The 72,089-nt window shown below is 39.0% G+C and overlaps 1 protein-coding gene across 5 annotated transcripts; it reads right to left on the bottom strand.

The window, feature by feature from the left end:
* Window positions 1-34,462: 34,462 nt before the first annotated feature.
* Mybl1 (MYB proto-oncogene like 1) lies at window positions 34,463-70,102 on the bottom strand. 5 transcript variants are annotated; one of them, XM_052175977.1, is made up of 16 exons: window positions 69,835-70,102; window positions 61,081-61,186; window positions 60,707-60,778; window positions 57,440-57,532; window positions 54,866-55,086; window positions 52,870-53,044; window positions 50,684-50,755; window positions 49,365-49,469; window positions 45,271-45,504; window positions 43,797-44,165; window positions 41,589-41,731; window positions 40,872-40,986; window positions 39,462-39,578; window positions 39,143-39,247; window positions 38,498-38,677; window positions 34,463-37,006 (listed from the first exon to the last, which is right to left on the bottom strand). In XM_052175977.1, the coding sequence occupies exons 1-16, from the start codon at window positions 69,852-69,854 to the stop codon at window positions 36,878-36,880; spliced, it is 2,256 nt and encodes a 751-aa protein (XP_052031937.1). In that variant the 5' UTR covers window positions 69,855-70,102; the 3' UTR covers window positions 34,463-36,877. The 5 variants fall into 5 exon arrangements, with proteins under 5 accessions (XP_052031937.1, XP_052031936.1, XP_052031940.1 ...); XM_052175976.1 differs by lacking the exon at window positions 69,835-70,102 and adding an exon at window positions 68,569-68,704; XM_052175980.1 differs by lacking the exon at window positions 38,498-38,677 and having other exon boundaries at window positions 69,835-70,101.
* Window positions 70,103-72,089: the final 1,987 nt, after the last annotated feature.

The raw sequence follows: 72,089 nt of genomic DNA, 5'->3' as shown, positions 1-72,089 counted from the left end.
GAGTCAGAATAAGCCACTTCTCCCTGGAGTTGCTTCTGTCAGGGTATTTTATCACAGCACCAGGAAAGAAACTAGAATAGCAGGGGAGCCATGAGGTTGACAATGATGGGCGTTGAATTAATCTGACTCCTTCCTGAGCTGTCAGAAGACGTGGGAAACATTGTCATAAATAGAGCATTCAGCCAAAGTGCATCCCTGTTGACTTCATCCTTTGTGAGTTCAACACCCACTCTGGGTGCTGAAGACACAGGGAAAAGGCGGGTGGGACAGAGATGAAGCTTCGGTGACAGTGGATGTGATGCATGCTGGGACACAGGAGGAGCTGAGGCAGGGCTGCAGAGGAGGACTGACTGGCTGATTCAACCCAGGGGAGCTGGGATGCTGAAGAACCAATGGGAAGAGGTGTTTGGTAACAAAATAGAGTCTTAGACAAAATGAAGAGAGAAAAAAAACCACCAGGGCCTGAGAACATGCTCAGGAGACAGAGAAATGGCACATGTAATAGAATAAGTATATCGGCTGGCTAAAATCAGCATGTTTTCTCTGAAAAAAAAAAAAAAAAAAAAAAAAAAAAAAACCCAAGGAGAGTATGTAGCTGGAAACACTGAAGGAAAGGCTATGCTGAGCCCTGTGTTTCACTGTGATTGGCCATGGGAAGCCCACATGTAGATTAGAACAAAACCGAATCAGGGCATTTCATTTATCCTTCAATCACCATTTGAGTAAATCTAAGGGATACAGCGAGGCACTTGCAGCAATATGTCACACGTGTGTAGAGTGGACTGCCAGGACCCTGTGTGGAGTGCACTGCCCAATGCCAAGTGGCATATTGTATCTGGTGTGACTAAAAGCTCACAGCATACCAAATGGCATTTGGCTAATAGAAATGACTACCTCCTAAGTCAGAAAGAAGGTCAGCTCCTGAGGAGAGGGCATCGCCCACAGAGTTTCCTTTGCTGGACAGGGCTTCTCTGAAGGACACATGAGGAACACCTTTCAGTTTTGTTTTGCCCATTAATCCACTTGTAAGACAGACATTTGTCAAGATCTCTTGTGTTCTACCAATCTAAAGGTTATAAAAATACAGAGAAAACAAGAAAAGATGGCTTCAATCTCAAGAGTGTTACCAGGGTGGGGCACAGCTCCAACAGTATGAAATCAGCAACATGGACCTCACAACAGCACAGACGAGATACTATAGAAATTTAAAATTATTTGAAATGCTGTAGTAACGGACACAATTCAAAATCTACCTTAAGTCTTTGCTTCTTGACTTAAAGTCCATGGATCCAGCACCTGTTAAAAATGTAGTATCTACCCAGAGCTACTTTATTGAAACCTGTATTTTCCTAAGACCCCTCTGGTGGTGTGTGTTCTAGCCTGAGGTGTGCTTTTATTAAGCTTGTGAGATATTAAAGCTCGTTTTAAATGTAGTCCTTAGACAAACAAGTAAGCAGAAAGTGACCAAAACTAAATCACTCATTATGGTAAGATTAGTCTAACTACCATATAATCTTTCAAAATTAGTACTTCTTTCTCTCAGGTGCATCTTGTATTTCTAATTCTTATATTATTCCTCCTGAGAGGCATGCAGGTGTGCAGTGCACAAGGATAAAAAGAGAAAAGAAAAATTGGCCCTCGCTGGGAAGCAGACCAGGCTGGCAACCTACCAGCAGATCAGTGCTAGAATACGACTCCTGTGAGCTTTGAGGTGGTCAGCGGGCAGGGAACTTAGATCTCTGTTTCACCTGTCTGCCAGCTGCCCTGTTGCCCTGCCACATCAACAGTGCCATACAGATTCATGTGCCAGCTCAGTGCACATGTCCACCAAACAATATCTCCATACCAGCTAACACCATTGCGTGCGCTAATACTCAAAGGTACCTAACAGTGTCATCAAATAGCTGCCAAAAATACGTGTAAGAACAAATAGAAAGCAGATAATGGCAGAAAAGAAATAGCAAGCAAAGAGGAAAAGTGTTCAGACACCGGAGATCCTGGCTTAGGAAATCCTGGCAGCTTTCGTGCAGGAAAGAAGGAGTCGCCAAGCCGTCAATGGATTGTACAAACAGGAAGTGGTTGAGTCTAGAGCGTGGTCCTCAGTCTTCCTAATGTGCCTCCCTTTCATGCCATTGCTTATGTTGTGGTGAGCCCCCAACCTTAAAATTATTTTTTAATTTTAATTCTTTGCTACTTGATAACTGTAATTTTTCTACTGTTGTGAATTATAGTGTAAATATCTAAAATGCAAGATATCTATTCCTAGAGAGATCACCAGTTATGCACCGTGTGACATAGAATAGTTTTATATATTCTCTTTTGACCTTAAAGATTGTGTCATATTGAATAAAGTATCCCAGTCTGTATTATTTTTATATGTAAAAAGATAAGTTTGCCAGGTGGTGGCGGCACACACCTTTAATCCCAGCACTTGGGAGGCAGAAGCAGGTGGATTTCTGAGTTCGAGGCCAGCCTGGTCTACAGAGTAAGTTCCAGGACAGCCAGGGCTACACTGAGAAACCCTGTCTCAGAAAAAAAAAGAAGATAAGTTCAATACTGTATCAGGGTTTGACTTTGACTATTGCAAATCCTGCACGCTTTGTAACTTCATCCAGGGAATCCTTGCCAGTGTTCATTTGTTGGTGTGAGTCCACCAATGAAGTGTTAAATGAAAATTTTCAAACTTGCTCCCTAGTAGATGGAAGAACTTGAGGGAAGTGGTTGCAAGTCGGAACACAAAAAGGGACCCGAGGCTTGACTGTGTGAGCAGTGCAGAGGAATGATGTGAAGACAGAGATGTCAGTTTGCTGGCTGTTCCGAGGTGCTTTTCTTTTCCTTCCCAGTTGCATCTTACACAGGTGGGGCTTCTGTAGGACATGGACCCAGGGTGAGACTGCTGTGTGTGAAGAAAGGGAAAGCAAATGCCCTACTGGCCTGGTGCACACAGGAGAAGAAAGCAGATCACAGGCTTAGGAAACCCTGTGCCTTGTCCCCGAAAATCAAGGAGACCAGTCCTGGAAAGTAAGTCTTCGCTCAGGGATCTAGATATTGTCTCCCTGCAACCAGGCGTGAAGGTGTTCATGCCTTGCTGAGATTCACCATGTGTGTGGACAGCCTTTCTGTCACCAAGTCAGCTTTCAAATGTAAGATCCGGCTAACCTGAAGAAATGTCAAAAACTACTGTTTGAAAAATTGGAAATTGGATTCTTTTGATATTCTAATAAACTTAGCTACTTAAAACACAAAAAAGATATCTAAATGTGACTACTGTGGAAGGGATTATGATGCACCGGTTGAGAACCACTGGTCTTGAGCTTTATTTTCACTTTTCAGCATGTATGCTTGTAGGTGTGTGTGGGTGTGCGCACTATGTATATACAGGTGTACTGGCTGGTTTTGTGTGTCAACTTGACACAGGCTGGAGCTATCACATAGAAAGGAGCTTCAGTTGGGGAAGTGCCTTTATGAGATCCAGCTGTGAGGCATTTTCTCAATTAGTGATCAAGGGGGGAAGGCCCACTGTGGGTGGCACCATCCCTAGGCTGGTAGTCTTGGATTCTATAAGAGAGCAGGCTGAGCAAACCAGTAAGAAACATCCCTCCATGGCCTCTGCATCAGCTCCTGCTTCCTGATCTGCTAGAGTTCCAGTCCGGACCTCCTTTGGTGATGAACAGCAATATGGAAGTGTAAGCTGAATAAACCCTTTCCTCCTCAACTTGCTTCTTGGTCATGATGTTTGTGCAGGAATAGAAACCCTGACTAAGACAACAGGTACACATGAACTACAGACAAGGCATCAGATCCCCTAGAGATGTCTCATGTGCTGGGAATTGAACTTGGTTCCTCTGCATAACAATAAGCATGTTTACCCTCTGAGCTGTCTCCCCAGCCCCTCAGCACGTCTCTTTATGGTAGGTAGGAAGTGTAATTCAGGAGCAGACACTTTTCTAACATGTGTGAAGCCCTAAGTTCTACATATAGCACCAAAACAATCAACAAAAACTGAAAATTTCTGACCTGATAGTGGCTATGAATTCCAGAAGATTAAGACAAATGGCCATGGTGGCTAAGACGGAGGTTATGCTTGGTCTCAGCAACATGGACTTCCACTCACCAAGGCTGACCTGGCTGCAGCTGCTGCTGAATGCCAGATCTACCAACAGCAGAAACCAACACTGAGCCCCAGATATGGCACCATTCCTCGAGGTGACCAGCCAGCAGCCTGGTGGCAGGTTGACTATATTGGACCACTTCCCCCGTGGAAAGGACAACGTTTTGTTCCTTCTGGAGTAGATACTTATTCTGGTTATAGACTTGCCTTTCCTGCACGTAATGCTTTTGCCAAAACCACCATCCATGGACTCACAGAATGCCTTATTTATCGTCATGGTATTCCACACAGTACTGCTTCTGATCAAGGAACTCATTTCACATCCAGAGAAGTGCAACAGTGGGCCCATGATTATGGAATTCACTGGTCTTACCATGTTACCCATCATCCTGAAGCAGCTGGTCTGATAGAAAGATGGAATGGCCTTTTGAAGACACAGTTACGGCACCAATTAGGTGGCAACAGCATGGAGGGCTGGGGCAGAGTTCTTCAGAAGGCAGTATATGCTTTGAATCAGCGTTCAATATATGGTACAGTTTCTCCCATAGCCAGGATCCATGGGTCCAGGAACCAAGGGGTGGAAAAGGGAATAGTTCCACTCACTATCACTCCTAGTGACCCTCTAAGAAAATTTTTACTTCCTGTCCCCACAACTTTAGGTTCTGCTGGCCTAGAAGTTTTGGTTCCAGAGGGGGGAGTGCTCCTACCAGGAGCCACAACAAACATTTCATTGAACTGGAAGCTCAGACTTCCCCCTGGCCATTTTGGGCTTCTAATACCCTTAAACCAACAGACTAAGAAAGGAATAACAGTGTTAGGAGGGGTGATAGATCCAGATTACCATGGGGAAATTAGATTACCTCTCCACAATGGAGGTAAGCAGGATTATGTCTAGAGTGCAGGAGATCCCCTAGGGGTCTCTTAGTACTACCATGTCCTGTGACTAAAGTCAATGGGAAACTACAACAGCCTAATCCAAGCAGGATGACAAAGGACACAGACCCATCAGGAATGAAGGTATGGGTCAATCCTCCAGGAAAAGAGCCAAGACCTGCTGAGGTGCTTGCTGAAGGTGAAAGAAATACAAAATGGGCAGTAACAGCTGTGGATGAAAGTCCAAGGATCTAGCAATTGCTCAGTCCCATGAGGCAGGCAGGCAAGTAAGAGTAAGTCTTCCTTCTTCCAATGTCCTTATATAGATCTCCAGCAGAGGATGTAGCCCAGATTAAAGGCTGTAGGTCTCCAGCAGTGGGTGTGGCCCAGATTAAAGGCGTGTGCCTCCATGCCTTTAATCCCAGATGTTCTTGAACTCGGAGATCTCCTTGTCTTAATCTTCTGGAATTCATAGCCACTTGACTTAATCTTCTGGAATTCATAGCCACTATGCTTCAAGCTCTCCATGCCAAGATCCAGGTCAGAAACTTATATCTCTGAGCCTCCAGATTAGGATCATAGGTGAGCCTTCCAATTCTAGATTGTAGTTCATTCCAGATATAGTCAAGTTGACAACCAGGAATAACCACTACAGCAGGGAAGGTACAAGAGGATGGGAGTTTAAGTCTTCAGCAATCACACAAATGCCAAGTGAGCATAGAGAGTCACTTATCATCCCTGTGTTCAGGAGGCAGAGACTCCTGGAATCCACGGAGCAAGCGTCTAGACTAGCCGACTTGTCAAGTTCTGAGATCAGTCGAAAGGCCCTGACTTGATATATAAAATGGAGGGAAACATCTGACATCCATCTCGGGCCCCCACATGCATGTGCACATGAGCACCCGCACACTTACGAGCACGCAATGCAGACACAGTATGCACGTGCAAAAGTAGATCCAGTCAGAGAGAACAAGGTGATGGGAAGGCTTGGGGGTTGGCCATGACTCCTCAGATATCCAGCTGTGGGCAGCACAGATTCGTTAGAGATTTTTGAATAGTTGAGTGACATGATTGTATCCTGGCTGCGGAGTCTGAAACAGCAGGTGTGCCTGACAGGTGAGTGAGTGACCAGGGTAAGGAGATTCTTCCTTCCAATCCAAACAGAAGGCAAAATTATTATTTTATTCTCTCACTATTTCCAATCCTTGTCCCCCAACTCCATGCCAACTATGCAGTCGATAGATACTGTATCAGTCAGGGTCCTTTAGAGTCACAGAATTTATGAGTAGTCTCTATATAGTAAGGGAATTTGTTGATGACTTATACTCTTAGTCCAACTCCCAATAATGGTCAGCAGTTGCTATGAATTCAAGTCCAAGGATCTAGCAGTTGCTCAGTCCCACTTGGGAAGCAGGCGAAGAGGAAAGAGTGAATCTTCCTTCTTCCAATGTCCTTATGAAGGTCTCCAGCAGAAGGTGTGGCCCAGATTAAAAGTGTGTGCCACCACGCCTGGATCTGGGACTTGCTTTGTCACAGATGACCTTGAACTCAGATAGTTCCCTGTCTTAATCTTCTGGGATTCTTAGCCACTATGCCTCAAGATCTCCAAGCCAAGATACAGGTCAGAAGCATGTATCTCCCAGCCTCCAGATTAGGATCACAGGGGAGCCTTCCAATTCTGGATTGTAGTTCATTCCACATACAGTCAAGTTGACAACCAGGCATAGCCAGTACAGACGCTCAACACTCATGTTCTCAAAGGTTGGAGTTGCATCTAGCCTCCACAAAGGCTTTGTCTAAGGTTAAAACGCGACCCCAACCACTGGCTTACCAAAACTGGATTTTCACACTTGTCACTGTGTTTTAGTTACTTTCCTATTGCTGGAATAAAACACCATGAGCAAGGAAGGATGGAATTGCTTTGAGCTTACAGTTCCAGAGGGTTAGGAGTCTGTTACCATCGTATCAAATCAGCATGACCATAGACAGACATGGTGGCAGGAACCAATGAGCGCTCACAGCCTGAACCCCAAGAAGCAAGCAGAGAGAGCAAACTGGGAGTGGCAGGAGGCCTTGAAACCTCAGCCACATACACCCCAGTGACATGCATCCTCCAGCAAGACCACACCTCCTAAGCCTTTCCAAATAGCATCACCAACTGGGGACCACGTGTTCAAGTGCCAGAGACTGTGGAGAGCATCCTCATTCAAACCAGCACACCAGGCATGCTCGGACAGCGGTTACCACTCAGTGCAGCTGCGTCAGGGTATCTGTTGCTCCAAGAAATGCTGGCTTCCTTTCTCTGTGAAGCTGACATGATCTTTCCTCTCATGTCAGGCGTGGAACTTGACGTCTGGATAGAGCCGTACAGTGTGCCTGGCGCTAGCTCACTTAGTATAGAACACAATGAACTACTGGTTGCAGTAGGCCAAGCTTAGGGTATGACTTTTGTGAAAATATATCAAATATGAAACTGGGCGAGAATGTCTGACACCCGCCCGCCCGCCCTTGAAAGTGGGAGTTCCTCTGTCACCCAGGCCCGTAAGGCTGTGGTCATTCCTAGTCACAGCAAGCTCTGGCCTCATTGTGACCATACACCGAGAGCCAGGGCAGGCAGCACTTCTGCCCATCTGGGGTGCAATCAGGACATCCTGACCCCTTCCTAAACCTCAGCTAGTACTCAGTGTGCTGATCTTCACTCCTAGAATCAGAAATGGGACGAAATCTTCAACTATTTAGAAGAGAGTTTTAAGTTAAGAAAATTCCACATATTTCCACTTGGCCTAGACCAAAGTACAAAGAGGTTGGTGTGAAATCACTTGCTGAGCAGAGCGAAGTGAGACGCATTCTCGCTTCCCAGTGGAGGTGAGGAGCTGTTCCTGTTTCATAATCCCAGTGGAGAATCACATAAGTGCAAGGTTGTTCCTTCCTCCCGAGGCGTGGAGATCTAGCCTCTGCTCAGAGACATAAGGAGGCCTCACAGCTCCCCAGTCAAACCACTGTGAGGTTGTAGCCTCCTTCGGCTTTGACAGATTTATAAAGGAGAAGCAAGAAGCCAGTGAAGTAAGGCAATAGTGCCCGTGCGTTCGAATTAGAAGTCATCGGCAGAGCCAGCCAGAGTCACACACTGCAGCCCCAGCTCACAGGGGGCTGAGATGGACAATGGAGGACCTGCGGCCACCTCAGTCTCCAAAGGACTAGTCTAACTCAAAACAAGAGCAACAGAACATCCTGAGGGGGGTTGATTCCCCAGTGTAGGGGAATGCCAGGGCGGGAAGGGGGGAGTGGGTGGGTGGGTGGGGAAGCACCCTCATAGGGGCAGGGGTAGAGGGGATGAGATAGGGGGTTTCTGAGATAGGGGAGACTTGGAAAGAGGAAAACATTTGAAATGTAAATAAAGAAAATAGCCAATAAAATAAAAAGCTTCTGTCCCAGGGCAGGAATGTTTTACAGCTAACTCTCCTGTTCAAATCCAAATGATTCATTTCCTGCTGCCTAAACTGTAGTCAGCTACAGGCCTGGGTAAGTTGTGTTCAACAGAATCACAGTACATGACTACAGGCAGAGCAGAGAGTTCTGCTGGCCTCTATCCACCTCTCCTGTGAAACAATAAGCCCACTTAGGAGATGCTCATCTCCCCTTTCCTGCCAAAAACTCTGGTCCAGATGTACTTGGGGAGAAACTTGCAGATCTCAGTGGTGCTCCCTTCTCTCGCCAGAGTCCTCCTCTGCACACTCTGTAGGTGCTCCTGAGGCAGCCCTGGACTCAGCACAAATCCATAATCCATCATTTCTGACATCCTTGTATTCAGAATTGTCTTAACAATGGCCCATGGGACCAGCCGGTGCTCGCTGGAGTGCAAACATCGCCCTGGTCTCTGCCCTCAAAGGCCAGATGGAAACTCCCCCGCATTCGTTGGCCCAGATCGCACAGGCTTTCCTCTCAGAAGGTAAGAGACTGGTTCTGAGCTACAACTCCCCACAAGCACAATACAAAGTCAAAAAGACATTTGTTCAAAGGGCCTGTCACAGAGAAAACGGCTCTTTTACTTCTTTATTCATTTCTAATTTTCTTTTCCCGCCAAAATGCCTATAGCAGCAGCAGCAGCAGCAGCAGCAGCAGAGGGTCTGCAGGGACACCTGCCATCTGACCCGCGGGTGCCATCCCTAATTCTGCTCCATCTGGTGTCTAGCAAAAACAAAGGCTGGCAGCCGCTGTGGGTCAGGCTGTGCATTTGTGCAACACGGGCCACAGCCGCCTCGTGTCAAGGAGGCACGCCACCCTTCTGCCAGGCGTGAGGGCTGGGAGCACTGGGCCAGACAAAGGCCTGGGCCCCGCCCCGCTCCTTGGCTGCACTGAGGACAGCTGGTCAGCCTCAGGCCTGAGCGGGGGAGGTTTGTTCTCCTGGCCTTCAGCGAGAGGCAGCCGATTTAGGGACCTTAGGACCTCGGTGTGCATTCCTCAGTCTGACTCAGTGCCTTAGTCTAGGAGTTTCCTGGCATTGAACACACAACGATCTACAGACAGTGCTGCCAGGCGTGCACAGCACTACCTTTTTTGTGTACTAGCAAAACTGTGGACACACAATTTCAGCTAAGAATGAGGGAGCCAGGTGTAGTCGCTGTTACCTGGAATCCAAGCATTTGGAAGCTGAGGATTTCCAGGAGTTTGAGGCCATCTCGGGCTGCACATTAAGTTGTAGCCCAATCTGAGCTACAGAGGAGAACATGCTTTGAAAACCAAAAATATTAAAATAAAGAAAATGAGAAATAGATATAGACAGACAGACAGACAGACAGGCAGGCAAGGCTGGGGTTGGGTTAGGGACCCATCTATGGTCTAGCTATGAGCCAGACCCTGTATTCCACCCCTAATACAGAAGGGGGTGGGAAGAATGAATGGGAGAGAAGCGAGTAGATAGCTCGGGTTACAGAAATTATGGGGCAATCATCACTGTAAAATAGTCCAAGTGACCAAAATAATGCAGGAGGAGTGTTGGGATCAAAGGATGTGAACAAGGGCTCAATGCTACAAAATAAAAGAAGAACTTGTTATACCATGTACTGCATTTGCATTCATATGCACAGGTATGTGAATGTACACAAAATATACACAGCAAAATGTTCAAGGTGATGAATATTTCTAGGTAGTGAGCTTGGGTCTGGTTTACTCTCTCTAGATATGGTGGTTATCTGTATTGTATGGCGTTTATATCTTTCTGCAAGTAAATAAATAAACTCTAGGGAATATTGTGTTTCTGTGTAGTTGTCACATAAAAACCATGGATGGAATGACATTATCTGTGGGTGCAGATCGTTAACTTGTTAATAATGATGTCACTGATTCTCTTTTCTGTGTTGTAAATGAGAAGGGAGCCCCGGCAGAGGCCTGGGGACTCCGATATTTACAAGTTAGACACAGAAGTAGAAAGAGACAAGATGAAGCCAAGAGCGGCCAGGGGAAGAAAAGCGGAAAACAGGGATCCCCAAGACCAGGCAGGAGAAGGGCGGGCTGGACAGAGCTGGCTGTGGCCCCCTCTGAGGAGGCAGCCAAAGACTGAAGGAACCCTACCCCTGAAATGTGTCTGTGGGTAGGACATTACCAGGGTATGTGTGTAAGTGAGGAGACGAAGTTAGCCGTGAAGAGCAACAGAGACTGGGAACTGGGGCGTAATGGTGGGAACTGGGACGTAATGGCGGGAACTGGGACATAATGGTGGGAACTGGGACGTAATGGAAATGGCCGGGTGGAGAGAGCCGGGGAAGTGATGCTGGAGAGTGAGGACACAAAGACAGGCAGGCCGGTGGCCGGTGGCTGCCTTGCATGGAGAGCTTGGACAGTGAGGAACACTCTTGCCAAGGAGAGAAGGCAGAGCAAAAGCGGGCACGACTCGGGGGAACCGGCTGGGCATGTGGGCGTAGGACTGAGGGGTTTGTTTGTTGCGTGTATACGATATGGACTGAAGTGTAAAGAACATGACAACAAACCGCTGAGCCAGGAGAGGGGTTCCAGGCAACCACACAAGGGACTGCTTGGTTCTGTGGCATCATTCACAAGTCAGTGGGTACTTGTGGACATATTTGTCTAGGTCCACTGGGGCACCTCCACCAAACTTGCGCATGCTGGTGGAGGAAAGGCTGCATTCCAGCCAGCGTGTTTCTCAAGGACTCGGGGCCCTTCGGCTCCCTACTGGGGCTAGCTGCCCACCCCTGCCTGAAACTTGCTCTGACTTCAAGACTTAATTTGGGGTGGGGGTGGGGGGTCACACCTGACAGAAAGCTGGGGAAGACTACCACCGAGGACAGGAAGTGTCACTGTATGAGGGCACCTGCTTCTAAAACTAGACCCAAAGTTCCTTGAGCCCCCCTCCCCAAATGCACTGTCTTTATTGTTATCTCTTGGCTTTTTAGTGTGGAACTTAGAAACACGAGTTCAATAAATCTGTGTTGTGTAAGGAAAGGTTGGAGAGGGGGCAGCAGATCTCTGTATTTGTAACTGCGGGAGTCAAGTAGGTCTTCTGGGATTTTGTAGTGCCAAGATCAGAACCTGAGGCTTCGTGTGTGCCAGGCAAGTGCCCTGCCGTGGAACTGCATCTGAATCCTGCTTAGAAAACACCCAAGAGTTGCAAATAAGCATTGGCTTTATTATTAGACAATAGTTGGAATTAGAGAGACTATGTGTATGATCTGTTTATATCTGTTGTTATAGCATCATTATTTTATTTTTTTATAGCATCATTATTAATAAAACCGTGTTTGGAGCTCCAAAACTGTCCCAGTTATATAAATTACATGTTCTCTTCAGTTATAATTATTCTCACATTAATCAGGACCTTCTGAGTCCCAAAATCACAGGTCCCCCAAAGGTACTTCAGTATCCACATGGCACTGTCAAAGGGCTGAGCACTGAACGGGGTCAGGGAAGTTACATTGGTCTGAACATTCAGATTAGTCTAGCCTTGAACTCACAGCAATCCTCCTGCCTCTAGCCCACAAGAATTGGAATTGCAGATGTGAACCACCACAGCTGAATTGTATATCTCAATTTCTTTTCTTTTCTGCTACAATTTCATTAGCTATATACACCAAACAACACTAAGAAGAGGAAAAAGAGGAGGGAGGAAAAGAAGAAGAGGAAGAGAAGGAGGAGGAATATTTGTGCTGCTGAGGATTTAAACCAGGACTTAAATCCTTTTCTATGTTAGGCAAGAACTCAGCTACTGAGCTATTGAGCTGGTGTCCCAAGCAATTATTTTAATAATTCTATTGGAATATAATTTACATGCTATTAAGTTTATTAATGTTAAGTGTTCAACAAGTTTTAGTAAAATTTTAGTTGTACCACAACACCACAAGGTTCATGTTAATTGTATTCGTGTAATCAAAGTCAGGCACATCATAGGCTTTTCTGTTTTGTTTTGTTTTTTAATGAAATGAATTGCTTAGAACCTATCACTCCACCCCAAGCTTGTGTGTCCTGGCTCTTTTTCCTTTTCTCTCAGCACGTCATTGTTGAATGGCGTACATCATTTTCAGTAAACCGTTTCACCTCTTAGGGAAGTAAATGGTATCACACAGTAATCATGTGCTTGAGAGCGGGGCCATTTTGATAGCTCTTTCGAGGACATGCTCTGCCTTCTATTTTTATGAAAGGAGGGAAAATAATTATAAATGGGGAGACGGCTCTCTCCTTACACTACAGGAGAAAGTTGATAGCTGACATCTGATGATTTAATTGACGCCCAGAGCCATGCTGCCACAGGCTCCTCCTATCCACCAGCAGTACAACCCTCTACCAGCCTTGTGGTTTTCACGTAGACACCCTGCCTTGTCATTTGCTCTGGATTATAAGAAGACAATCTGTGCAGCTGCTGGGAAAGCAATGAGCCCTGTTTTTCCTTGGTTCTATGTGCTTTGGAGAATCCTAGATCTTAAAACACCAATCTACTATTCTTTTACCAATGACCTTAACAAAAGGCCATGCTGACTGCAGTGCCAGTAATTTTAATTGAAATATAGCATTACCATGTTCTTCTACCTAATACTGTAAAACTGACTAATCAGTAATAAGAAAATGAGGTTTCTCAGATCAGTGTGCCACGGAAGCACAGACTCATCTCAGCAAGTTTCATGACGTACCGTTCAAGAGCAAAATAACAATAGAAAGTACTCAGAAAGAAATAAAGGGCGTCTTTCTAAGGCCCTCTTGCAAAAAGCTACATGGATGAAGTTCCTTACCTAAGAAGCTCGGGGGGTGCCCAGAATATTGGATTTCATTGTGTGGTTTCAAAAACAGATGGCTCTCAGGGTAAAAGCATTTGCTGCACAGGCAAGAAAAACCAAGTTCAAGCCCCGAGAACTTACAGGAAAGCTAGAAGCACAATAGGAGTGTCTGTCATCATAGTGTTCCTACGGGGAAATTGGAGGCAGAGACAAGGGAATCCCTGGAAGTTCACAGACCAGCTAGCCTGGTACCCAGCAGGAAAACATCAGAGTCCCTGACTCAAAGGGAAGGAAGAACTGACACTAAAGCTTTGTCCTTCGCCTCCCTCCACACTTGCCCCAGGACAATCACACACACATGAGCTCTTTTTCCCTCTCCCTGGCTGCCTCCCTTCTTCCCCCCTCCCCTGTTTATACTTGTACACACAAAATAAATAAATAAAAATCTTGGAACTCAAAGATGTAAGAGATCTGAGACTGCTAGGGAAGAATTATCATCAAAAGTCTTATTTGGCTGAGAACCCTGAGTCTACACACCAGCAGCTACACAGGAAAGATGTGCCCACTAGTGTGATAGTGGCACGTCAGTAATGAGTGTTAGTAACCAACTGTTCTCTGATTAGACTGGAGGCCCAGTTCATAGCTGGCACTGGAAACCTGATCAAAACCCAATGCTGGAGACGTCACAAGGTATAAGGACCTAATATACCTTCAAATTGCTTCCTAAATAATTACATTTATACACATAGATTACTGGTGCCACCAGCTTTGGTCAGCGAAGCTCAGTTTTGTAGTGAGGAGTAATAACTGCAGAGACTTATAACTGGTCAAAGCACTGAGAGGAAGGGACAGGTTTTAAAAACATTACATATTTATTTATGTGTATGTTTGTGTGATACGTGTACCTATATACACACACATATATACATTCAGGTGTGAGGGCATATACATGCCACAGAGCATGTTTATCACAAAATGACCTTTGTGTTAGTCCCTGGTTTCCACTCCGTTGAGAAAGGGTCTCACTTGCCTCTGCTACCACACTGTGTGTTCCAGTCTAGCTGCCATTGAATTCCCAGCTCTCTGTAGGAGTGCTGCAGTTACAAACACCACCATGTCTAGCTTTTATATGATTGTAGGGGTCTATTAGGCTTGCATGACAAGTGCTTTTAACTACTGAGTTATCTATACAGCCATAATGAGAGACTCAACCACATTTAGGGTGTCTATATCACCACCTCCAAGATTGAGGGATTATCATAGAAACCGAGTCAGAAAGAATGTAAAAGCTAGAGGAAGTAGATTATGGACAAACACAATCACTAGGAGATGACATGGTTATTACACTCTTGATCCTATACAATTGTAACTAACAACCCAGAAAACACACAAGATTGGAACTCTCAGTATTCCCTTACATGAAATGGAAGAGTCCTTGAGCAACCCACTACCTGAGACCTATAAAAAGATAATGGCAGATAGAGGGAAGAGGTTCATGAGGCCCATACTTCTCCCTGAGTATCTGTGGATAGTTTCTCCTAGAGAGAACTTGTCTCTCGGGTACTTGCAGGAGGCACAAGCCACAGTCAGAGACAGCAAGACCAGCTAACACCAGAGATAGCCAAATGGTGAGAGGCAAGGGCAAGAACACAAACAACAGAAACCCAGGCTACTCGGCATCATCAGAACCCAGTTCTCCCACCACAGTAAGCACTGAATACCCAAACAAACCAGAAAAGCAAGACTCTGATATAAAATCACACCTCATGATGAAGATAGAGCACTTCAAGAAGGGCATAAATAACTCCCTTAAAGAAATACAGGAGAACACAGGTAAACAGCTAGAAGCCCTTAAAGAGGAAACACAAAAATCCCTTAAAGAACTACAGGAAAACACAAGCAAATAGGTGAAGGAATTGAACAAAACCATCTAGGATATAAAAATGGAAATAGAAACAATAAAGAAATCACAAAGGGAGACAATCCCAGAGATAGAAAACCTAGGAAAGAGATCAGGAGTCATAGATGCAAGCATCAACAGCAGAATACAAGATATAGAAGAGAGAATCTCAGGTACAGAAGATACCACAGTCAAAGAACATGCAAAATACAAAAAACTCCTAACCCAGGCCAATCTCCACAAGCAAATCTCCCCCAAGGGATTTTCTGAATCTCTGTTTAGCTGGGTGTGGTATCTCACACCTTTACCCAAAGTTCAAGGAATTAGAATGCTGAAGAAGGAGAATTTTCAGTTCAAGGCCTGCCTAAAATATGCAGTGAGAAAATTTTTAAAGAAAGGAAATTTGGGGGATTCCTGGAAAGTGAGCAGTGGCGGCAGCAGTGGCTGGTCCAGCTGAAGGGCCATCAGCAGTGGAACCAAGGTGACAGGGTCCAGGCAGGCCCTGCGCCCACGACCACTGATCTTCGCTGGCCAGCCGGGCTGCAAGCAGCGGCAGATTTACTGTGCCTTTCACCGCACAGAAGCCACTTCAGAACTCTGCCTCCCGCCAGTCACGAGAGACTCGCCTCCATCTTGGTTCTCAGACTCCAGAGAGATCAGACAGACTGAGGTACACAATCATAACCCGAGGCCAACATTGCGGGGGGTCTAAGCCCGATGGGCATTGGCCTGCACCCAGGCCCTGGGCTGTTCAGAGGGTCATCTGGGTGCCAACCCAGCCAGGAGGTTTTTTGCCCGGGCCTGGTGCGCGCGCCGCCATTTTGCCTACAGGACGCCAGAGAGCTCTAGCAGGCAAAGCCGGCTAACAGGCATAGCCTGAGGCTAACAAAGCGGGGGTCTAGGCCCCAACAGGCCCTGGACTGACCCTGAGAACTGGGCTGCTTGGTGGGCCATCTGTGTGTCAACCCGCCCAGGAGGTTATTAGCCCAGCAGACTCTCCGGGCACTTTCAGGGAGTGCGTGCGCATGCCCGCCATCCTGGCCACCAGACAGACCCAATTAACAGTCATAGCCCGAGGGGAACTTTGCTTGGACCTTGGCCTCCCAGGCTTTTGCCTAGACTCAGGGCCTGAGCAGCTAGGCTAGCCTTGTGTGCACCAACCCAGTTGGGAGATCGGCTGCCCAGCAGAGTGATCAGCACGCAGAAAAGGTCCCTGCAGCATACACTCTCAGCACTCCCTGAAGGAGCAAACGGGCACCATCCGGTTCACAGACACAATCTGGGGCAAAGCACACTAGGGCTGCAAGGGCACCCAAGAGGAGGACAGCACTCAGCAATCTGCTACAGGGGAAACCCAGCCATCCAGTGTTGCAGAAAAAGCCCCAGAGCCCCTCAGGAGGCTCAAACACCAGCCAGAGACAAGACCAAATAACTCCAGAGAACAAGATGGCAAAGGGCAAATGCAGGAACGCTACTAACAGAAATCTAGGCAATATGGCAGCATCTGAACCAAACTCTCCAAAATCAGCAAGTCCTAGTTATATCAACACACCAGAGAAACAAGATTTGGATTTAAAATCACTGGTCATGATGCTGCTAGAACACAAAAAAGACATAAATGAATCTCTTAAAGAAATACAGGGGAACATGAATAGGCTAAAAACCTGTATAATGGAAACACAAAAATCACTTAAAGAAATGCAGGAGACTAAGGCTCAAGAGCTAGAAGCCAATAAAGAAGAAACGCAAAAAAAAAAAAAAAAAAAAAAAAAAAAAAAAAAACTTAAAGAAATGCAGGAGAACTTGAGTCAAGAGGCAGAAGTCATGAAAGAGGAAACACAAAAATCTCTTAAAGAATTACAGGAAAACACAAGCAAACAAATGATGGAACTGAGCAAAACCATCCTGGATCTAAAAACAGAAGTAGAAACAACTAAGAAATCACAAAGGGAGACAACTTTGGAGATAGAAAACCTTGAGAAGAAATCAGGGGCCATAAATGCAAATATAAACAACAGAATACAAGAGATGGAAGAAAGAATCTCAGATGCCAAAGATACCATAGAAACCATTGACTCAACAGTCAAAGAAAATGCAAAATGCAAAAACTTGTATCCCAGAACATCCAGGAAATCCAGGATACAATGAGAAGACCAAACCTAAGGATTATAGGTATAGATGAGCGTGAAGATTTACAATTGAAAGGGCCAGCAAATATCTTCAACAAAATTATGAAAGAAAACTTTCCCAACTTAAAGAGAGAGATGCCTATGAATATACAAGAAGCCTACAGAACTCCAAACAGACTGGACCTGAGCAGAAATACCTCTTGCCACATAATAATTAAAACCCCAAATGCACTAAACAAAGAAAGAATATTAAAGGCAATAAGAGAAAAAGGACAAGTAACATATAAAGGAAGACCTATCAGAATCACACCAGACTTCTCACCAGAGACCATGAAAGCTAGAAGATCCTGGGCAGATCTCATGCAGACTCTAAGAGAACACAAATGTCAGCCAAGACTACTATACCCAGCAAAACTCTCAATCACAATATATGGAGAAACCAAGTCATTCCATGACAAAACCAAATTTACAGAATATCTTTCCACAAACCCAGCTCTGCAAAGAATAATAGGAGGAAAACTCCAATACAAGGAGGGAAACTGCACCCTGGAAAAAGCAAGATAGTAACCTTCCTTCATCAAACCCAAAAGAAGATAACCACTCAAATATAAAAATAACATCAAAAATGACAGGAAGTAATAATCACTATTCCTTAATATCTCTTAACATCAATGGACTCAATTCCCCAATAAAAAGACATAGACTAACAGACTGGATAAGGAAACAGGACCCTACATTTTGCTACATACAGGAAACACACCTAAATGTCAAAGACAAAAACTACCTTAGAGTAAAAGGCTGGAAGACAATTTTACAAGCCAATGGTCTCAGGAAACGAGCGGGAGTAGCCATTCTAATATCAGATAAAATTGACTTTCAACCTAAAGTCATCAAAAGAGACACTGAGGGACACTTCTTGCTGGTCAAAGAAAAAATCCACCAAGAAGAACTTTCAATTCTGAACATCTATGCGCCAAATGCAAAGGCACCCTCATTCGAAAAAGAAACTTTACTAAAGCTCAAAGCACACATTTCACCTAACACAATAATTGTGGGGGACTTCAACACTCCACTCCCCTCAATGGACCGATCAGGAAAACAGAAACTAAACAGGGACACAGTAAAACTAATTGAAGCTTTGGACCAATTGGATTTGACTGATATTTATAGAACATTTCACCCTAAAGCAAAAGAATATACCTTTTTCTCAGCACCTCATGGTACCTTCTCCAAAAATCGACCGTATAATTGGTCACAAGACAGACCTCAACAAATACAAGAAGATCGAACTAATCCCATGCCTCCTATCAGATCACTATAGAGCAAAAGTGGTCTTCAATAGCAACAAAAACAACAGAAAGCCCACATACACATGGAGGCTGAACAATACTCTACTCAATGACACCTTGGCCAAAGAAGAAATAAAGAAAGAACTCAGAGACTTTTTAGAATTTAATGAAAATGAAGGCACAACATACCCAAATCTTTGGGACACAATGAAAGCAGTGCTAAGAGGAAAACTCATAGCCCTGAGTGCCTCCAAAAAGAAAATGGAGAGAGCATACACTAGCAGCTTAACAACACAACTGAAAGCCCTGGGACAAAAAGAAGCCAATTCCTCCAGGAGAAGTAGAAGACAGGAAATCATCGAACTCAGGGCTGAAATCAATCAAGTGGAAACAAAGAGAACCATACAAAGAATCAACGAATCCAGGAGCTGGTTCTTTGAGAAAATCAACAAGACAGATAAACCCTTAGCCGGACTGACCAAAGGGCACAGAGACAGTATCCAAATTAACAAACTTAGAAATGAAAAGGGAGATATAACAACAGAAACTGAGGAAATCCAAAAAATCATCAGATCCTACTACAAAAGCCTATACTCAACACAACTGGAGAATCTGAAGGAAATGGACAATTTCCTTGACAGATACCAAATACCAAAATTAAATCAGGACCAAATAGATCATCTAAACAGTCCCATAACCCTAAAGAAATAGAAGGGGTCATAGAGAATCTTCCAACCAAAAAAAAGCACAGGACCAGATGGTTTCAGTGCAGAATTCTACCAGACCTTCAAAGAAGAGTTAACACCAATACTCTTCAAACTATTCCACAAAATAGAAACAGAAGGAACACTACCCAATTCCTTCTACGAAGCCACAATTACGCTGATACCAAAACCACACAAAGATCCAACAAAGAACGAGAACTTCAGACCAATTTTCCTTATGAACATCGATGCAAAAATACTCAATAAAATTCTTGCCAACCGAATCCAAGAACTCATCAAAACTATCATCCACCATGATCAAGTAGGCTTTATCCCAGGGATGCAGGGTTGGTTCAATATACAGAAATCCATCAATGCAATCCACTACATAAACAAACTCAAAGAAAAAAACTACGTGGTCATTTCATTGGATGCTGAAAAAGCATTTGACAAAATTCAGCATCCTTTCATGCTTAAAGTCTTGGAAAGAACAGGAATTCAAGGCCCATACCTAAACATAGTAAAAGCAATATACAGCAAACCGGTAGCCAGCATCAAACTAAATGGAGAGAAACTTGAAGCAATCCCACTAAAATCAGGGACTACACAGGGCTGCACCCTTTCTCCTTATCTTTTCAATATTGTACTTGAGGTACTAGCTCAGGCAATTCGAAAACATAAGGAGGTCAAAGGGATACAAATTGGAAAGGAAGAAATCAAACTATCATTATTTGCAGATGATATGATAGTCTACCTAAGTGACCCAAAAAACTCCACTAGAGAATTCCTGCAGCGGATAAACAACTTCAGCAAAGTGGCAGGTTATAAAATCAACTCAAGCAAATCAGTAGCCTTCCTATACTCAAAGGATAAGCAGGCTGAGAAAGAAATTAGGGAAATGACCCCCTTCACAATAGCCACAAACAGTATAAAGTACCTTGGGGTGACTCTTACCAAACATGTGAAAGATCTGTATGACAAGAACTTCAAGAAGAATGGAGGAGTGGCCCCTTGTACTGGAAAAACTCAGTGAAGCAGTATAGGGCAAAACCAGAACAGGGAAGTGGGAAGGGTTGGGTGGGAAAACAGGGGGAGGGATGGGGGCTGATGGGACTTTCAGGGAGTGGGGGTCTAGTAATTTTACAACACTGTTTAACTGTTACTACAAAAAAAAAAAAAAGAAAGAAAGAAAGAAAAAAGAAAAAAAGAAAAAAAGCTCCTAACCCAAAATATCCAGGAAATCCTGAACACAAGAAGAACAAACCTATGGATAATAGGTATATCACTGACACAACAGTCAAAGAAAATGCAAAATGCAAAAATCTCCCAACCCAAAACATCCAAGAAATCTAGGACACAATGAGAAGAACAAACCTAAGGATTATAAGTATAGAAGAGAGCAAAGATTTCCAGCTTAAAGGGCCAGTAAATATCTTCAACAAAATTATAGAAGAAAACTTCCCTAACCTAAAAAAAGAGATGCCCATGAACATACAAGTAGCCTACAGAACTCCAAATAGTTTGGACCAGAAAAGAAAGTCCTCCCATCACATAATAGTCAAAACACCTAATGCACAAAACAAAGAAAGAATATTAAAAGCAGAAAGAGAAAAAGGTCAAGTAACATATAAAGGCAGACCGATCAAAATTGCACCAGACTTCTCACCAGAGACTATGAAAGATAGAAGATCCTGGGCACATGTTATACAGATCCTCAGAGAACACAAATGCCAGCCCAGACTACTATACCCAGCAAAACTCTCAATTACCATAGATGGAGAAACCAAGATATTCCATGATAAAACCAAATTTACACAATATCTTTCCACAAATCCAGCCCTACAAAGGATAATAGATGGAAAATGCCAATACAAGGAGGGAAACTACACCCTAGAAAAAGCAAGAAAGTAACCTTCTTTCAATAAACCCAAAAGAAGATAGCCACACAAACATAAAAATAACATCAAAAATAACAGGAAGCAACAATTGCTGTTCCTTAATTTCTCCTAACATCAATAGACTCAATTCCATAAAAAGACATAGACTAACAGACTGGATACATAAACAGAACCCAGCATTTTGCTGCATACAGGAAATGCACCTCAGTGTCAAAGACAAACACTACTTCAGAGTAAAGGGCTGGAAAACAATTTTTCAAGAAAATGGTCCCAAAAAACAAGCTGGAGTAGCCATTCTGATATTGGATAAAAACAACTTTCAACCAAAAGTTATTAAAAAAATAAGGAAGGACACTTCATACTCATCAAAGGAAAAAAATCTACCAAGAAGAGCTCTAAATTCTGAAAATCTATGCTCCAAATGCAAGGGCACCCACATTCATAAAAAAATTTTTTTACTAAAGCTCAAAGCACACATCACACCCTACACAATAATAGTGGGAGGCTTCAACATCTCACTCTCAGCAATGGACAGATTATAGAAACACAAACTAAACAGAGACACGGTGAAACTAACAGAACCTATGGACCAAATGGATTTAACCGATATCTATAGAACATTTCATCCTAAATCCAAAGAATATACCTTTTTCTCAGTACCTCACAGCACTTTCTCCAAAACTGACCATATAATCGGTCACAAAACAGACCTCAACAGATATGAGAAGATTGAAAGAATCCCATGCCTCCTAACAGATCACTACAGATTAAGGCTGGTCTTCAATAGCAACAAAAACAACATAAAGCCCACATACACATGGAAGCTGAACAATGCTCTACTCAATGATACCTTGGTCAAGGAAGAAATAAAGAAAGAAATTAAAGACATTTTGGAATTTAATGAAAATGTAGGTACAAAATACTCAGGTTTATGGAGCACAATGAAAGCAGTGCTAAAAGGAAAACTCATAGCTCTGAATGCCTCCAAAAAGAATCTGGAGAGAGATTACACTAGTATCTTGAAAGCTCTAGAACAAAAAGAAGCAAATACACCCAAGAGGAGTAGACAACAGGAAATAATCAAACTTAGGGCTGAAATCAACCAAGTAGAAAGAAAAAGAACTATACAAAGAATCAACAAAACCAGAAGCTGGTTCTTTGAGAAAATCAACAAGATAGATAAACCCTTAGCCAGACTAACCAGAGGGCACAGAGACAATATCCAAATTAACAAAATCAGAAATGAAAATGGAGATATAACAGCAGAAACAGGAAATTCAAAATCAGATCCTATTACAAAAGCTTATACTCAACACAACTGGAAAATCTGGATGAAATGGACAATTTTCTAGACAGTTATCAAATACCAAAGTTAAATCAGGATGGGATAAACCATCTAATCAATCCCACAATCTCTAAAGAAATAGAAGCAGTCGTTAAAAGCCTCCCAACCAAAAAAAGCCCAGGACCAGATGGTTTTAGCGCAGAATTTTATCAGACCTTCAGAGAAGACCTAATACCAATACTCTTCAAACTATTCCACAAAATAGAAACAGAAGGAACACTACTCAATTCATTCTATGAAGCCACAATTACTCTAATACCAAAACCTCACAAAGACCCAACAACTTCCCTTATGAATATCAATGCAAAAATATTCAATAAAATTCTTGCCAACCGAATCCAAGAACACATCAAAACAATCATTCACCATGATCAAGTAGGCTTCATCCCAGGCATGCAGGCATGCCTTACAGAAGCTTTGCAATTTTATGAGGCCCCATTTGTTGATTTTTGATCTTAGAGCATAAGCCTTTGGTGTTCTGTTCAGTAGCTTTCCCCCTGTGCCCATGTGTTCAAGGCTTTTCCCAACTTTTTCTTCAGAAAACCATATAACAAGGACACATGCTCCACTATGTTCATAGCAGCCAGAAGCTGGAAATTTATAATAGCCAGAAGCTGGAAAGAACCCAGATGTCCTTCAACAGAGGAATGGATACAGAATATGTGGTACATTTCCACAACTGAGTACTACTCAGCTATTAAAAATGATGAATTCATGAATTTCTTAGGTAAATGGATGGACCCAGAAAATAGCCTGAGTGAGATAACCCTATCACAAAAGAACACACAGTATGCACTCACTGATAAGTAGATATTAGCCCAAAAGCTCAGAATACCCAAGATACAATTCAAAGACCACATGAAGCTCAAGAAGGAAGACCAAAGTGTGGGTGTTTCTGCCCTTCTTAGAAAGGGCAACAAAATACTCACAGGAGCAAATATGGAGACAAAGTGCAGAGCAGAGACTGAAGGAAAGGTCATCCAGAGACTGCCCCACCTGGGAATTCATCCCAGATACAGTCACCAAACTCCAACATTATTGTGGATGCTAAGAAAGGCTTGCTGACAGGAGCCTGATACAGCTGTCTCCTGAGAGGCTCTGCCAGAGCCTTACAAATACGGAGATGGGTGCTCTCAGCTAATCATTGGACTGAGAATGGGGTCCCAATGGAGGATTTAGAGAAAGGACTGAAGGGATTTGCAACCCCATAGGAAGAACAACACTATCAACTGACCAGATCCCCGCCCCCAGAACTCCCAGGGACTAAACCACCAACCAAGGAGTACCCATGATTCCAGCTGCATGTGTAGCAGAGACGACCTTCTCTGGCATCAATGGGAGGAGAGGTCCTTGGTCCTATGAAGGTTTGATAGATGCCCCAGTGTAGGGGAGGCGGGAGGCGGTGGGTGGGTGTAAGGACACCCTCATAGAAGCAGGGGGAGGGGGAAGGGGATAGGGAGTTTCCAGGAGGGGGGAACCAGGTAAGGGGATAACACTTGAAATGTAAATAAATTAAAATAAATAAACAAAAAGAAAAAAGAATTTAGTTCTTTAAAATTTTAATACAAGAAGTATGTTTTAAAACCCTCTCCATCCTCCCTCCAACTCCACCCAGTCCCCCTTTCATATCTGCCCAACTTCTTCAGTCACTCCACCTAACCACCCGCATGCTCAGATCCCGTTGCCAAGATTTCTGAAGTGTTCATGTATAAATGTCTGTCTTTCTGAAGAAACTTTAAACACTGAATGTTAGCTTTCCCATTAGCCTCTGTGATAGCTATCCATGTTCTGCACACCGGAGACACTTGGTACTCTTCATGCTTAACTGTTTGTTGTATCACATTTGAAGCCGTGGGTCCTGAAGCATACCATTCCCCACAGTGTATCTCCCTGTGGCCAGGACCAACTTGTCTACTTTCTGTTTGAAGTGATGACGTAATTGAGTTGAAGTAAAACACTAGTCACATTGACACATATGGTGGTTCTTTTAAAAGTATTCTTTCTATTGTGTTTAAAGTGATATAGGTTCCTGGGTGCTTTTAGGACAAAAGTTCAATTTCTTAGCAGGATTCGTAAGACCCTTTAGGATGTGGCTTCCATAGACATGTTCATACTATTGCTTCTTCAAGGCGAAGTGGACCACTTGCCCTTCCACGTGTGCCCTTGATTTCTCATTCTCTAGTTTTGCCCATTCTTGTTCTCTCTGACTAAAACACGATTCCTAATCAGAAGCCAGTATTGGAGTAGATCCAGGTCTGATAGATCTTGCATAAATCGTGTGTACATTATTCTACAAATATCCACTGAACACCTGCTACATTCAAGGCACAGTATATGTGCTTGAACAACAGTTGTAGACAAGATACGTGTTTTCCTGTTCTCTTAATCATTCTTGCAAGTGTTAATTAGACCATCTGTACAAAGAATTTGAGTTGGACGTCTATTTACAATGACTTGTTTTCTTAATGAATTCATTTGGCCAATAAGAATGTTTCACCTTTGTGTACAATTCCATTGTCTGTAGGCTAGCATTATTTCAGTTCATCCTAACTCCAAAATTTTTCTTGTTTCCTTTTTATAAAAGGAGAGCCTAGCACCCCAGGAGTTAAGCTGGCCAACTTAGGCTGGTGCCTGCGCAAGGGTAAGCTTCCTGGCTTTTTTCTACCCCTCCTCCAGATTCACCATCTCTGTCATGAAAAGGGAGCTTAATGTGAAAGGATAGATGACAATAGCTCTATTTCCTAACAGAAAAACAAGGCAGGATGGATGGATGCATGCATGCATGCATGGACAGATGGGCAGACGGGCAGACAGACAGACAACTGTCAGAGACATATTGAAGATAATTGAAACCACCGATATTTGGAAATAAAAGTCTATCTTACTGTTTTGACCAAAATAATATGAATCTAAAATAGCAATATCTGAGGTTGACAAGGTTTATTAAAATTTGCTTTATAATCAATTAAAATTTCAAAAATTATCAGTATAATTTGTTATGATGGTAAAAGTTTTAAATGTAAGTAATGTGGGTTTCCAATCTTGCCTAAACTGTTTAAGTGATTTAGCATTTCAGTAGAGGAAAGGCAGAACACTCGCTAAGCCACAGGTTCTAACACACCGCTGTCAGCTTGAAAATGTCCTTCATCTCTGACTTGACATAAAGCTATAAAGGGTTTTGGATTCTATAGGATCCAACACTGTACAAAAGTAGAAATGGGATTGGTTATTGCTTTTCAATGGCAAATAAAATATCGAAACACACATCTGGAGACACCAAGATTTTGATCTCCTTTTCTGAGATGTCCTTAGGCAACTTACCAGAGGTGCTTAGCTGGAACCTCTCAATAATTGCAGTCTGATTCCCCATCTATGCCCTGAGACTCTCAGAACTCAGAGGGACCAGTGCAAGCGGCCTTGACATTTAAGCATCAGTTAATAATAAATTCGCCTTTAAGAGTATGCTATTGAGCAGGTGAAATAACTTCCAGTCTTTCAGACTCAGAGGTTACCATGAGGGGTGTGTAAGTTGCTATATTGGAAAGCATGGGATTCCACTGAGCACAGTTAGTATCCTCTCATACCAGAGGCCAGGTGGTGAGTACTGTGTAAAAAATGCCCAGCAGTGTGCCCTGCACCTTGGAGAGACCAAGTCTTTTCCAATGTATTATTGTCAGTTTTCAGCAAACAATCTCTACCTTTATTAAATCACTTTTAATGGATTTTGTTTTTAGAATAGCAGGTTTTGTGCATTTTTACCAATGCTTCACTAGCAATGAATGGCCCAAATGGGAATCCAGTAAAGCAATGTTTTATCTGGGTCTTCCCCTTGATTATTTCTTCTGAAAACAATACATAATAAGATCTGATTCCCACCCCCTCCCCTGAGCATTGAAGCATAGAAATGAGGTTAGAGGACTCCAGAGATCCAACGGCTCTGCCCTGGAAGCAGACGGGCCATTCATAAGCTTGTAGTCCCTAATTCAGAACCATCTCCAGTGGATTGCCTGCCCACGCTGGTCTGCTTATTGAACAAAAGCCTGGAGACACCGTTTCACGCCCCACTGGACATACACACTGCCCAGGGCTGGTCTCCCTGGTGGCCTGAACTCATCAGAGACTCGGGGCTCCGTGAACTGTTTTTATAGTCACTTCAGGCTGCACAGACTTTCCACATCTTCCTGCTGGGACACCATCTTCTGAGCCTTTAATATAACCACAAAGGCTTCTGTGAGCTATTTCCTCTAACTGCTTTCTCACCAGACACACACTTCCATCTGGTGACTGATCTAAAAAAGTAGAAAACTGCAGGTTGGTTGGTTGGTTGGTTGGTTTACAGTAAATAAGAGAAGAAAACCTTTGGCAGTGGCCAATGAAAGTTGTCCCCCAGTCACTACTCCACAGATCACTAAATGCTCCTGCAATTATAATTTCCCCAGCCACAGCCCAGAGGTAGCTGCCTTTCTGTAATAACCACAGAAGGAATGGAAATGACATTAGGGGAGTAGGAGATATTAACTCAAACAGATCTGGGATGACCGGCAGGAAAACAGCCACGTACAGCCTTAGGGTAGCAGAGGAAGCAAATCACAGAGTGGGGCGTGCCTTTTGTTTATTACCCATGATGCCTCTGTGCTTTATCCTCTTCTCATGTTAAACAAAGCAGGGTGGGATGTGGCTCAGTTGGTAGACCGCTGGCTCAGCACAGAGCCCTGGACTGATCTACAGCACATCATGAACTGGCTTTGTTGGCACGTGCCAATAATCTCAGTACTTAGAAGGTAGAGAAAGACAGATTAGAAGTTCAAAGTCATACTCACATACATAGCAGGTTCAAGACCAGCCTAGGCTCTATGAGACACTGCTCAGAAAAGGGGGTGGTGGTGGTAAATAAAATGTTTTAAATTCTTGGAGATGAGATAGTTGAATATATATATATATATATATATATATATATATATATATATATATATATATATATACAGATAATATTGATAGTAGATGTTCAGCCACTACTTACCCACTGTGTAAGACAGAGACCTTATCTTTTACATTTAAAAAATTTTGAAATTTTTGATTTAAATTTAATAAGTTAAATTAAATTTAAAATTAATTTGTTACAGTAGACAAAAATACCTGCTTGATTTATTACTTTTTGATGCTATATTTTATATATTTTGATACTAATATATTTTAATATATTTTGATATATTTTGATACTAAACCTTATTTTTTACCTCTTGAAATACTTAACCCAAATTGACACACTAGATGCTATCAAATTTAAAAGTTTCTGAAATGTACAGTCAGTGATAGGACACTTCCTTTACATGCACAGAACCTTGGGATCAATCTACATGAAGGTAAATAAATAAATATTTCTGTTCGACAAAGGTAATAATCAACAAAGTGGCAAGATAGCCTAAAAACGGGAGAAAATTCTGGCAGCTAGTACCCAGATTATATTAAAAATCCTAAATAAATTAATACCCAAAGAAATAGTAATTCAATCAATAGATGACCTAATAGACTAAGCAGATACTTCAGAAAAAGAAATACAAGTGAATAGTGTAGGGAAAACATTTGACATGTTTAGTCAGCAAGGAAATGCAATTTCAAATTCTATTACAATGTCATCCTATCCCCATTAGAAAAAAAAATTGTATTATAAACGCTGAGAGAAATGTTGGGAGAAAGAATCTTTACACATTGTTGAAAAGGGTGTGAGCCAGTATTACTACTACAGAAACTGGACAAAGAATCTTTAAGAGAAAAGGAAAACTAAATATTGAACTATCTTATGACCCAGCTATACTACTCCTATAACTACACTCAAAAGGAATCGGATGAGAGACTGTAGACTTTGGGAGACCACGCCCAGGGATGAATCTGTGCCTGCTGCAGCATAGGCAGCTATCCTGCCTCACCCGTGAACCATGCCTCTTGGTAATGTCCCGCACCCTTTTGCTTCTCCAGCTTTGTATTGGGCATTCTGTCTGCTTCTTCTTTGGCTACTCCAGGCTATCCTTGCCCTGTAGGACCATACCAAAGTCAGGGGAGGCCTGTGTCACTGTTCACTCAGACAGGGTTTCCTCTGCCTGTTGTACCGAATAAGGGCACTGCTAGGGACCTAGTAGAGAGCCTGGACTCATGCGTACCAATTGAAAGCAAGCCCTTCATGTTCTTGGCAGCTCAGACTATTTCCTTAGTCATATCTCTTCCTTGTTCTCTTGGAGAACTAAATTTCTTCATTCTTTTACAATTTCGTTCACATGTTCTTTGAACATAGCTCTGCACATTACCCATATTTTCTTCCCCTCCCCTCAGGTCCCTTTTTATTCCCAAGTCTTCCTTCCTTTTATTCTCTTTCTTGTCTTTGACACGTGGCCCAGTGCATTTCATTAGGATTGCTTTCAAGAGCCTGGGTGGAGTTGTTTATTCAAGCAAGGCAGCTTACCAGGACCACACTAAGCACTGACATCACCGAAGTCTCCCACAGCAATGTTTCCTCCTTTTCCGTTTAGCAGATGATTCTGCAGCCTTTTTAATGAACAAGTGAACATTTTAAGGAATCGAGCGTTCTGACATGTATCCTTCCCCACGAGCGAATCTCACTTCTAGATAGCTTACATGAAATGAAGATCTACGCCTCTCGTCTCAACGTGTACAACTGGAAAAGGCATGGAATTTCAGAGATCCTCATGGAGTTAGCAGAGGCCTCCACCGAGACTTGAGACAGCCCAGCTTTCCCCTGCCGGTTCTTCTTTCTTAGATGACTTGACTCCTCATGCATTGCCTGCATGCTAACTTTGGCTTCCCATGCTTCCCGTAGAATGCACGGCTTACCAGGACAGGCTTAGTTCAGGAACCACTTCAGTACCATCCCTTCTCTGCCAGTTCTTCCACTCGCACCCCTAGGCCTGGGCACTTTGTTTTGTTTTTTGTATTTGTTTATTTGTTTGTTTATTACTTGGGCTCTTTGCTTTGTTTTTGGTGCTTGTTTGTTTGTTTGTTTGTTTGTTTGTTTAATGTGAGTACACTTTCACTGTGTTCAGACACACCAGAAGAGGGAATCAGATCCCATTACAGATGGCTCTAAGTTGGGAATTGAACTCAGGTCCTTTTAACAGCTGAGCCATGGCTCCAGTTTTTTGTGGGATTTGAGACCAGGTTTCTCTGGCTACCTGGCTGTCCTGTAATCTGCCTGCCTCTGCCTTCCACATGCTGGGATTAAAGGCACACTCTGCTATGGGTCTACCTAGGTTCTTTAAATATGGAACTGACTCCTCCCCCCACCCCAAGCAAATTAGTGTTCCCCAATCTATTTGCCTGTTTGCCTGGGGCTAATCAGTCTGAGACTCCTCACTTCAGACATAATTTTTTCCCAAGGAAAGCACATCCTTTTTCTTTGTCACAACCTCATATGCAACAACGACCATTTCCCAGCTAGCACTTGAGTAGTCTGTTTGCTGGTCAGCTCTGCTCCTCGGCTGTCTGCTAAGTGTCAGATAAATCCTGGTGCATAAGACTGACTGCTGGCTTCAGGGAGCTTACAATCTGCTAAGAGATGAAGGGGCTGAAAATGTGATATTTCTCTATTTTCCTAATGAAGACACCTAAGCCAGGATTTTGCACAAAGTTACAGTTTAATTCAGATTAAACTCAAAAGATTCAAAAAAGGAGAAGACACTCACTGTAGCTTACTAAATTATCTGTTGTGACCTGAACTTTATTCTGCATTATAGTAACCTCTCCTGTTAATGCCCAGTAATCTAGAATTGGCCAGAATTGTGAATTCACTGACTGATATACATAGTCACTTACCACATGTGACCTTTAAGTCCATGAAACATGGCTGCTCTGAATTTCTTATGTGCAAAATGGACATTTTGTCCCAACTTTATAAACTTCATTATTAAAAAAACTTGCAAATAAATAATAACATAACAGACTAAAAGTAACCAGAGCCAAAATTGTATATAGTCCATACAACTATGAGTTTTATATAATAGAATAGGCATTAGGAACAGAAGCTGTGGATTAAATTTCACTTTCAGTATTTTATGCACTTATCCACAACCCAAAACAAAAACCTAGTCTACAACAAAATTAGAACTTAACTTCATATCCTCATATCCTATAGGATCTATAGGTCATATCCTTGTCTACAGCGCATCTCCCACCTGCACAGAGTCCCTTCTTGTCCACTTACATTTAGCCTTTCTTACTTTTTCTTCATGTTATATTGTGCCCACACACATGCACACATTAGATTCTGCACATGAGAACATGTAGGGTTTTTTTCTTTCCAAAATTGTGTGACCTTGCTTAATATTATAAATTCTAAGTTCATCCATTTTCCTGGTTTTTTTTCCATTTAGAGCTGAGCAGTATTCCGATTTTTATACGTACTAAATTTTCATTATCTTCTTAGCTGTTGTAAATAAAGCAGTAACAAACACAAATACCTTAATGTTAGGCTATGGAATTCTCTGGGCCTATGCCCAAAAGGAAAATAACAAATCATATGCTACTTATGATTTAATTTTTTTTATAAATTTCTGAACTGATTTGCACAACGGCTGTATCAATTTGCACTGCCACAAACAGTGACTAGGGCACCCTACTCACAAGTCCTCCCTAGCTGCTGTCAGACTGTTCTCAGGAGCCATTCTGTCTTGGGTCAGGTCTCAATGCAGTTTTAATTTCCATTTCCCTAATGGCTAGGAATGTTTAACACCTTTTAAAATAATTATTGACCATTTGTTTTTGTTTTCCTTTTAGACTATCTACTCAGTTCATTTGTCCATTTGTTGATTGGCTGTTTTAATTTCTTGGTATTTAATTTCTGCAATTCTTTGTAAATTATGAATACTGGTCCATTGTTTGAAGTATACTGAACATTGTATTTCAAAGACTTAGAAAAAAATGCTCAATTTATAATTTTGTAAAGTAGTCCCATGTTAAATTTATAATCTTTTCAATATATTGATTTAAACAAAATAGATCACTAAACTAAAATATTAGATACCTTCTCTCTTCTCAGAGTAAGAACAAGAGTCAGCAATCAAATGGGAGGTCTACAGTTTGCTCTGCACTGAGCAGACAGAGACCTGAGGAACAAAGTCTGGGTTAATCTGATGAGTGAGTTAAGTGATACCATAGAGGATGTCAGCTCTAAATAAACAGGAGCATTAACACATGTGTTATAAAGAAGTACAGCTGACGAAAGTATAAGGAATTAGTGGACATACAGTAGTGCATGTTAGGTTGAGAACGATTTGGTGACTACTGATTTGGTGAGTATGGACATGTCTGCATTTCTGTGGGAAGGAGAGTACAGACATCAGGTTGAAGAAAAAGACAGGGTAAAGGTTAGCAGGTGGGCAACTGCAGAGAATTTAGAAGAATGGTGTCTATCAAAGATTCAAAACATGAATGTAATTGTCCAGGAAGAAGTCATTGATGCCATGCAGAAGCTAAGGTTAAGTTTAGTTTAGCAGGAGAAATGAACCTGGCGTGTGTGCTGGGGAGTAATGCCTTAAGCTCTGAGTGCTGGCTTCGCTGCGCAGAGGGAGGACAGTACCAGGGATACTTCAGACACTCGCTCTGACTCAGCTCAGGCTTAACTTCTGCAATGTGCTGAAACATAATGAAGCGAGAGAGCAGCTCCCCCATCTTCAATACTGCAGCTTGTATTTTTACAAGCTGCGAGCATGTCCATGAAATCAGCATCTGGAGCCAAAAGGAACGTTGCAGCACCCTACACAGCCACTCACACAGAGTGAACAGCCCAACTTCTAACAGCAAACATTAGCTTTGCTTAGCTTTATACTTTTATATAAATAGAATCATCTATAGTGTACTTTGAAAGAATCAGTCTAAACTGTGGACAGCCGAAGCCCATCTTCAGCATGGTGTTTGGACAAGTCTCTTAACATAAACCTACACCATACCCACAGAAGTTGACTGTAAGAATGTTTATCTCAAGAGAGCTGTAAGTATTAAAATGAGATCAGGTACCTACAGGGTTTAGCATAGTACCTGACATGTGGCTGCAGTTGCTATACTAGACTAAAATTTTAGTTTGTGCAAACCTCCAGGGCACCATATAACTCTTAAATCTGTTTGGTGAGCAGCACTCTCTGGGCTGGATTCTACTCACACATAATAACAAACTTGGCTGTAGGATCTAGCTCACTGTTTTAGCCAAAGGAAAAGTATCTCTATTACACATTCATCCCTTTATCTAGAATATCAGCTTCTCTGTTACTGATGACCCTTAATGAAATACCATAATGGTTGTCACACTGCCCTATCAGAGTGTCCCCTGAACCTAGCATGGGGACATGGAAAGGACTTAGTAAAGTTGAATAAGTGCTAACTGTATTAGGACTGAAGAAATTGTCAGAATACACGGAAACCTTTGAGCTATCATTGACAAAATTAGTTAAAACTGAATAGAACTGACAAGATGGTTCATAGGTGGTAAAAGGTGCTTGCCTGATTCCAATCCTGGTACCCATGTGATGCAAACATATTCTCTACTTGGCTGTTAAATAATCACACCAGTCCTAGGAACTTCAGAAAAGGGCAGCATATACGTCATGAAAGTAAGTGTACCTCAAATCCAATAGCTTTAAATGTACTTGCACCAAGATAAGTTTTCAACCACACTGGCTACAAAACTTCTTTTCCAAGTGCACTTTAGCTTGTCTATCTCACATATTCTTGTTGAGCATATCTGTACTAATTAAAAAAAAAAAACCAGTGGAAAGTTAATTTCCCAAAGCATCTTTCTCATTTCAGTTTACCCTCCACTCTAATATTTTCATTTCTCGAAGAATAAGTATCTCTTCAAATACTATCATCTGTTTTACATTAGAGATTAAAGATCTGATTACCTGGCTGGCTTATCACTCCATAACTGATAAAGCAGTAAATTACATGGTTACAAAAATGAGCTAAAAGATCTTCAGAAAGCTTCTTGAATATAAGGCAAAACCTTTTTTATGTAAATAACTAGAAAATCAAAGCTATTTCTAAATCTGTTGTATAATTAGTATTACCTGGTAATAACTAATTATTAAATCTCAACATTTAACAGGATTTTCTAAGCCCACTGAAGCTCAGAAACAAAATAATCATGGAATCACAAAGGACTGGAGGAGCATTTTATGGAGTGCTCAGGTTGACAATAGCACTCTACAGACAGTATAAAAAAAGGTATCATTGCAAACACAGGCATTAAAAAGTAGTGTTATGTAGATGTTCTTGGGAGAGTCAAGTCACTGGGAGATGGGAAATGAAGGGTGGAAACCAGCCCCAAGTTGAACATAAATAAGAATCATCATTATTAGACGATCCTAGAGATTTGGTCACATCTAATTCTGTTTATTATCTCCTCCTGTTTACATCTGAGAACGGACCTAGTCCTCTTCTGGTTTCACATATCAAGTATTTAAAAAATTATGTAAGCCTTCTACTGAGAGTTAAACTCATTTTCAGTGACTTAATTCCAATGGACTGCTAAACCTAAAAAACTAAATAATGGTGATGAACTCACCAAGATAATACAATGTTTCCAAAACCTAACTCATGACTACTTGGCCCTTCCCAGATAACACTCTAATGTCAGGGCAGTTTATTGCTATCTCTATAAAAGGAAATTCAAAGCAATGTACAATAATTCAAGCAAAGAGATAAAAGTGACTGGTACGCACAGTATTTATGACAGATTTCATATGGGGGTTGATGTAGATAAAAGATTCCTCTTTCCAATGTTAATAAAAGTTACATGGAAGTATTTAAAAGGAAGTTGAAAATGTTTCTGCATGAAGGTTGATGGAGAGGCCACATTTATTAATGGATGAAATTCCTGTAAAGGGAGTTCTAAGAACTCAATGTTGGGCTCCGGTCTTCAGGGTTCAATCAAATCCGTTACACAGAGCCGGACTGCAATGAGCAACGCCACACCAACTTGTACACAGATGCTTTTATTCAGATGTTAATAGAGTTGAACATTGTCTGCAAGATTCTTACAATTCAAAGTCTTTTCATATATTAAAAAACTCAATTTAATCAATGTAATTGCTGTATTAATGTGAAAGCCTTACAACAAAATGCAGTATTGGTATGTGTGAAGTCAGTTTCCATGCACGTATGGCTGCTACCTGTATGTCTGGCATCTTCAGAAAACTGAAGAATATAAATGAACAGTAAAAAAAAGATGACTTAAGATGCCTAACATGTTTATGATTACAAATCTTGCAAAAAACAACAAAGCGGTTAACTGGAGGATTCAACCAATACCAACCCAAATATGTACTATGTCCCATAAGCCCAGGCTTATATACAATATATTAACATTTGTGTTAACTTAATGCTCAAGAAAAATTATGTTTTAAAATATGTAGCGTGTCTGAGATATTTTACTTTGGCAACTGGAGATTATTATATCCAATGCAGCTAAAGGCTACATTTTTTAAAAAAGGAATTATATGCTATCATTACCCCAAAGTAACTGAAATGATATAGTATGATTTTTTCCACAATCATTGGTTTTACAAAGCAAAATTTCTGTGAGAAGTTCATTAATTAGAAAAAATAAACATATTTAACATGCTAAGAAGATTCAAATTGTTTTACCTATTTGTTATCAAGAAGGCATAATCTTAATACCACCACACATATTCTTTACTTCTCACTAACATACAGTATGCAAAAACTAACAATTGGATTTAAAGCTTAAAACCCTTTAGGTCTACTGTTGAAAAACCAGGCATTAAAATATTCAGTAGTCCCATTTCTATTAACAGATAAATCTTAAGCTGTTTGGTTTGGTTTTGAGGCATAGTGGTGTTTTGGTCTCTGTAAGAACCTGCTTGGGAAGAGTTGAATCCATTAGTTAACTGAGAACTTGCCATCATTTGCTTATCTTTTCACACAGTGCAAGTGGTGGTCGCTCTTTCCATCTCTCATAGCAGCAAGCCGATTCTGCTACTGTCTATAGCAGCATACTTCAGGAGTGGAGAGGGAGAGAGTGTGTCAATTATAAATAATTCAAACTACAGTGTACAATTCTATTTGCCTGTCAGTGTTTAGTTTGACAGCACACCATTATACATCTCAAAAAAATTACATAAAATCTCTACCACATAAGCAAAGACATTCTTTCAAAGAGATAAAATAAGTGCAAACACCTAAACAGGCAACTGAAGCAACTGTTGAAACCTGGAAACACAAAACATTTATAAAAGGACAAAATGTTTGTATAAATAAAATAATATTTTCTACTTCTGAAACATTGAGTAAATACAATAAACTTCTAAGTGCAGACTGTTTTAGGGAGCAAGGTACCATATTTTTTTTAAACAAAATGAAAATTTAAAACACATATACAAATCACCAGATTAATTTATATGACCCTCCAATATAATTTAAAAAGAAAATATTAAATTATTATTTAGTACATTTTAGAACTACTTTATAACCAACATGATTTAAAGGATATAGTGCAATATTTAGGTAGATGTGACATACAGTATAGATATTGTATTTTTTGCAGCTATAACTTAACTATTTCATACTTGAAAGTCAAAGTTATTCTTTACTATGTTAGCTGTAATGGCAAGAAACAGCACTGGCTTCTAGACACCCTGTATATATAAATATCTACATTTAAGCTTTAAAAATGAAAATAAGTTATAAAAACAGACATCTTTCCAATTTACAAAGTTTCCTTGCTCCTACATACTGTACAATACATTCAACAAAATTCTCAGCTCTTCTGAGACTTATGAAGAAATACTGACTCTTTACTAGTAAAAGCCCATTTTCAATGCTTTTTTAGTACTATGCACAAATAAATATCCTTAACACTGTAGTTAATTTCACTGCTTCTGAAAAATACCAAAATTAGTAGTGCAACTTCTAGCTTCCTTGAGACCCCTTCCCACTGTGTTTCTTTCTAAATGGTAGTCTAAGCCAGCACACATGCCAAAGCACTTCATAAAGCCTCTGTGCTTCCTAGATATAGACTTTCAGAGGTCGCACATATGCAACTTGTTTATAACAGACTACAGCCTTGAGAAAGTAGCGACATATATCCTGTAAAGAAATTATGTGAGAATTTACTTTGGAATACCCAAGAACATGCTTATTTTCCCATTTTGTTCTTTAAAAACAAATTTTAAACTCTCATTTCTTAAAAATATAAATAATAAATTTGCCTACCCCTTACTTTAAGTGGCTTATTAGTTTTTTGCCTGTTCAATATAGAAAAAACCGTGAACCATTTTAGGGATGTATTAAAACCTTTAAAAGAATTGAGACAAATTTCATTGCAACCTAATTTAGCATAAAATACAGTAAAGGGGTAGGGCATTTTATCAGCTGTAGTAACAGTTAGAGTATTAGAGCTCTTGATGTGCTGCTGGCAGATGTGTAGGTGCTCAGGTATCTTCTCGCTTGCTCAGTCATGATAAGTTGGTCTTCTGTCTTCCCGTACACCACTGTTTCCCATTCACAATTTGACTGTGAAGGAAAGATCAATAGTGATGTGAAAATTAGTAAAATACCCAAAACACTTCATAATTAGAGAGAGAGAGAGAGAGAGAGAGAGAGAGAGAGAGAGAGAGAGAGCATGTGTACGTGTGTATCATGGCACACAACATATGTGGAAGTCAAAGAACAACTTTCAGGAGCTCGTCCTCTCACTCCACCATGTGGGCTGCAACACTGAACTCGGGCCGTCAGGATTGGCAGCAAGCACCTTTATCCACTAAGCCACATTGCCAGTCCATACAACTAGACTTTTAAAAATCAATTGTTTTGTCTAGGAATTTTATAATTGCTTAAAAAATGTTTTAATAACATTGTATCTTTTAAAATGAAATGCTATATTTTTAAATATATACTAAAATATTTATGATCAATTTTGTGCAATTATTATAATTATGTATATTGTTCACTAGCCTATAATGACAGTATAATAGTTTTGTTACCAACAACTCCCCACAAATCAAATAAATAATAGGGAAAAAAAATCCCTTTTTGCTCTCTAATTTTGCAAACACTTTAAAGAGAAGAGCTGAAGATGTAGCTAATTATTTGTCTAGCTAGCATGTGGGAGCTCATACTCTGAAAGTCATAGCTCAAGACAGGCAAGTAGCTACTATATCTGATTGCCAAAGATGTTTTCAAGGAATGCTTAAATGTCAGGGAATTTACTCTGTAGACAGTGTGGCATAAAGAAGAAATCTTCTCTAATCTTCCTCTCTGAGAAAACTCCTAAAATAACAGGATAAGAATTTTTCCAGCCTTCATTTTCATCTAATTCCTGGACACACAAGAATAGGGGGACATTTTTTGTTTTATAGCTTTAATCCACAAAGTTTATTGAGAGTCATTATACAAACAAAATCATGCCGAAATGCTTCCAATTTACTTACCAATTCAGGAGAACAAATATAACTATATATTTTTATTGTATAGGTGAAGAAGTACCAGAAGTAGATTTAAATATCTACATACACACAGACAGACAGACAGACAGACAGACAGACAGACAGACAGACACACACACACACACACACACACACACACACACACACACACACACACACACACACACACACACGCAATTAGGGAATCGCCAAAGGACATGGTGTCAAAAGTCTGTGCCCCAGGATTTAGGAAGCTGAAGCTACGGGACTGTGAGCTCAAGTCCAGTTACATAATATGGTGGGTGAGATCCTGTCTCAAAACAACAACAAAAATGAGCAAAAACCCCAAAACAAAACAAGCAAAAAAATAGCCAAAAAAAAATCTCTGGCTACAGTTCCAATTGTATAGATGATATGTGCACTGATGAATGAGTCTCAAACCCAAACCTGCTTTCAGTGACAAAATAATCATTTTTTTATTGTACTTTAAAATAAAAAGTATAACTTGTGATCAGTAAGTTTAAAGTGATTGTTGACTAAACAACAGCAAAACTCACTAAAGAAACTTATGATTCCATACCTGAAGACTCTTTTCCAATTTGACAGCTTTACAAGTGTTAGGGTTTGGTCTCTTTTTAGTAAGTGTATATGTTTTGTTGGCTGAATTTATATCTTGTTTTTCAGGAGTCAAGTTGCACCTATTGTCATGTATTTCCAATAATGGTATCATTAATAAAGATGTTGTAAGAATATTCTCTGACTAAGAGAAAAAAGAAAGAGGAAAATAACTAATTCAAAACCAGAGACAAGAGACTACTGAGTATTGGTAATGGAAGCCCTGATCACTTTCCTCCCAGGAAGCATTTGGCACTTTAATAACATCTCACTGATTACATAAAATAAATGTCTACTTCTATAGTAATATCTTGGTAATTACATAAATTTCTAATGCTATAGTAATATCTGGTAATTTCATAAAATACTAAAACTTAAAGTTTTGTGAACCTCTTTTGACATCATACAAAAAGCTAACTTCTCTCAAAATGAAACAAATTTAAAAAAATAATGTATTCTTCATAGATAATATATTCTTCTCTGAACTAGGCAAAATAATCCTGAACTATCTGTGACTCTCTTTTAAATGATCTGGGAAGCAATCCATATGAAACAAGAACAACCATGACTTAGATAGCCATCTAAAAACATGGATGAGTTCTTTACAAACCTGCATGTCTGAAATGTCTTCAGTTAGTAGCTGAGTGCCTGGTTCTTCTTTGTCCCAGCTCTCTAAGGCTAGTGATTTTCTGACTTTCTTCACAGATGCAGAGTGCTAAGGAAAATAATTTACAAGGTAACATTATAGCCAAGTCTCTCAGACATGATAAACACCGACTATCAAGAGTACTGGAAGAGCCAACATAGAAAGGCACATGGTTCTCAGAAAGTGGAGGAGGAGGTTTGGAGTTTGAGGACAGCCAAAGTTACATAAAGACCCACCTCCAACTAACTGTGAAAAGAAATGCATACATAATACTCAAGATCACCTCTTGTTTGCAGCTTTTGTAAGCAGGTTCATCTTCCTCCTTGAGGAATATATCTGTTCCAGTTTCTTCTTTTAAAACTTCTCGAATGTCTTCTTCCAAAAAGGCAAGCGGCTGGGACTAAATTATTTTTAAAAGGTTTTAAAAGGCAATTGCCAGAAATTTCATTGTCACCCCCCCCCCCACCCTATATAAATAAAACCGGTCCTTTGGCCTAGTAAGACACCAAACCCTGACAACCCCAAGTTCTCTCCTAGAGTCCATGATGGAAGGAGAAAATTATCCCCAAATCTGTCCTCTGCCCTCTTCAGAACACCCTGGCATGCACTCACTCAAGTACAATAAATAGCTGGGGTTTTTTGTTTTTGTTTTTTTAACTTTTATACTTTTACAAAATTATCTCTACTTGCTATAGATATTTAAATTATTAATCAGTTTATAGCAAAAATTACTTAAAAATATTAATGACTCCCCCCCCCACTAAAATTACTAAAAAGAAAATGGAAGTTTAAATCACCAATGAAGAAACCAAATTTAAGTCGCATTTTTATTTCTAATAAATTTATAAAAATTTGCATGTCTAGAATGTTCTGGTCTTTTCTGAGGCACTTTAAAGGTAACAATATTTATGAGAACACAAATAACTACAACATTTCACATATGTATTAATTTGTAAACTATTGTTACCACAGCTACAGGAATAATATTAGTAACAACTAAGCACTCACTACATTGCAACTAGAGACAAGCCCCTTTATTTGTATTGTCTCTTTCAGCTTCACAATAAAAATAAAAACAAACAAACTGGGACATATTTAATAACTTGTACATAGAAGAAAAAAACTGAACTTCAAGAAGATTCCCTGACCCATTAGTTTCCTAAGCAACATTATTCACGAGATTAGATATATCAAAATATTAATTCCACTGCAGTGAAACTACTAAACTACGACATACATGGTTTGTTGGGGTTTTTTGTTTTGTTTTGTTTTGTTTTGTTTTGATTTGGTTTGGTTTTTTGAGACAGGGTTTCTCTGTGTAGCCCTAGTTGTCCTGAAACTCATTCTGTAAACCAGGCTGGCCTTGAACTCAGAAATCTGCCTGCCTCTGCCTCACAAGTGCTGGAATTAAAGGCATGCGCCACCACCGCCCGGCTACATACATGTTTTAACATTAAGCATGCCACTAAAAATTGTTTTCTTCTAGTTAACATGAGAACATAAAAATTTAAAATAAACCAAGCAAAGGGTTATTTAAAGACCAAGGAAGATTAACACAAATTCATATTCATAAATTAAGAAATAAAATGTTTCAGTTTCAATGAACACTTTTTTAATACTAAAAAATTCAAAATGGTAAAAAACAGTTTTTATTAAAACTAGGAAAGTGCTTCAAAATAAAGAGTATACATACCACAATTTTAAGAGGTCCGTATTTCTTTTCCTGAGCAGCAAGTGCATTCTTAAAAGGAGTAGGAGTTCTTGGTGTGGTACCCAATATAGATCTTCTAATAGTAGGTGTTCTAAACCTAGTCAACCATCCAGATATTTGTATTATTGTCACAATGTGAGTTCATGTATGTTAACAAAAGCAAAGCCATATAACATAAGCTACATTTTTATATAGATATATAGGTTTAATGCATCACAGAACTATCTAAAGTATGGTTGCCTAAAGTTGGTTATATTCAAATAAAAAATTTTTAAAGATTTTTATTTATTATAAGTAAGTACACTGTAGCTGTCTTCAGACACTCCAGAAGAGGGCATCAGATCTTGTTATGGATGGTTGTGAGCCACCATGTGGTTGCTGGGATTTGAACTCAAGACCTTCGGAAGAGCAGTTGGTGCTCTTAACCACCGAGCCATCTTTCCAGCCCCCATATTCAAATAATTTTAAAGAAGAAAAATACCAAGAATATTTTGCTTGCAATAAAACTTTTATGCTAAATTTAGCCAGTTTCCAGTATTCTACAGAAACAAGAGGATGTGACTTTAAAAACAATAATAACAAACTTCTAAATCCTATAGACCTAAAGATTATGAATACACCATTCATTTGAATAAAATGCTGGCATACTTCTGAGATGCTTCCTGTTTTCCCTAATGTAATTATTTAATACAGACTTACCCTACATTTTCTTTTTGATCTTTGGGGGTTGCTTCCTTCTGGAGAGGAGTTGTAATGAGAACTTTCTGCCCACAAATTGGGGTTGATGTAAAGGAAGGGTTTTCTATATTAAGCTGTTCATTTCCAGGACATGTGTTAAAAAACTAAACAAGGAAGAGAATTCAGACTATTTTTAGAACAACAACGTTCCTGTATAAATAGCAAACTGCTAAGACTTCCTATTATTTTAGGAAAAGACTTTCAGTAATATTAGATTACATACTACTTCTTGTAAATTAAGTTTCATAAAGGCAGAATTTCTGTCCTGTTCACTGCTGCCTCCCAGCGCTATGAACAGATCAGCACATGATAAACACTTAAGAAACATGTCTCACAAGTGGTCATGCTTTATAACAGCACAAAAATGTAAAGCAGTATGCCATCAAGTACTGATCTACATATATAGTTGTTATAACAGTTATCTACCAGTCTTATACAAGAGTAACTGAAAAATTAACTGTGAATAATACCAAGTGTATTCTTCTCTGAGAGTATCTTGAACTCAGTCTAGACTAACAGACTGGGCATGGCATGTACCCTGTAAAGACCTGCTTTGCTTATTTAATGAAAGTTAACTGCCAGGCCAACTTCCGTCTAGAAGACAGCACAGATACTTTAAGCAGACAACACATGAGACTTAACTCATTTCATACAACTATGACATCATAATTTACTTTTGTAGCTAGCAGACTAGCATTAGTAATATGAGAAAGTAGAAATTGGCACCTATAAGTGCAATCTACTCAAGCTCTATCACTCTTGTCTCTTAATATTTGAATCTCCTCACCTAGAATTAAATATCATACTTTCTACAGGATAAAATCCAAATGTCATGGGATACAAGTACCATCTACTTGATTTCTAGATAGACTTGACTTCAGTAAAAATTACTAACATACAAAGCCCTGGAAATGGAAAACTTCCTCTTCCCTGGGATAATTCTGAACTTTGAGAGCTAGAAGAAGGATAAATATACCATTCACATTCTAGACCATGCAAATTGTATTACCTCAAACATTTCCAGATCACAGTAGCTATGTACTACCATAGCCTATTATCTTCTCAACCTTAAAACATACCTTCAATAATATTCCAGAATTCTCCATATTTGACTCTTACACTCCCTACTTCTCTCAAAAAACTTAACATCTATGTGATGATTAATGCTGTCAACTTGACAAAACTTACAATCATCTGGGAAATGGGCTTGTACAAGCTTGTGAGGCCCTTAATTGCGCTAAGCGAAATGGCAAAACCTGGCCCAAAAGTGGAGGAACCACCCCCCAGTTGCAGACTCCAGGTGGTCTCAGAAACGAGGCTGGGTGGCACAGCAGCACACATTCACACATGCATTCGAAGCTTTCTTCTGGCTCTATCTCAAACTCCACCACTGTGACTTCCACAACACTAGAACTGGGGGCTAAAATAACTCTATCCCACCCTTACATTGCTTGTCAGGATACTTTATCTCAGCAACAGGAAAGAAATTAAGATACACTTTCAACAAACAGTTGCTGCATTTCAAAACTTATTCCCTTTGGCTTCCAATGTCATTTGAAAGATTAACCGGAGATGCTGTAAGAAGAGACACACAGCCTGGAATATAACAAGTGCCCAATAAAAAATAATCCTAATTATACATCTGCTCCTTGGAACATCACTAAAGAGTAAAGCACGTGGTCTTGGACATCAAAACCTGAGATTCTTAGAGTAAACTGCTGTCTTCATTTCTTCCAAAGAATGTAAAAGGGGAAAATTAACATATAAATGAAAACCTAAATTGCTGTATGTAGATAAGGTCTCTTTACATCATATCAGGAATATATGCTGAATAATCAAGAATCAAAGAGTCATACTGGATCTTAGTCTCAGCTCTGCATTAGAGACCTTTGGGCAAATAAATCATTTTACTTTTTAGGGGCCAGTTTCCTCAATCTTACCAAGAAATAAGATTATATGACAAAGACAACTTCCCTTTTAACTCTTGAAATTCTATGGTGCTAAGATGCAAACATTACCCTTTGTGAGATACTTTCTGGGTTTACCAATTCTCATGCATACAATTAAACATATCTATTTTTGCATTAACAAAACAGCCAGTAGCTTCTAAAGACACTAAAGATCTAATTTAGTGTAGCTTGTCAACATTGGCAAACAAAACACTAGTACCTGGGAAGGAGAAAATGGTAGTGTTTTCACTGGTGTGTGTTTTAGTGCTGCATTACTGCCTTCGCTGAGTGAACCTTCACCAAGCTCACTGCCTGCAGACTGAGCCACTCGCATTCTTTTCTTCTTTCTGAGGATAGTTGGTGGAGTACTAAACTTGACCACATTTGGGGACGTTAAAGGATTAGCTTCACTGTCTCCACCATTACAACTGTTCTTTTTCCCTTCAAGTACAAGACTGACGTTGAACTGACATTCCATGGCTCCTTCATTATGTTGAATTCTCATCAATTTAACTGGAGTAGACTTGACAGGAGAAGCAGCAGCATCAGAAAGATCAAAACTGGTAACATCACTCCACGCTACAGGATCCTACAAAAAAATGAAATCTTAACTAAAGTTAAGCTGTAACAGTTTAGTATGATCTGAACACATGATGATAATTTTTAACAAGTTATTTACTCATTTTTAACCAGTAAAAACAAGCTTTGTCTAAACATCTTTCTTTAATTAAGCATGACCACCTTAGAAGAAAATATTACAACTTTTTATAATACCAAGATAATGTTTCATCTAATGTAGTAGCTGAAGTTTTTTGTCAGAATATTTTATATAAAAAGAGCAGATTATTTTAGGCTATTATTAAAAATTAATTTATCATAAAACTATTCTATTTAACAGGAAAATACTATGAAACTCTACATAAACATTTGGTAATATGTATGGAACATATACTTTGATTTAGAATTTCAATTCAGCCAAGTACATAATGGTCATGATTCAACAAAGCATATTAATATTACTTGTTATTGGTGACACTGAAAATCTGGATACCCTCTAAACACAATTACAAATGCACAATTACAATAATGCATTCAGTAAATAAACTGCCTTTCAGTCATATGGTGGAATACTATAAAGCATCTAAAATTCATGTTTAAAAAACATATTTAAGATCCAGGCATGGTAGCACACACTTTAATCCCAGCCCTCAGAAAACAGAAGCAGACAGATTTCTGTAAGTTCAAAGCCAGCCTGGTCTCCTAGTGAGTTTCAGGCCAGACAGAGAGATTCAATTAGACCTTGCTCAAAAATTATATGTATACTGAGAAATCAAAGACAAACTTAAAAGTAAAAGATAAAAATATAACATGAATTATATATGTGTGTTTATACATCAAATGATCAAGTCTAAATGTAAAGGGGATTTTAATTTTCCTTTTTATACTTTACCTAGTTTCAAACATTCTAGTATATTTGTGTAATTCATCTAATAAACAATGAATTGTTTTTAATTGTAAAAACATCTTTTTAAGACACATACTTAACAACTTAAACTTAATTTTTTTGCCAGAAACCTCTACAAAAAGATCAAAATTAGGCAATGCTAAACATTTAAGTTGGTAAAGGTTTATTAAATATTTAAATTAAGCTTCTACACAAGATTACATAATTAATTTCATAATTTCAAACTTACCGATTCAATAAGTTCTAGAGTTTCTGCAAATTCTGGGATGGTCTGTAGAGAAGACAGCACAGCATTCGCTTCTACAGCTAGAAACTTTGTGGGTGAATTCTGCTGAGCAGAAACAGTCTGATTTTCATCCATACTATAAAACTCAGTAGTGTTTTCCTCAAGATTATTCAGTGTGTTAGACATACTATCATCCATGAGGAAACTACCAGACCAGCTAGAAAAGCTTCCAGGTTGCTAAAAGTACAAAAGAAATTTGAGTATTATTTGCCATTCTCAATATAGGCATAAAATTTAGATTTTAAATGAAAAATTTCAATAACATACTTTATATCATTTTAGTTAAAAATATATAGTACCCAAATACAGCCTTTCTTCAATATTAGTATATAATTTGTTTCCACTAAATCTCATACCTTGGCTAGATTTCCTTTTCCTAAATAAATTTTAACTATAAAGTCACCATCAATAAGATTAGCACTTAACAAAGACCTAACACCTGGCCTCACTTTCTCACAAACTTCATCCCACAATTCACTACAACTCTCCCTCTATGAGCATACCAAGCATTTCCAACTCCCTGATGAATGGTGTCCTTTCACCCTGGAGAATCTCTTCACATACTGTTGTTTTCTTTATCTACAACATTCCCTAACCCACCATCCACAAAAAGTGCTAGTCTAGATTTAAGAGACAAACTATTAAGAAGTGTGCCACATGACTGACAATATACTTTCATCTTTTCTATTTATAATGGTGCCTTAATTCATCTATCTTGCTAATATATAATCATCCTGAGTTTCAACTAAATTCAAATAGAACTTCTTCCAAGAACATATCCCAACTGTGAATCTAAAGTACCTATTTCTCCTCAATTCTTATAAAACTAAGTGACTTATTTTGTCCTACCATATTCTATTCCTCATCTCTGTTCTCACTGCAGATTAAATACTCTGATATCAGGAGCTATACTAGTTTTCTTTCTCTCTTTAGAAATATGACCAAGGCATTTATTTTACTTATCTTGGAAGCCTTGTTTCCTGCTCTTATAATAATGAGATCTTGAAGACTCATGAAGAAAAGGTAACTTGTAACCTGTATTGCACTATTCAATAGAACTTTCTGAAATATGAAAAGCATTCTTTTTGGGGTTTTTTTTTTTTTTTTTTTGGATTTGGTTTTTCCAAGACAGGGTTTCTCTGTGTAGCCCTGGCTGTCCTGGAACTCACTCTGCAGACCAGGCTGGCCTCGAACTCAGAAATCCGCCTGCCTCTGCCTCCCAAGTGCTGGGATTACAGGCGTGCGCCACCACCGCCCGGCATGAAAAGCATTCTTTATCTTTAGCAAATGAGTATGGGAGCCAGCAGTCATATGTGCAAAATGAGGTTGGTGCACATGAGGAATTTTAAATTATATTTTAAATTAAATATAGCTAGTAGCAACAATATTCTTAAGAACATACTGCCCATTTTAAATAAATAACTCAATAAATGGTTTCTACTGTTTAAAAAAAATCAAGACTGGAGAGATGGCTCTGTGGGCAAGAGTATTTGCTGCTGTTCCAGAGGACTCAAGGTTCAGTTCACAGCACTCACATGTGAGCTCAAAACCATCTACACCTCCAGTTTCCAAGGACCTTACCCTTACACTCTCTTCTGACCTCCATGGGCACTGCACACACAGGACGCACAGACACACATGCAGGCAAAATACCCATACACATTAAATAAATAAATAAATAAATAACCAAAGAAGGAAGCCACTGGGCGGAACAGAAAAACCACAGCATGCATATATGCAGACCTAATCTTAATCTCTAATGAATTCCATCTACTTTTAACTAATTAATTATGAGAATCATCAAGAATACACATGAAATAGCTAAGTACAGCATAATAGAATTCAGTAAAATAGTAGCTATTATCATACATCTGTTTAAAAATAAATAAATTTGTATGAAGTCTATACTATGGGCTAAAGTAATCCCTCTAGGATTTAAAGTAGCTCATTTAGCCACACTTTGATAGCAAGTTTTAAAAAGAAGTCAGCAAATTTCTCCCTTTTAATACAAAATGTGAACTACTTAAGCTAGTATGTTTTTGTTATTAAATGAGAGAGAGATATTGCATCCTGAGGTATGGTACTGTTATTAGTTTTAAAATATTTATTCTTTGATAACTTCATACATGTTTACAATGTACCCTGATCATTTCCACCTGCTATTCCCCTTCTGTATCCCTCACACCCTCCTAACATGTCTCCAACACTATTATTTTTTAAAAAAACAAATCATCCTGGAGAGATGGCTCAGCAGTTAAGAACAATTAAAGCCCGCTTCTAGGGCCTGGCTTTGATTCCCAGCACCCACATGGCAGTTTCAGGGGATCTGAGAGACCTTCTTCTGGCCTCCTCAGGCACCTCATATATGCAGTACACAGACCTATGTGCAGAAAAAATACCCATTCACATAAAATGAAATGAAAAAAGTAACATTTTTAATTTTAAAAAATGTGATTTTTTTGTTGTTGTTTTGTTTTTGTTTTGAAACACTTGAGGACAAAGCCCAAGGCCTCAAACATAGGAATAGGCTCCTACCACTGAGCTACATCCCAATCCAAAAATTTCCAAAATGTCTTAAATATGACATAGTCATTGTACTGGCTGGGTTTGTGTGCCAACTTGACACAGGCTGGAATTATCACAGAGACAGGAGCTTCAGTTGGGGAAGTGCCTCCATGAGATCCAGCTGTGGGGCATTTTCTCAATTAGTGATCAAGGGAAGAGGGCCCCTTGTGGGTGGTGCCATCCCTGGGCTGGTGCTCTTGGGTTCTATAAGAAAGCTAGCTGAGCAAGCCAGGGGAAACAAGCCAGTAAGAAACATCCCTCCGTGGCCTCTGCATCAGCTCTTGCTTCCTGACCTGCTTGAGTCCCGGTCCTGACTTCCTTTAGTGATGAACTGCAACGTGGAAGTGTAAGCTGAATAAACTCTTTCCTCCCCAACTTGCTTCTTGGTCATGATGTTTGTGCAGGAATAGAAACCCTGACTAAGACAGCCATCTACAAATAAGGACTATTTATCATTTCCTTAACAAAGCTAAAATTATCATTAAAATATGCACATTTGCAATCTTATTATTTATTGATGGATTATAGTTTCAAAACAAAAATTGCCTTTCTTATAGTAAAACCTCACCTATAATAATTATTATTATGACATGTCATTTAAATACCCTCTTAAATCATGTAAGATAATATCAGTTGTTTCATGATATTAATAGAAGCTGTCAGTTTATTCTCTCAGTGATGCTATCTGAGTTCCCATAACTCTCAACATTTTTGCCGTCTCATTAAGTCTCAAGTCAAGAAGGGGAGAAGCAACTTTTCTCAGTGCTAAGACTGAACCCAAGATCAAATGTATATTAGACAAATGCTCTGCCACTAAGCTGTAGGTCCAGTCTAAGAAAACCCATCTCTAAAGATAAAGACTCCAGATATCAGTTTAAACTTCTGAAATTCTTATCTAAGTATAAATGCACATCTTTTTTTCTCTAATTCATCTAGCATAACCTGCTGAATTCTACTAGAAATTATATCATTTATTGTAATTTAATACTCCTAGTTATTCTGACTGACTAAATCAAAGACATCCATATCAACCTTATTTTAAAAAAGTTCCTTAGAGAATATAAAAATGTTCCTTTCTGCTATTAGTTATCATATCCTAAACAAAGTGAAAGACAATTTTTCAAAAAAGAAAATTTAGAGCTTCTCTCTATATATATGTATTTTACAAGTTTTTCAATTTAATCCATCATTACATGTAATATCAAGTTTTAAAAGCCTAATAACACACACTCAAAAATACAAATTAAAGATTTTACTCTGTCATTTATGATTTAAGAAACATTTTTTTTAGAAAAAAAGTATCCTAATATAGAGCAGTGTAAAACATGCTGGAAGAGATGTAAGTCATAATCAAGCAACATCAAAACTGCAAATTTAATGGGAAAATGTACTCTACAGCTACTGAAAAGTATGAGAGCATCCATGTGAGGGACTCCAATAATCAAATGCACACATATAAGCTCGTTCCTTACAGACGGAAGCCTCTTTCTTCTAACTTCATTCTCAGCTGACATAAGAAGCAACTCGAGCTCCTTTATTTTTTTTTCTTTATCAGGATCTTCATCAACAAAGGGTTGCTAAAATAAGTTAAATAAAAGAAAAACAAGCACCATCACAACTGCTTTAAGATAGTGTTTTCATTTTTATTTTCTTCTATGCAGCTTATAAAAAAGCTTAATAATACTAAATCTAAATGTCACTAACCTCTTAATGCTACTGAATTACTATATCACAATTCCTCTGGAATCTAAAAGGGTACTTGTAAATATTCTCAACTTTCTAAAAGAAAACTTGGAAAATTTAAATGTACGGGGGCAGCAGAGGGGCAGACATTATTTCAGGCATGGCAGTGCACACTTGCCATTCCCTCACTCTGGAAGCACAAAGAAAGAAGGGTTTCAAGTTTAAAGCTCTATCTCAACAAAGCAAAAAGAAAAAGACAAAAAAACAGAGGTAAGGATATAGTTCAGTTAGTAATTTGTCTGGTATGCCAGAAGCCCCAGACAAGTCTCCAGCATCACCTAAAACCATGCAGCATGGTGGCATACACCTGTAATCCCTAAACTAGGAAGGTGCAAACAGGAAGACAGCAAGTTTAAGAGTATCCTTGGCTACATATCAACTTCAAGGCCAGATTGGGCTACACAATACTATTACAAATGAACAACAGAGGGGAACCTAAAAACATATTGCATTAACTATGTATCAAAAATGTACTTCTCGAATATTTTAGATAAATGCATTGTATGTGTTTTATACAGTTCAGGAACTGTTTGCATGATTGAAGCTATAAAACTGAACAAACTGCCACACCAGTGCTGCTAATCAGCTCATAGTTTTATGGTTTTTATTTTTCAAATCCATTTATACATTTTCCTTTAGTTGTATAATAAAGTAAAAAAAAATTAAAAAGGCAACACACAAAAACCCTCAGCAATGTTCTTTATCCTAGTTTGATAAGGAAATGAGTACTATTCAACTTCTAAAAATATGTTAAATGCTTTGAGGTTTTTTTAGTGGCAGGAAGAGCACAGCATCTTCCTGCCCCATTTTCCCAAGTGCTGGGATCACAGGTCTGTACATTATCACCAGGATTCCTATTTTTCATTTCATTTGATTTTGGTTGCTTTTGCTTTTTATTCTGTAGCCCTGACTAGACTGACACTTGCTATGTAGCTCTGCTTGTCTTGAACTGTGGCAATCCTCCTGCCTCAGCTCAAAAACTGGAATTACAGGTAAGCAGTGCATGATTACACGCTTCCTTTGTGGTTCTGATACAAATTAACCTCACCTGAATGAAGGCAGATGTCTGAACATGTTCAACACAATTGCCATCAGGTGACACATACTGATAACCAGGGATCTGAAAAAAAGAAGCAGAGTATTACTGTTAGAGGTTATACATTTTTAAAAAATCTGATGCCAAGAAAGCTTGTGATAAAAAGTCCATTAAAAGTGGAACACAGGGAGGGGTGGCACATGCCTTTAACGCTTAAGAGGCAGACAGACCTCTATAAAATCTCAAGGCTAGATGTTCAGCTCCTGTCTCAGAAAAACAAAAAACCAACAACAAAAACCTAGAAACTGAATATTGCCTAGCAACCTTGAAAACTCATAACTACAATAGTTTTTTATTTAATAATTGTATCACCTATCCTTAGAATCTACTGATAAAACCATTTAAGTATAGGAAATAACCTACATTTAGATATGTATTTTTGTCTTTCAATTTCATGAGACAGGGTTTTTGTTTTGAAGCCCAAGCAACCAGGAGCTAACTATATAGCTGAGACCGGTCTCAAATTTCTGATCCTCCTACCTCAACCTCCCCAGTGCTGAAATTACAGGTATATATCACCACACCTGGATTCTAATCCTGGTTGTATTAGCCAATCTGTTAAACATCATCTACCATATATTTTTAAAAGTCAGTTTTTGAGATTGCCCTAGTGCCTACAGAAGACAATAAATTGTGTTCATTCTCTTACACTACCTAATATCAATCTCTAAGAAAAAAAGAGGGCTTTTTCTATTACTCAGGTAGAAACCACCCAGAGTCATGTGCTTAGTCTTAACAGACACTCTGACAACACACTAAGTATCACCGCCTCATTTCTAAAACATTGGTAATAAACATTGTAAAGTTCATTTGAATGGAGGGGCACTAATAAAATATGTTTGTAAAAAATATCTGGCAATCAAATATAAGTAAGTATAATCTGTCTACTTTCTATAATGGCCGAAATCATCATCTAATGCAAAATCATTACATCTGAGCTCTACCCTAGAGGTTAGCTTTGACAATACTCAATTAGGATTACTTATCACTCAATGTGGTAGCTCCAATAGATTAGAAACTTATTTTTCTCAAAATTTTCAATGAAAATCTGTCACGGTATTTCAAACCAACATATTTTTTCTTCATGTCACACTTAAGAAAAATTAGAATATCTTCTTAATAGTTTATTTAACATTTAAATTTAAAAAATTATCTTTCTGTAAGTTAAAAAAACTTTAAATGGTATTTTTCTAAGAAAGAAGTAAAACCTTGCTCTTTACACTATTGAAATCTAAAAGCCTAAAGAAAAGGTTTAAAAAACAAAACATTAAAAATTTTAAGGTCAAGTGTCAGCAGTTAACTACACTTATTGTTCCATGTTTTTCTATTTATAAATTAAGATGTCACTACTTTGTTTCTTTTAAAAGTAAGTCTAAAAGAACTTAGTAATGTTCATAAAAAGTAGAATGAAGTAAAACCTGAAGTTCAGGAAGCAGACATTTTAACACTGTGCCCAAGTCTATCTTTTGTGAGACACTACTTGGTCCTAACAGTCTTTTACATTTTCTGTGAAAAGAACTGTTTATTATAAATACATATATGGACAGGGGAAAGCAAGACTTATGAAGATTACTAAACAAATTTCTTACAGGTGGGTAAATGTGTGTTATAGGGGGCAAAACAGAGCTCCCCAAGTTTGAACTTGGGTAACCTCTAATGAATCTGTCTAAATGAAGGCCAAATCACTCAAGTAAAGAGCAAAGTGTAACAAGATCAAAGATCAAATATTCACTGTTACCCAAATGACTGTCTTACTATTTCTCTTTTACACTGTTCTGTGCACGCCTGTGAAATAGGCAATACTACAATTACACAGAACAATGTTTGAGGAGAAATTACATAGATGTTAAAGCACATCTTTATATCCATTGAACCATGACAGCAATGAATTAAAGAGTACTGTTATATGCATACACTACATTTCTCAATGTGAAAATCACATACAGAAGGAAACTTTCACGTGAAATTTGTACTAGAATATTTGTCAAAACTATGGCTTACTTTTTCAGTTTAGAAATTTAAATGTCTATCTGTGTCACTCCCCAAAACAAATTTTACTTGTCCTAAAAAGAAAAAAAACAGTTCCCATATAGCAACTAAAGAAATTAAAAATAAATAAAGATATTAAAAATATGTGCCTGAACAGGAATGTAAAACTGATTCTGGGTTTGCAAATGGTCCATAGTCGCACAAGGTTTGTGTTGAAGTTTTGATGAAGATCGCTCTGATTTTATTCCGTCTTGTAAGTAGCCCTCCTGCTCCACTTTTCTTCGCATGGTAGAATTCCAGTGATTTTTGATAGAATTATCAGTCCTGAGAAATGAAAGCATATAACTTTAAAAAGGGAAAGGAATTCTACAAGTTTTAGCACTAACTTGTACAAAATATATAAGATATGTATTTTACAACTCATAAAATTGAGTATTTAGAAGGTCCCTGGTGTCACAGAGGTTAAATTCTCACTGAAAGCGTGGCAACGGAGAAGAAAGACAAGAATAAATAAGACTATCATTGCAGTGTGGATAACTAGGAGGATGAAAAGTGAATACATGGGTTAAGTCTGGTTACGTAGACCAGGAAGATCTCTAGTGACATGACAGTGAAGCACGAGATGGAGGAGATGAGGAGATGAACTCAAAGAGGAGATGAACTGGCAGTACAACAGGAAAAAAGGCAGGCGTAGGATCATCAGCCTGAAGGTAACAGATGAGGGAATTCAAGGCTAGCCTGGACAACATAGTAAGAGCCTGTCTCAAAAACAAAAACAGAGCTGGGCAGTGGTGGCGCACGCCTGTAATCCCAGCACTCGGGAGGCAGAGGCAGGCGGATTTCTGAGTTCATGGCCAGCCTGATCTACAGAGTGAGTTCCAGGACAGCCAGGGCTATACAGAGAAACCCTGTCTCGAAAAACAAAAAACAAAAACAGAAGGAAGAGCCTCTGAATAAAAGTACAAAGTACTTTGTACCAAGTACAAAGGCTTTGCAACAGGAAAAGGAAAAAAAAAAAACTATCAAAAAAAAAAAAATCAAGCTAGAAATATAGTTCATGGGTAAAATGCTTGTCTAGTGGTCTATGAGTGAAGCCCTAGGGTAATCCTCAGTTCCATTAAGAAAAAACAGAAAGGAAAAAAAAAGAAAAATACAAATTATAGATTTCAAGTTTTCTTAACTATTTCTCAGAATATTATATTTTTAGAAAATGAGTTCATCAGCTCCCTTTTTACCCAAGGTTCTCTTTATCAAGATGAACCTAGAGCTATTTATAGTATAAATTCCACTCTGCATAAAATATAAACTTACTAAAAACCCACTCTGTTAAAGCACTAAGCTAGGTTCTACAGAGTAAAAAAGGTGCATAAAATACTGAATATATCAGAAGTTCACAGACCAGGGATAGTAACCTGGACAAAAGAAAATACTGCATCTTAATTTCCTATGAAACAAAGACATTACTGCTTCCTTTACATATTTCTGAAGTACAAAGATTAAGAAGGAATGCATATAAGAGCATATTAGCCACTATGAAGTACTACACAGAGATTACAGCTGTGAAGAACGAGGACATACATGCTGAGTGAGATATGAAGTCACCTAAGATACGGTCAGTGTGCAGTCCTAGTGACTGTCTGGAAGTATCTGAACAGTACTGAGGAGATGTACTTAGTACATCACCGCCTAGGAGGAAAATGCTATACTTCAGTTACATGGACTTTTACATTCTACTCCCACAGCTTAAAGGATACCATAATTAAGAACTAAATTTCTATAACATACATTCACAAGATTTACTTCAGTCCGTGTGTTTCAGTCCCCTAGTCTTATGCGCAGTATATGAAAGAGATCTCTAATTTAGATTTCACTCCACCAGTTTGTACAAGGCTCTGCTTTACTGGCAATACACATAAACATAACTTGTGGAACAGATGAAATGTTTACATATCTTAAAGGTTTTAAGATTTTATTGTACAAACTAATCATATTCTTTACCACAAAATTACAAATGGACCCAAATGGTTGCTCACACTGCAGTCTAAACTTGAATTACAAATAAAAGAAAAGGGGTACTTGAAAACATATTCAACAGTAAGGTAGTAAAGGTCATGTTGAAGCACAGAAACTTATTCATGTAAGCACCTTCCAGGAAGTAACTTAGCAATCTCGGCCCAACGGTTCCCCAGCCTCTTGTGTGCTTCGTATATGATCCTGTCTTCTTCTTCTGTCCAAGACGACTTCTTTACTTCGGGGTTCAGGTGATTGTGCCATCTTTCTCTGCACTGCTTGCCTATTCTTCCTTTTAAATGTTTTGCAATTAAAGACCACCTTTTTGGTCCATATTTCTGAACTAATTCAATAACCTAAGAAGCAAAATATTACTGTGAGAAAATATTACTGTGACAACTTTAAAATGTAACTCAAGCATGCCAAGGTTAGGTTACTTATAAACATTCTGGTTTCTCTTTTTTCCCAGTTCAAGGTCCTAGGTTTGATCTGAAGCTCCTCCGCAACAAAAATAACAACTAACAAAACCTCCAAACTAACAATTCCACTAAAAATAAATGCATTCAATTTCAGCTATAACAATAATTCACGAAAGGTAATGTTAATAATAGCTATCCTTTCAGCACTCAGCAAGTTCAAGTGGCTAATTACTCATAAGTTAAACCATTTCATACAAATTTAATTTGAAGTAACTATAAAATTTTTGAGATTTGTCTTTTCTACTCTAACATCTGAGAGAGAGAGAAACTTCAGCAAAAAGCCTAGTAACATTAGGAAGCAGGAAAGATCCATAATTACTGACTTTTCATTTCCTCTTTTATCAAGCTGAAATAATAGTTTGCACATTTGTCCTATATTTTGTTTGCTTTTAGTTTAACTAAAATTTAAAGAACAGTTCATCTCCTTGACCCACTTCACTACTACTCTGATCCACTGTCAAGGATCACATGAATCACCAAGAATCATACCCATTCTATATTGGTAGATTAATTAAATTTGGCATATATCACAATTTTCATGAAATGTATCTACTTGTCATATTTTTAAAAATAAGATTTAAAGGTTAAATGTATAGCTTTGATTATTGCTTTTTACTTTTTCTTTTTTTTACCGGTAGTAGGTATGTTTAACAAGTGTTCTACCATTATATTCCCAGCCCTTTCATTTTTTTTAAATTGAATAGATTCTTCATTTACACTTCAAATGTTATACCCCTTCCCCCCAGCCCTTTTCTTAATTTCTATTTTTAAACAGGGTCTCACTAAATTACCCAGGTAGGCTTTAAACTTGCCATGAATGTCCTACCTGGACCTACTGAGTAGCTAGAATTACAGACAATACACTAGATCCAGCTATTAAATATCTTTTAAAAAGATCTCACAATGTATTTTACTTAATCATTTTTATTTATATTATTATTTGCATGTTTATGATTTGTGAGTATGAGTATTAGACATATACAAACCACGTGACTGTGTAGAAGACAGAGGACAACTGTCCTTCTTTACTAGCCCCAGAGCTCATATTTTAAAATTTATCATCGCCTATTAAGAAAAATCAGATCAGTCTTGAGCCACAAGAATTAACTTTTGTTTGTTCTTATGGGTATAAGGCTATTCTAATTCCACAGACACATTAGCAACAGGCAAGCTAAGGATATGAATTAAAAAGCAATTCCTAGTAGAAAGCAGATGCTTCTATTCTTCAACAACTTTTATTGCACAAATAATTGGTTTTTGTTTTTTTTATTACAAACCCTCCTGATATTTATCAATTCATGAGATTCATTTAAGGTCAAGATGAAAAATTAAGAGTGATTTCCTTACATTATCAAGTTATTAAATGTGAAAATAAAATTAAAATTTATTTTTAATGTTAATTAAATTTTGATAGGAAATTACGCCTAAAATGTTGTTAAACCAAACTTTAAAGTATTTTTCCTTTTGTAAATGAAGCTCTCAAAAAGGACAGTACTTATTATAAGTTGTTTCCTTACATCCTTGCCCTAGGAGAGAGAAAGTTACATTTCAAGAAATTCAACATTCAACTCTTATGCACATAGCCTCCAAAGAACAGTACCAACAAACTTTAAGTGTGAGCTGGGGAAAATGGTTTGGTTATTAAAGTACTTTCCTGGCACGCATGGAGACCTGAATTCCGTACCCAGAAACATTTTTTAAAGCTTATAGGGGGGCAGAAGAGCAGACCCATGATGCTCACAGGCCCACCAACCTACCCCTACTTGGCAAGCTTAAGGCAAATGAAACCCTATGGCATAAAAATAAATACCAGATGATACTGTCTTAAGAAATAACCACCACCTAAAATAGTCCTCCTCATGTATGTATGCAATACATGTATGTTCATCTCCAACCCTAGCATACACTCACACATCACACTTTGTGTTAAACCATGTTAATAAAAAAACCCATCCATCCATTAAAATCTAACCCATCAGTACAGTGAACATACAGAATATGAACAGGGGACAAGGTATGGCTCCATAGGACTTGCCATTAAACCTGATGACTGAGTTTGATCCCTGAGACCCAAACGTGGGTGTGGAAGGAGAGAACTAACTCCCACAAATTATCCTTTGACCTCCACATGTCAGTTGTGGCATAAGGATGCATATACATACATGTCCCCAGACATATACACACAAATAAATAACTTAAAATTTTTTTCAAAAGAATATGACTATGTTACCCTCTGATCTTCTTCCTTAGTCCAAGGACCCTTTATCAATTCTGGATTTAAAACCTTCTGCCATCGGTGTTGGCACTGAAAATCAGAACGATTCTGAAAAAATTTGAACAATTTTATTGTTGAATAAATGTTTCCCAGGAAGTCAATTAGCCCAAATTTAAGTATACCCATATCAACAAAATATGAATCAACAACATATTCAATATCAAACTTTTACATGTAATGTTTGTTTTACATGCCTAAAATCCCAATTCTGTTCTTTCAATTAATCATAGGTTTAGGCTATAAATTAAAAACAGTATACTTGAAATTAAGATATGCACCACCCTTATAATACAGCAAGCAGCAAGACACAGTCCATAAAAAATTAATCCAGAATTGAGAAATAAATGACAGGAATAAACTATATGAAGCAGATATACGACTTAACATAGCAGCTCAGATTCGTACAAGTTTAAAAGAATCTTAAAGGCATCATTAGGCTCTATGTGGTAGTAAAAGTATATTTATAAATTATGCCTTTTAAATTATCAATAAAACATGAAACATTTTTATAGAGGATACACATTATATTTCAATTAAGTAGGTTAAAGGTTGACACTTTTAAAAAAATGAACTGGGGGGCTGGAGAGATGGCTCAGCAGTTAAGAGTACTGACTGCTCTTCCAGAGGTCCTGAGTTCAATTCCAAGCAACCACATGGTGGCTCACAACCTTCTGTAACAGGATCTGATGCCCTCTTCTGGTGTGTCTGAAAACAGCTACACTCATATTAATAAAATAAGTAAAATTAAAAAAAAAATGAACTCGGGATCCAGCTTTGAGGCTGAGTGCTCCCTAACATGCACAAGGGTTTAATCCCAGTGACTAACACACACACACACACACACACACAGAGAGAGAGAGAGAGAGAGAGAGAGAGAGAGAGAGAGAGAGAGAGAGAGAGAAAATAAAACAGCTTAAATTCCAAAAGTGATAAATAAATTAAGCCTTATTTAATATGTTTATGATCAAGTATCTACAAAGTATTAATGCGAAGCCGGCGGTGGTGGCGCACGCCTGTAATCCCAGCACTCTGGGAAGCAGAAGCAGGCAGATTTCTGCGTTCGAGGCCAGCCTGGTCTACAGAGTGAGTTCCAAGACAGCCAAGGATACACAGAGAAACCCTGTCTCAAAAAAACCAAATCCAAAAAAAAAAAAAAAAGTATTAATGAGATAACAAATAATACCTATTTTGTTACCAATTTATAATTTATAAAACTATCTGCTCATATGCAAGACTATAGATTATATAAATATATATAATGGATGCACACAGATATCTTCTCTATTAATGCCTTTGTATCACTAGACTTCATTACTTTTATTTAATTTGAGCTTCTTCATTATGGCTTTTATATATCAATGCTGATCTATTTAAAGCTACTACTTTTTTCAAAATAACTTTCATATAACCTGTATCAATGCTAGTTTAAATCTAGTATACATAACTCCTAATTTTGCTTGTTTTTTACTGATTAAATGCTAAATGTCAGGAACTATGCCAACCTTCTTCATATTTGTAATTCTCACAATACTATAGAAGCAAGTAGCAGAAGGCCAAAGAAGTATTTTCTCTAAATTAACAGAGCTAACTTTTGAATACAATTTAGACTAACTCTATAATCTGTTTTCCCCCCCATTATTTGATTCTCAGTTTTCAGGTTTCACTGAGAGATACTATGATTATATGAAAACAAACAAACAAAAAACCACAGATAACCTTGTTTCTGAAACAAACAAAAAAATCAACACTAAAATTTAAAATATAGCTAATTTATCTAACAACTCACATTTTCTTAAGAAACAATTGAGTACATGCGGAAGTACGTTCATATTTTATAAAATTACATGCCAATAATATGTGAATATTGGTATGATGAACAAGCACAATGTAAAATAATAAATACATAAAGATACTTCATAACTTTCATCCTGACACTCAGGAGAAAGAGGTAAGCAGATATCTATCTGTCTGAGGCCAGTCTTATTTATATAGTGACTTTAAAGGCTACCCAGTAGTAGATATTAAGACTTCATCTCAAAAAAGAAAAAAAAAATCAATAAAAATACTCAGAAATATATGCATCAGATGATAAACCTAAAATTTTTCTTGGTTGGCTGTCAAAATGTTTTAATAGTAAAGTTCTTCAAAATATTTTCACATACATCACAGTTGAGGACATAGATCAGTAGTAAAGTGCTTGCCTGAGTTTGCAAGGCCCTAGGTTCAATTTCTAACACACAAAAATTAAAATAAAATAAAACCACTTATCACAAATATTTGTGAAGTTCTACCAAAAGTTAATGCCACTTTTGTTTTATGGTAAAAGTCCTTTTAGGCTCCTGAATAAATGCTTTACAAGTTAAGCAGCCATTAGCTGGACGGTGGTGGCACACTCCTTTAATCCCAGCTCTTGGAAGGTCTGAGTTCGAGGCCAGCCTGGTCTACAGAGTGAGTTCCAGGGCAGCCGGAGTTACACAGAGAAACCCTGTCTTGAAAAACCAAAAGGTAAAAAAAAAAAGTTAAGCAGCCATTATCCAAAATTTTTGGGACTAAAATTGTTTCAGATTTCAGTTTGGAGAGCTAGAAATATGTACATATATATAAAATGATATATCTTGGGGATAGAACTATAGATGAAACTTATTTATGCTTCCTATCTACCTCATATACATAATCTAATAACAGTAACATTTTAAGCACACCTGGCATTTTTACTGTGATGTATTACATTAAGTCAAGTATAGAACATTCTACTGTGGCTCTGTATCATTACTCAAAAAGTGATAGATTTTGGAGCACTTTAGATTTCTCATTTTTGGATTTGAGATACTCAACCTATATTAGAAAATTACTTTCGCCGGGCGGTGGTGGTGCACGCCTGTAATCCCAGCACTTTGGGAGGCAGAGGCAGGCGAATTTCTGAGTTTGAGGCCAGCCTGGTCTACAGAGTGAGCTCCAGGACAGCCAGGGCTACATAGAGAAACCCTGTCTCGAAAAAAAAACCAAATCCAAAAAACAAAAAAAGATAAAGAAAAAGAAAATTACTTTCTAAATAAACCATTAGCAAACAACTACAAACATACCAGTAAATAATTTAACCAAATGTTTTAAGGAATTAAACCTGAACTATACAGATACATTTCTGAAAAATAGAATATATAAACTAATGTCTTAAATAAAGACATGTTGCTAGAGAAATACAACGTTTGACATTTCACTTACTTGGAGATGACTAGCAATTAGAGTCCAATCATCAGTTCCATGTTGTTCAACCAACTTCTTTAACTTGTCATCCTATTGAGAGGCATAAAAATTAGAAATATTTCCACCACCCCTGCTATGTAGATGATATTCTCATCCTCTTAAGTCATACTTGGTACTTACTTAAGAACTAAAGTCACTATTACACAAATTCCTCCACTATTATAGATACTGTTTCAGTCAATCCCAAAATCAAACAACTGTTCATGTCAATGATTTCTTTTAAAAAAGAATGCACAACTAAGTTGATCATTTTCCTCACAGTGTTTTCATAATTCCTTTTATGACTATAATACTATTAACTGATGAATGTGAGACTCTTGCCAGGTAACTACCTCATCTCTTGTCCACTTTACTCTGTTCCAGAGTTTTTTCAGTCCTTTCTGTTGAGGTACTTCATAATCATGATCAGCATATTGAAGGTCATCATCCTCGTCCTCACTACAAAAGAAGGTAGAATGTAAGCTAAACAATTTCATTTAAATTATTTAATTAAAGAACTGAGTCTGTATATGCAGGCATGACTAAAGAAGCTATTCAGAATAAACAATACAGTAACAATATTAATAAGAGTATACAAAAATTAAGTTCTAAAGGGGAAGATGGGAACATTAGGTGGTACAAGAATATATGTGAGATAAAAGTAAAAAGAGACTTGGAGAAAGGAAGGAGACCTGTGAAAAAAAGATAAGTAAAGGCAACTGGGGAAGGCAAATCAGCAAGTTCAGTGAGAAACACCGTCTCCAAAAATAAGTTGGACTACAAGCTCAGAGCCTGAATTGTAGGGGGGGGGGGGAAAGAAAGGAGGGAGGGAGGGAGGAGGGAGACATTTTAGAGAATGCAGCCTCCATGACGATGGACTGGATGTCACTAAGTAGCCAGAGCATCTGAAAACAATACTCTAACATTTAAAACTTTTTACAGACCAAAGATTGTGACAGTCTCTAAAATGTCCCTCTTAAAACTTCACAACAGAGGCTGGAGAGATCCTTTAGGGGTTAAGCACACTTGTCTGGGTTGGCTTGCAACTGACTATTCTGGGGGACCTGACACCCTTTTCTGGCTTCCCAGGCATATAAATGTTGCACATATATACATGCAGGTGAACATCCATATGTAAAAAATATTTTTTTTATAAAACCTTGTAAGGCAAGGTCTTTAATCCCAGCACTCCATAAGCAGAAGTAGGTGTATATCTGTTTGAGGCCAGCCTGGTCTAAATAGGAAGTTCCAGACTAGCTGTAGCTACATAGTGAGACCCTATCAAAAAGAAATTTTTAAATATATTATTAAAGGAAAACAAATTCCACAACTGTAAGAAAGGAGTAGTACCACTATTTGCCATTTTCCAGGGTTAAAAAAAAAACTTGGACTTAGAAGGGTAACTTCTTCCCAAAGTCGCACAAATACGGCATGGATGACTTTTAAAGTCCACTATTCAACCACTTTAATATATAGAATACATTTAAAAACTGCAGAGAGCATGCTAAGAAACTCGAAGTTACCAAAGATTAACCTAAGTGCATTCTGAAATGAGAACAAGGTTCAAGTTGTAACTATAGAACCCTAAATATACTAACTTCTCATGACTGTAAGACTGTAAGGTCATATCACCTACCTTTAAGAAAAAGTGATTCAACATATGTAAATAGATGGTCTAATAGTATTCAAAATTGTTTTTGACTTACTAGATTTAGCTCCTAAAAAATTCATTCTGATATCAAATATCAGATTTGGCCATATACCAAATATATGCCAATAGTGCAATATACCAATGGCTTTTAATATCTAAATGCAATAAAAAAATTCAATCTCATGAAAAGCAAGGTCTAGATTTTATACACATATACATACACCCTATGGAGGAACCCTTAATTTCCTCTGAGTTGTCAAATCCATTTGCCCAAAATTCTTCATATTTGTGCAGACAAAACATCAAACTCCTCCAGTCTCTTAGCTATGATGTCTATATTATAACAATAATTTGCTAGTCCTTAATATTGTTGTCAAACTATGCCTCAAACCAACACACAAGTTTAATTAAAGAAAATACCTGTTTAGCAGCCAACGTCAACTAACATAAATACAGAATTCACCAAGAACACACAATAGCAAGGTTTTGTGATTTCAAATTTCTAAGTGCACCACTTAACAGGACAAAGCTCCATGCTGTAGTTTACAGAGTATCTGCACTTATCTTAATGCTGATCACAGTTCCCAGCTTTCCAATCAGCGGGCAGGGTCAGTGGTATAAGACCAAGGTTACTGTGTTCACCTCCCAAACCAAGCCCGATACCTGCCATTCAAATATGTGTAAGACCAACGAATGATTTTCCTTATTCTTTCTACTTTTCTAAACTGCTTTATACTCCAAAATTTGTGAGATTCAATTTCAACCTATCCAAAAGTTCTACCTTCCTCAATACCAATGTGATCTCAAAGTACATACAAGAAAAAAGAGACAAAAGCAAAACAAACAAAAACTCTAGAACCTTAGTCCTCAAACTGAGTTGTGACCCCTCATGGTCACATATCAGATATTTACATCACAATTCACAATAGGAGCAAAATTACAGTTATGATGTAGTAATAAAATAATTTTATGTCTCGGAGGGTCACCATAACATGAGGCATATATTTTAAAGGGTTGCAGTTTAGAAAGATAAAGAACCACTGCTATAGAAGGAGGGAGAAGGCATTTTTATTTGTTAAAATCCAAATGTACCTCCAAGTGGTAGAATTTTAAGAAGCAGAACCTGCTAAAACAAGCACTTAAAGGTAATTCAGTATACAATAGAGTCTACATAGAGAATATCTACAACCTAGCCTAACCTTTCCTAGAAATGCCCCACACCATTACCACTTCCTGACACCCCCCCCTAAAAAAAAACTGTCAGGTGTGCTTCTCACGAGCTCTTTGTCCTCATACCCCTCTGATCTCAAGAGTTTCTGTCAGAGCACATTCAAAACTATTTTTAACTAGGTTATATTTATGCCACAACAAATTTTAATTTAGGAATGAGCCTGCATAGATCTTTAATAATCAAATATACCTATATCATATCTTATCTGTGCAAAATCCACCTTAAGGCTTTTATCAAAATATTTTAAGGATATGAGTTACAAATTTATTACTTTGATCAAAAAGACTAGTCACCAAGGAGTAATTTTTCTAAAACTTTGTCCACTTTAAAACACTTTATTGGGCTGGAGAGATGGTGTTAAGAGCACTGACTGCTCTGCCAGAGGTCCTGAATTCAATTCTCAGGAACCACATGGTGGCTCACAACTATCTGTAATGGAATCTCATGCTCTCTTCTGGTGTGTCTGAAGACAGTGTACATATAAATAAAATAAATTAAAAAAAAAAAAACTATCTTGCCGGGCGGTGGTGGCGCACGCTTGTAATCCCAGAACTCTGGGAGGCAGAGGCAGGCGGATTTCTGAGTTTGAGGTCAGCCTGGTCTACAGAGTGAGTTCCAGGACAGCCAGGGCTATACAGAGAAACCCTGCCTCGGAAAAAACCAAATCCCAAAAACAAAACAAAACAAAACAAAAAAACCTATCTTTTGATTGCATACTTTGTGAGAAATTTCTATTTCTACATGAGGTTGTATTTGTTTTGCACTTAACATGGTCATCAGTTTCAGAGAGTTAGTGATATAATCCACTCAGCATTCAGGAAGCTGGGTTGAGTGGATGAGGTAAGAACAGGGAATATTAAAGTACAATCATCTCTACCATGGGACTTTCCTAGCATTTAACTAATCTACCTCTTCATTCTGACATAAACTTTTTGTTCACAGAGTTATTTTGTTTTGATGTTTACGTTCAGAGATGAGCACTGAACACAGAGCCTTCATTTACGCTAGACAAGCTAGAGCATGGAGCTATGTCTCTAGTCCTAAGCTATTTCTATATACACTTGGTTATTGAAAACATGAGACAATTTCTAGTAATGTAACAAAGAAGCCTAGAAATGTATCAGTTTCACTAACTGTAACAAGAAGATGCCTAAGGATGCTTATGATTTACTACAGAGAAGGGAGAAGGGAAAAGGCCACAAGATGATTCTGAGACAGTTGTACAGGCCTGACAACCTAAGTTTTGATCTCTAGGACCCACATCCGGGAAGGAGAAAGCTGGCTCCTGAGAGCTGTTCTTTGACTCCAGCACATGCATACATACACAGACATACACACATAAACACATACACAGCTATAAAAAATGTTAAGGGAAAAGGATTAATATTCATGTGTAACCTTGCCAAAGTTCCACTTTCACTAATTAACAATGAAATTATTCTACCTCTCAACAGTAGTAGTTAGAAACTACCAAGATAGATGTAATCATTTTTCAATGTTTTACAACATTTGGGGGGCATCTTTGTATCGCAGAAATCAGTGTTGGTAATAGGTAATGATTTAATAAATTTGAACTTTCTACTTTTATAGTCAAATAAATTATTTCTACTCTAACATAATTAATCTAGAGAAGAGCAGAAGTAATATGTTACTCTAATTACAAACCAAAAGCTCACCAATCTAGTATTTGGTTTCCACAATCACTGTTACTGTTCTTAAGTCAAGAAAAATATTCTTTTTTAAAAGGTGGTGTTACTGGTTTAGTTGTTGTTTTCTTTTTGGTTTTGTTTGGTTTTAAAACAAATATTACTATTTCTTTTTTTTTTTTTTTTTTTTTTTTTTTTTTTGGTTTTTTCAAGACAGGGTTTCTCTGTGTAGCCCTGGCTGTCCTGGAACTCACTCTGTAGACCAGGCTGTCCTTGAACTCAGAAATCTGCCTACCTCTGCCTCCCAGAGTGCTGGTATTACAGGCATGCGCCACCACCGCCCAGCAAATACTATTTCAAGGTAGCCTTAAAATCACTATATAACCTAGGCTGCCCTTGAACTAATGAACTCCCTTCCTGTCTTCCAAAAGCTAGTATTACAGATGTGCACCACCACACTTTACCAGGAAAATGTTAATTCTATAAATTTTTAATACATAAGCAAATTATTTTTAATGAAAACTGTTCTATGGGTAAATAAAGTAATAAAGATTATGAAACAACAAAAATGTCTGAACATGTCTGGGTATTATAAGCTAATAGGATGAGATAGTCATGATTTTACTTGTGTATCAATATATAAATTATACTTGACTTTTTAAGATAAAACATTTGGGAAAAATACAGACTAACAGACAACATAATAAAGATGAATTAAACAAAGAAAAAATATAGTTTACTGAAAAAGTAACCTCTAGTCTGAAATTAGAGAAATTAAAAATTTCTAATAAAATTGCCTCAACTTGATCACATTTTTAATCCAAATTTCCTCAAGTCTCAAATACTTATAATAAAAAAAAATACAAGGCTGGACAGGAGAGATGGTTCAGTAGTTAAGAACACTGACTGCTCTTCCAGAGGTCCTGAGTTCAATTCCCAGCAACGACATGGTGGCTCACAACCATCTTTCATGGGCTCTGATGCCCTCTTCTGGTGTGTCTGAAGACAGCGACAGTGTGTTCATATACATAAAATAAATTTAAAAATCTTTAAAAATAAAAATAAAAAACAAGGCTGGTCATAATGGCTTATATCTGTAATCATAATACTTGGGAGGCTCTTGTCTGGAGGATTTTTCACAAATTCAAGTCCAGCCCAGGCTACATAGTAAGACAGTGCATTTAAGGCTACCCAGTACTAGATAGTGAGACCCTATTTGTCTCAAAAAAAAAAAAGTCTTTCTTTAATTTCTTGAGGTTAGAGCAACTGTATATTTAATTATTTTCAGTTCAACTGCACTCAATTTATGAGCCATTAACCAAGCTGATTTAAGAAAGTGAAATCAGGCCACCCAGTGGTTAATATGCTGTACTGCATATAGTGAAATTGGCTTCCACCTCTAGACTGCAAACTAGCCTTATCAGAGAAAGACAAAGTTTGACTTCAGATAACTGGGACCATTAATATTATAAACATCATCGAAATAAAGACTTAAAAGAAATCTATATAATATCCATAAACAAAAACAATGGATAATATTTTTAATTCTTTTAGAGAATGTATATTTTTAAACAAAACAGGATGGTCATGAAAGTCCTCAAAAAGTTGGATTAAAACTATAAGCTACCTTACAGACTAAAGAGTCCAAATCCCTTATATTAACCAATAAAAACTGAAATAGATTTGATCTACTTTCCAAAAATAATATTGCTAGTTAAAGACACAAAAAAAATTCCAAAAACAATTCTTTCTTATAGTTTTGTATTCATTCACTTCCACTCATGTTTCTGTAAACAACAGTGAAGCTGCTATACACACACACACCACTAATGAAAAAACCTAGAACCTAGCTTTCATCTTATCATTTTAATTTAATCATTGGCCATCTTAAGTACAAATATCTTAACCTATACCTAGTAAGTAGGCTTTGCAGCATCAAAATTATTGTGAACTTATTTTTAGGGGTCTAATTGGCCTTTAAAAACTAAACTAGGGCAGAAAAGATGACTCAGCACATGTTTGCTGCCAAGCCTGTCAATCTGGGTGTGATCTTCTGGTCAACCATGTCAGGAGTGAACTAATTCCAGATAACTGTCCGTGCAGCTCTCACACCCTGGCACAACTGCATATACGCAGGCACACATGCATTCATGCATGAGCACACATGAGCACACACATAACAAAAAAATTTTTTTAAAAATTTAAGTATGAAATAAAACTATATATAAAATGTTTAAAAATCAAATGCATGTTGTTAATAGATATCCCAATATAAGAAATAGCTGTAAATCATATCATTAAAACCCCCATTAAATTCTAAAACTATTTTAAGTCACAATACTACATAACCTTTTTCTATATGCAAATCTTAGTGACAAACTCTGCAATTTGCACTGCATTAAAAAAACTAAAAAGAACCTACATCATTCAGTTGTTTCATACTTAGGGTAAACATTTTCTGCTCTTAGGTGTTTTGGGTTTTTTTTTTCCCAGATAACGTAGAAAAAGTCTACTATATTTATGCCTCTATCCTTATGCAAAACATTGCATTCACCTTAGTGTTTGTATACTGAAGATCTTTCTCTTTCATACTGCACTCATATATACTAAGATTCTCAGCCAAAGAAGAGAGCCCAATGAATAATGTATTTCACCCTCAAACATTTCATTATCTTCTAATACATGAATCATATTTAAATATACAAGAAGTTTAATAGAACATGGAACTCACTGAAGAAAATCCAAAGAAACAGACCAGAGATGGTGATTTCTCACCACATCCTCTATCTACATACTCCTAGAGAAGTCTAGTTTCATTAAGCACAATTACTCCAAACTTTTAACTTTTTACACCATTGTCTCAAATTTACGTTATATTGTCTCAATTATACACATCTAGCAAGAAATAAAAGTCAATAGTATAATTAATGTTTAGCAGTCAAAAATCACAGTACTGTTAATAAAATAATTTGCAATAAGTAATTGTTAAATCATTTCTCTTTAGCCTACTATTAGGAAACAAGATCAACTGTGACATGAAAAGCAAGAAAAAAAACCCGAGTCTAGCAATAGCTTTAAACTAAATCATGTGACAGAATTAGCCAAGATACTTTTTCAAGTGAGATTAACAATGATTCTAAGTAGATAAGTGAACATTCACTTATCACTTTGCATCATCTAAAAGCATTGTTAGACTTCAAAATTCAAAAAGCCTAAGGCTTTGAAGTACTCCAGCAATCTTATTTTTAAATCTGCATGTTTTCTGAAGATGGGAATGTTAAGTCTTTAAAATTTGTAGATCAGCAGTTCTTACCTGCATGGTCCTGTTTCCATCCCCCCAGAGATATGTGGCACCATCTGTAGACAGTTTTGGTTGTCCCGACTGTAGGAAAAAGGACTACAGTCTTCTACTGAGTAAAGGTAAAGGTGCTGCTAAAAAACCCTACAACTATCTCATCCAAAATGGCAAAAGACCAAGGTAGTGTGCCTGTGGGTGTATGTATATATGCACACTTCAATGTACAATCTATTCTGCAGCCGATACACATAAAGTATGTCATAATTAAATTTATATTGAAAATTTCAGAACCAACTTACATACAGAAAAATAAATAAAGCCAAGTATTTTATGCGTGGTTATTTTAAATCAAAATCTGCAATGGATGGCTCCCAGTACTAAATTTCAGCTCAGGGAATACAACTCTGAGATTTTGAGGCTGGATCTAGATAAACGGAAGTATTTGAAAATTCTGACAAATACTTTTCAGGTTTCCTTAATACTGAAAATTGAGACACTAGATTTCTGTCATCTGATTATGCCACACAATTTAGGAGTAGCTATTACAATAGCATAAAATAAAAGTTAGGTGCATAAAGACATTCCACCACATCTTTCAACAACGATAACATTGTGTCCTACTTGTTACAAAACAGATAAAATCGTACCGGAATACTTGAGATACAAAGTAACTAAAACACAATGGTTTAAGGATCAAGTTTACTCAATGATAACAATGTAACAATGTCCTCAGAAGATACTACCGAGGAAAAAACAAACAAACAAACAAAAAAGCTCAGAACAGCAGGGTGCACGTGGGAGATTTAGCAGGTTCCCTTCTCAAGATTTCCCCGCCCAGGTTTGTCATGGAGATCCTGTTTTGATTCGGCACGATTAAGTCAGAGGCGAGAACCCCATTTCAAGTCACAACCACTTCCCCTGGCGTGGCGTGGCGCGGCGCGGCGTGGCGTATCCCCTGACAGTGCACAAACTTACCTGGCAAGAAACCTCCCTGTAAGTGGCTGTGAGAAGTTAGGAGTCTGGGCGTGAGCTGTGGGAGAATCCGTCAAAGCAGCAAGCTGAGCATTTGTTAGACTGAGTCCTCCACACACACAGCACCCTAATAATGACGGTCTCTATGATAGATGCGCTCCGGCCAGCGCGGCCGAAGCGCGTGTGGGACACCGAATAGGAAAACCTATGCCCAGGCCCGAGAGGGCCGGAGCGGGGACCAGCAGGGAAGGACAGCGAGCAAGAGTCGAGCCGGGGCGGCTAGGCCGGGTCCGGGGGCATGGCACCCACCTGCGCGACCTCTTCGCCATCCTTCAGGTACCGCATAGGCGCGGGCTGGGCGGGGACGCGGGTCAGCCTCCTCCAGCCTGGGGCCGAGGCGCCCTCTCCGAGACCCTCCCGCCGCTTCCCCCGCTCCTTCCCTCAGGCGGCCGAGAGCGGAGAGCAGGCCTGGTCAGGTCAGGGCCAGGCGGGACCGAGGGACAGAGGGGCGGACCAAGACCCGCTGCTCCTAGCCGCGGCCCGGCCCGGCCAGGGATGCCCAGGACATGTCAGGAGGCGTGCTCCCGCCCTCCGCCCGCCCCGCCCGCCGCCGCCTCCGCCTCGGAGCTGCCGGCCCTGCGCCGCTCCGTCACGGGCGCCGACCCCCGCCCTCTCCCCGCAGCGAGCAGCACTGCAGCACTCGCAGCCTCCTGCAGGGTTTTGTCCGCACCGCCGAATCTCGCGCCCAGCCTCCCTCAAGAGCCGCCGTTTGAATCTGCGCACGCGGCCCCGAACCTCATTGGCTGGGGCGGCCGCGCGCAGGGGGCGGGGGCGGGGCGGCGAGCGCGCGAGCGCGCGCGCGCGGCAGAGGGCGGGGCCGCCGGGGCCAGAAGCCAGGGCTGGAACTCGCGGGAGTCCCGGAGCGCCGGGGGCGGGGGGCCGGGGAGCGGGGTGGGAGCGCGAGGCCGGCTCACGAGCCGAGGTGACAGGACACGGAACGCGGTGTGAGCCACACGGTGGGGAGCGCGGAGGTTGCTGGGAAGGCGAGTCTCTGCGCTCCGGGGCGTGAGCCGGAAGAGCCGCCGCGCCGATCCAGCCGCGGCCGCTACCTCCGGAGGGGTGCGGAGCGAGCCTCTGGGGCGGGGACAGTCGGGTCCTGGGCCGGGGAGGACCTCGCGGGTGCGAGTTCGCGCGCCGTGAGCCTCGCCGCTTAAGGGCGCGGTCATCTACCTAACCTAGCCAGGAAACTCGCGAGGCCGTTATTTTTTTAAGCATGTGCGAGTTCTACGCAGAAGTGACAAGGAAGTTGGCAAAGACCCCTTGTTTTCCCCAAAGATGAATAAAAGTGTGACAAGGATGACGTTGTTCTCTAGAGGCTTGCGTGGGACGGGGAAAGGTTGATAGTGCTCCAGAAGCCCAACCTCGTACTCTGTTTATTAGCGGGGCGGGATGCTCTGCGCGGGGAGCCGGGACTCCGGGAGGTGCGCCTGAAAGCTGGAGTAACTGAAGTCTTGCATAGGGAAGGAGCTTCTTACAGTTACAACTTCTCTTAACAATTAAGAATTACACGGTTAAAGAAGCATAAAAAGAGATTATTAACTACAGGGACGATTAGACACGGCGAAGAGCCCAAATTTGCAAGGCACCATGGTCTACTGCATAGAGTGCTGAACCACAGATTAATATTGTTACAAACTGACATTTTTGCTATTTTGAAACTGTACGCATCGTCTTTTGCAAATCAGAGATACAGGTGCAAATACAAATCAAGATGAGCTTGCAATTCGATAGATACACGCTCGCTTTTTTAAAAAAGAACTTCCTTTTTCTCAAGATAGATTTTTGGGAAGGAAAAGCACTTTTAAATTATTTTCTGGGTTCCATAGTAGCTTCTAAAGAGAGAGACTAATTTAGAAATTGATATTTTTGAGAGAAGGTGTTGTTATGTACCACAGGCTGACCTTGAACTCTGTATAGATTCCCAGACTTGCTTCTTGTTCTTCACAGCTTCCCCAGGGCTAGATGATGGAATGCTCCTCCTCCTAGTCTTCAAATGTCATTTGGAAGCAGTATCAGCATTTACTCTTGGATATACTTTATTCCGTTTTTATTCAAACAGGAAGCAAAACTGATATGCTTAGGTTATGATCAGCTTTATGCAAATATGCTACCTTTTTAGAACTTGAAGGTAGGTGTATCAGATATTTATTTATTTATTTCCCCCCTCCCCCCACCCACTCTGGACAGGACCTGGCAGTCCTGGAACTCACTCTGTAGACCAGCCTGGCCTCGAACTTGGAAATCCACCCACCTATCCCTCCCAGGAGCTGGGATTAAAGGCATGCACCACCACTGCCCGGCAGTGTATCAGATTTTTAAATAAAATTTATTTTCATTGTTTTATATAGGGAAACATTCCCCAAAGATAGTATTACCTTTGTATGCTATTGCAAAATTTGTGTTTAAGAAACATAAAAAAATACAAAATTATTTAAATCTTCCTAAATGAAGTAGGAAATTTAAATAGTTCACAACTATTTGCATAAAATAGCTCAAATGTATCA

Source organism: Apodemus sylvaticus, chromosome 3 (genome assembly GCF_947179515.1).
Source record: "Apodemus sylvaticus chromosome 3, mApoSyl1.1, whole genome shotgun sequence".
Classification (NCBI taxonomy): Eukaryota; Metazoa; Chordata; class Mammalia; order Rodentia; family Muridae; genus Apodemus; species Apodemus sylvaticus.
This window is presented reverse-complemented; position numbering and strand designations above follow the sequence as displayed.

Excerpts from the sequence above, each read along its gene's own strand:
- Mybl1 (XM_052175976.1), bottom strand. The coding sequence starts at position 68,612 with ATGGTGCCACATATCTCTGGGGGGATGGAAACAGGACCATGCAG. Across the intron at positions 40,987-41,588 it reads GATCAAAAAGAAAATGTAGG|GTTTAGAACACCTACTATTA; the intron begins GTAAGTCTGTAT and ends ATGGTTGACTAG. Across the intron at positions 37,007-38,497 it reads AATTGGAAAAGAGTCTTCAG|TCAAATTGTGAATGGGAAAC; the intron begins GTATGGAATCAT and ends TTTCCTTCACAG.